The sequence below is a fragment of the Primulina huaijiensis genome, chromosome 16, assembly GCF_012295235.1.
Source record: "Primulina huaijiensis isolate GDHJ02 chromosome 16, ASM1229523v2, whole genome shotgun sequence".
NCBI lineage: Eukaryota > Viridiplantae > Streptophyta > Magnoliopsida > Lamiales > Gesneriaceae > Primulina > Primulina huaijiensis.
The window spans coordinates 18,891,001-18,957,914 of NC_133321.1; the positions used below are offsets into that span (position 1 = coordinate 18,891,001).

General features: G+C 34.8%; 13 protein-coding genes across 19 annotated transcripts; 8 read left to right on the forward strand and 5 right to left on the reverse strand.

Moving 5' to 3' along the window:
• The first annotated feature begins 1,750 nt into the window (after nt 1-1,750).
• LOC140961485 (probable anion transporter 6, chloroplastic) lies at nt 1,751-10,777 on the forward strand. 5 transcript variants are annotated; one of them, XR_012172357.1, is made up of 17 exons: nt 1,752-2,288; nt 2,934-3,079; nt 3,239-3,338; nt 3,577-3,629; nt 4,053-4,127; nt 5,798-5,878; nt 6,293-6,354; nt 7,061-7,128; nt 7,396-7,511; nt 7,597-7,633; nt 8,069-8,164; nt 8,780-8,921; nt 9,016-9,068; nt 9,746-9,832; nt 10,082-10,220; nt 10,353-10,375; nt 10,496-10,777. XR_012172357.1 is itself a non-coding variant. In XM_073420039.1 (16 exons), the coding sequence occupies exons 1-15, from the start codon at nt 1,932-1,934 to the stop codon at nt 10,181-10,183; spliced, it is 1,575 nt and encodes a 524-aa protein (XP_073276140.1). In that variant the 5' UTR covers nt 1,753-1,931; the 3' UTR covers nt 10,184-10,219; nt 10,496-10,777. The 5 variants fall into 5 exon arrangements, 1 of the variants encoding a protein (XP_073276140.1); XR_012172356.1 differs by having other exon boundaries at nt 1,753-2,288; nt 10,082-10,219; nt 10,319-10,375; XR_012172358.1 differs by lacking the exon at nt 9,016-9,068 and having other exon boundaries at nt 1,751-2,288; nt 10,082-10,219; nt 10,319-10,375.
• A 553-nt stretch (nt 10,778-11,330) lies between these two features.
• Nucleotides 11,331-14,416, forward strand: LOC140962112 (protein OS-9 homolog). The gene is made up of 8 exons (XM_073420978.1): nt 11,331-11,570; nt 12,136-12,212; nt 12,732-12,935; nt 13,118-13,189; nt 13,465-13,580; nt 13,660-13,726; nt 13,804-13,910; nt 14,043-14,416. The coding sequence occupies exons 1-8, from the start codon at nt 11,477-11,479 to the stop codon at nt 14,215-14,217; spliced, it is 912 nt and encodes a 303-aa protein (XP_073277079.1). The 5' UTR covers nt 11,331-11,476; the 3' UTR covers nt 14,218-14,416.
• Nucleotides 14,417-14,964: 548 nt separating this feature from the next.
• On the reverse strand, nt 14,965-19,654 carry LOC140962106 (uncharacterized methyltransferase At2g41040, chloroplastic). Its single transcript, XM_073420970.1, has 8 exons — nt 19,223-19,654; nt 18,418-18,518; nt 18,191-18,331; nt 17,188-17,269; nt 16,168-16,361; nt 15,967-16,078; nt 15,485-15,589; nt 14,965-15,193 (listed from the first exon to the last, which is right to left on the reverse strand). Exons 1-8 carry the CDS (start codon nt 19,373-19,375, stop codon nt 15,065-15,067), a joined length of 1,017 nt encoding a protein of 338 aa, XP_073277071.1. The 5' UTR covers nt 19,376-19,654; the 3' UTR covers nt 14,965-15,064.
• A 1,215-nt stretch (nt 19,655-20,869) lies between these two features.
• LOC140960922 (uncharacterized) lies at nt 20,870-23,703 on the reverse strand. The gene is made up of 5 exons (XM_073419245.1): nt 23,156-23,703; nt 21,882-22,694; nt 21,697-21,776; nt 21,545-21,616; nt 20,870-21,460 (listed from the first exon to the last, which is right to left on the reverse strand). Exons 1-5 carry the CDS (start codon nt 23,486-23,488, stop codon nt 21,187-21,189), a joined length of 1,572 nt encoding a protein of 523 aa, XP_073275346.1. The 5' UTR covers nt 23,489-23,703; the 3' UTR covers nt 20,870-21,186.
• Nucleotides 23,704-23,982: 279 nt separating this feature from the next.
• LOC140962020 (uncharacterized) lies at nt 23,983-24,790 on the reverse strand. 2 transcript variants are annotated; one of them, XM_073420860.1, is made up of 3 exons: nt 24,516-24,790; nt 24,323-24,441; nt 23,983-24,254 (listed from the first exon to the last, which is right to left on the reverse strand). In XM_073420860.1, the coding sequence occupies exons 1-3, from the start codon at nt 24,654-24,656 to the stop codon at nt 24,092-24,094; spliced, it is 423 nt and encodes a 140-aa protein (XP_073276961.1). In that variant the 5' UTR covers nt 24,657-24,790; the 3' UTR covers nt 23,983-24,091. The 2 variants fall into 2 exon arrangements, with proteins under 2 accessions (XP_073276961.1, XP_073276962.1); XM_073420861.1 differs by having other exon boundaries at nt 23,983-24,192; nt 24,516-24,788.
• Nucleotides 24,791-27,731: 2,941 nt separating this feature from the next.
• Nucleotides 27,732-30,321, forward strand: LOC140961410 (NAC domain-containing protein 46-like). Its single transcript, XM_073419913.1, has 3 exons — nt 27,732-28,184; nt 29,027-29,310; nt 29,434-30,321. The coding sequence occupies exons 1-3, from the start codon at nt 27,941-27,943 to the stop codon at nt 30,142-30,144; spliced, it is 1,239 nt and encodes a 412-aa protein (XP_073276014.1). The 5' UTR covers nt 27,732-27,940; the 3' UTR covers nt 30,145-30,321.
• A 6,533-nt stretch (nt 30,322-36,854) lies between these two features.
• On the reverse strand, nt 36,855-41,565 carry LOC140961409 (uncharacterized). The gene is made up of 8 exons (XM_073419912.1): nt 41,153-41,565; nt 40,960-41,075; nt 39,642-40,578; nt 39,266-39,357; nt 39,048-39,122; nt 38,547-38,608; nt 37,929-37,998; nt 36,855-37,805 (listed from the first exon to the last, which is right to left on the reverse strand). The coding sequence occupies exons 1-8, from the start codon at nt 41,439-41,441 to the stop codon at nt 37,098-37,100; spliced, it is 2,349 nt and encodes a 782-aa protein (XP_073276013.1). The 5' UTR covers nt 41,442-41,565; the 3' UTR covers nt 36,855-37,097.
• An 844-nt stretch (nt 41,566-42,409) lies between these two features.
• LOC140961411 (ATPase 8, plasma membrane-type-like) lies at nt 42,410-43,393 on the reverse strand. The gene is made up of 3 exons (XM_073419914.1): nt 43,174-43,393; nt 42,807-42,980; nt 42,410-42,720 (listed from the first exon to the last, which is right to left on the reverse strand). The coding sequence occupies exons 1-3, from the start codon at nt 43,363-43,365 to the stop codon at nt 42,508-42,510; spliced, it is 579 nt and encodes a 192-aa protein (XP_073276015.1). The 5' UTR covers nt 43,366-43,393; the 3' UTR covers nt 42,410-42,507.
• Nucleotides 43,394-44,580: 1,187 nt separating this feature from the next.
• Nucleotides 44,581-46,613, forward strand: LOC140962165 (class V chitinase CHIT5-like). Its single transcript, XM_073421053.1, has 2 exons — nt 44,581-46,285; nt 46,475-46,613. The coding sequence occupies exons 1-2, from the start codon at nt 44,962-44,964 to the stop codon at nt 46,498-46,500; spliced, it is 1,350 nt and encodes a 449-aa protein (XP_073277154.1). The 5' UTR covers nt 44,581-44,961; the 3' UTR covers nt 46,501-46,613.
• A 1,571-nt stretch (nt 46,614-48,184) lies between these two features.
• LOC140961922 (two-component response regulator ORR22-like) lies at nt 48,185-51,836 on the forward strand. Its single transcript, XM_073420709.1, has 6 exons — nt 48,185-48,783; nt 49,258-49,410; nt 49,727-50,110; nt 50,221-50,297; nt 50,430-51,419; nt 51,529-51,836. Exons 1-6 carry the CDS (start codon nt 48,648-48,650, stop codon nt 51,595-51,597), a joined length of 1,809 nt encoding a protein of 602 aa, XP_073276810.1. The 5' UTR covers nt 48,185-48,647; the 3' UTR covers nt 51,598-51,836.
• A 511-nt stretch (nt 51,837-52,347) lies between these two features.
• LOC140961496 (protein LYK5) lies at nt 52,348-54,741 on the forward strand. Its single transcript, XM_073420054.1, has one exon. The coding sequence runs from the start codon at nt 52,489-52,491 to the stop codon at nt 54,484-54,486; it is 1,998 nt and encodes a 665-aa protein (XP_073276155.1). The 5' UTR covers nt 52,348-52,488; the 3' UTR covers nt 54,487-54,741.
• Nucleotides 54,742-55,716: 975 nt separating this feature from the next.
• Nucleotides 55,717-59,469, forward strand: LOC140961519 (VAMP-like protein YKT61). Of its 2 annotated transcripts, XM_073420096.1 has the most exons (6): nt 55,717-56,123; nt 56,481-56,578; nt 56,688-56,792; nt 57,058-57,123; nt 58,413-58,499; nt 59,169-59,469. In XM_073420096.1, exons 1-6 carry the CDS (start codon nt 55,928-55,930, stop codon nt 59,217-59,219), a joined length of 603 nt encoding a protein of 200 aa, XP_073276197.1. In that variant the 5' UTR covers nt 55,717-55,927; the 3' UTR covers nt 59,220-59,469. The 2 variants fall into 2 exon arrangements, with proteins under 2 accessions (XP_073276197.1, XP_073276198.1); XM_073420097.1 differs by lacking the exon at nt 58,413-58,499.
• A 532-nt stretch (nt 59,470-60,001) lies between these two features.
• On the forward strand, nt 60,002-64,169 carry LOC140961518 (glycerophosphodiester phosphodiesterase GDPDL6-like). Its single transcript, XM_073420095.1, has 10 exons — nt 60,002-60,181; nt 60,612-60,733; nt 60,856-61,152; nt 61,403-61,530; nt 61,615-62,113; nt 62,231-62,272; nt 62,362-62,637; nt 62,739-62,875; nt 62,958-63,438; nt 63,520-64,169. Exons 1-10 carry the CDS (start codon nt 60,090-60,092, stop codon nt 63,792-63,794), a joined length of 2,349 nt encoding a protein of 782 aa, XP_073276196.1. The 5' UTR covers nt 60,002-60,089; the 3' UTR covers nt 63,795-64,169.
• The last annotated feature ends 2,745 nt before the right edge of the window (nt 64,170-66,914 follow it).

Sequence of the window (66,914 nt, forward strand, 5' to 3'; positions counted from 1 at the left end):
TAATAATAATAATAATAATAATAATAAAATAGAGTTACATTGTATTATAACACTAGTTTATTAATTATCTCATGTCATTTTTTATAATGACATGCTTTCTAATTAATTTTTATATTATTTTAATTTATAACACAGTGTGTGTTATTGGATTGGGTTTTTAGTGAATAGTCCACTTAAAATTTTTGGACTCTGTTTCAATTGGGTATCGTCTCACAAAGGCCCATTGCAATCTTGGTATTAAATTCCAAAACCTGTGAAGTTTAAATCTGAGCCAATATTGATTATCTAATAGTTTCTCCTTCGTAATATCATAACTTCGGTTCCCTTTTAAAAAAAAAAAATTTTTTTTCGTGTTTCCTTCTTCCGCTGAACGAATGGCATACAATCACTTCTAAAGTACTCTGTAAAGCCCGTGGAACGTCTGGAGATCATATCAAAATAGAAACATTTTTTAAAAATAACTTTTGATAAAAAAAAATTATGTCACAGGTGATATGATAATTGAAAAAACCAAAATATAGATGAAGGTGTATTTTTAGTTTTTAAAAATTACACACGACCAACAAAATTAATTACTCCATGAGCTCTTGGGATGTTTTTAATTTGTTTTTATTGCTTGAATGCTCGAAAGTCAGAGTTATTGTAGTTTTTTTTTGAGTTTAACCGTTGCAATCAGCTATAATATTGAATATAACAGGTTTTGGTAAAATCTGATAACTTGAATCAAAAACAGAATAACATGCATGTTCAATTCACATGAGTTGTTCTGAGATGTGACCCAACAATTGAAATACAACACTTAGGTTGCTTTATAGTTTTGAAATTTGAGCTGAATCATCAGAATTTGGATATTTACATGCACTCCATGTATTTTATTGTCTGTTTGTCATCTTACAGGATATTTGAATGCACTTCCTTAAAATGAGTGAATCATAGCCACTTAGCATGGTTTTGTTTAACAGGAACGTGCATGAACATATTTACATTCAAATCGATGTTGGCTGTTTTTTATTCATTCTTTCGCAGATTGCTCCATACGAATCGGCTGGAAATGATCGAACGTTTAGTAGATGTTCTTCAACTTCTCCCTCAGTAGAATAGCTGTTGGCATTTGATACAGATTCTCAGAATTCCTGTCATAGGATGTTGTATCTTTACGAGGTTCTCCTATTTGAAACAGAATGCTGCATTTGTGATCCTTTCTGTGTGAGTATTTGTCGCATAACTCTGCCTGTTGGGCTATTGAATATGGCGCCATTGCTCATTTTCTGTATGTTTTACTAACTAAATTCTTTGAATTATTTATGTTGCATGGTGACAATATTACATTTATTCGAACTTTCTATCAAGGTTATATAAATATTGGCGTGTTCGTACGTAAGAGAAGGCGGAACAAAGAAAAAGGTTACATTCAGACATTACGATTGAATGTTACACTAAAATTCTTCACATATGTTAGGATTGAAAGATTTGATTTAGAAAATGATCGAGTTGATGAAATTATTATTGTTATTGTTTAGTGTTGAGAAACAAAAGTGATAATTAATAGACATTTATCTTTTTTTTTTTTTGAAATAATAAAAAATATGCGTGGGTACACGAGTTCTTTTCACGTAAATTAACAAGATCGATGTATTTACTTGTGTTAAAAAGAGTTATTTTATTTTTGAATAAAAAAATTATTATTTTTAAAAAGGGAAAAAATTAATGATGGTCCAAATTCCATTTCAATTGGGCGTCCACAGCCCAGCCTCCATCCTCGTGGCAGTATTTGGTCCTTTCTTTACTGTCGTGTTTCCCTTCTCTTTCTCGACACATAAACAACGTTAACTTCTTCGACTTCTACTATACCATTTTCCTTTCAAAGGCTGTGCGTTTGGTTTACTTTATCTCCCGCAATTATTCAAGACAAGAAAAAAGGGACAAAAGAAATGACAGCCCAGATCACCTTAGGCCCGGATCGCAATTTGTCCTACATTTCATGTTGCACAAAGCATAAAGCTTCGAACTTTAGAGCTCGAGTGGAAAACTTGAGCTTGAATGCATCTCCCTTCAACAGAAAACTAAGATTTAAAGTTTCTTGCAGTATCAAGGAGAGAGAAATAGAAAATGTTGCTGGAAAAAACAGAATATTTAATGGGTCTGAAGTGAATGATCTGTTGGAGGAAGACATTAGCGACGGTGAAGTGGGTCTGGAATGGGATTGGCCGCCATGGCAGAATCTTCCTCAAAGATATAAGCTTATTGGAACTACGTCTCTTGCCTTTGTTGTTTGCAATATGGATAAGGTAATTTTCTGTTTGTTGTTTCGAATTTGGTCTATTTATGATTTTCAGTAGAAGTTTATGAATTTAAAACGAGTATTTATTCTTGATTGTTGAATTTGGTGGATCATGATACCATTCTTGTGAGAATTAAGGATGGACAGAAAGTCAGTTTAAGGATAAAGAGTTAGAACTTTTAGAAAAATTGTGCATGAAATTTTGCTTCTTTATAGGTTACGGTGCACGTTGTTTTGTTGCTTTATCAAATGTGCGGAAGCTATGATTTTAATACTCTGGTGAAGTTTGGTTTTATTGTCAACTATTTCAGTGAACATGTCACTAACTCTTGTCGTTACCTTACAGAGTAAATGCTTTTGTTAAAAGAAATGTTACCACATTCTGCCATCCATATACCTGAAGGAGGGTTTCTTCCCTCAAAATTTTGAGTTGAACATTGTATATAGATTGATGCAAGTTTTCGTGCTTATACGCATTGTGTTGATAATCTATAGGTTGGTTTCACATAGGACAAATATAGTTAGTAGTTTGATAAAAATTGCAATCCATCTAGAAATATTGTCTATATTGGTTAATTGTTGTCTGCAGATATCATCTAGTAGGAAAATGCCTTAGACGTTAATTATGAACTAATTGCTCCTATGGTGTTAGGTGAATTTAAGTGTTGCCATTATCCCAATGTCACATCAATTTGGTTGGAATGCTTCTGTGGCTGGTTTGGTGCAGTCATCTTTCTTCTGGGGTTATGCATTGAGTCAGTTGCCTGGTGGTTGGCTCGCAAAGATTTTTGGTGGAAGGTTAGCATGCGAACTGGTTTTACATTATAACATTACAAGAGCAAGATTACTAATGGTGACATTGTTATTTACTTATACATGTTATTTCAAAGATGTTAATTCCAACTTATTTTTTCCTTTAGAAGTTTTTTTTTCCTCCATTATTATTTCTCTGTGCAGAAAAGTTCTTCAAGTGGGAGTCCTTGTCTGGTCTCTAGCCACAACGTTTGTACCTATTCTTGCTGGGTTCATGCCAGGACTTGTCTTTTCCAGAATTTTGGTAATTATGTACTCTCTATGACTTGCATCAAGGTAGAAAATATGTTGATTGAGATGTATGAACCTTGCCCTATCAAAGAACGAATGTGAGTTTATCCAAATAGATATTTATTTTTGTGTTGCTAATAAGTAATTCTTGAATGGAACTCACACTATTATGCCTGCATTTCTTTATCTGTTTTTTCCCCATTAAATAAAAAAGAATCTATTATTATAAGTGTCTGATCTAGCAATTTTAGGTTGGGATAGGAGAAGGTGTTTCTCCATCAGCTGCCACAGATATGATTGCCAGGTATGTTGTTTTGATGTTGGGTACTTGGGATTCCATGAAACTCCCCACCCCACCCCCACACCCACACAGACAACATAAATAAATAAATAAATAAAAGAATGTTATAAGTGCTGGGAGGAATAAAGGAAGTGACATTCAAGAGCACAAGATGCAAATCCAGCCATCTCTAATGTTAGATGTTGTTAAATTTCTTCCTTTCAGAAATTGTTTTTACTCTTAATGGTTCTACAATTAAGTTTATCGACTCACTTATTTTTAAATTTTCAAGTTTTAGCCACATTCTGCTGAATTCTTTCCTTTTAGTCATTGCCATTCTTCTGATGGTTCAATAATTTTAATCCATCCCACTCTTGCTGAAGCTCTCTATCTATTACTGATTTCTTTGTGTGTGTTTACATGACATGGGGGTTGAACTATTTTCAGGTTGATACCGATAGGAGAGCGCTCACGAGCTGTATCTTTTGTGTTTTCTGGTTTGAGTGTTGGAAGCGTCTTGGGGTAATTATATATTTAACTCTAGATCTTCCTTTTATTTTAACATGAAACGATTATTTGTATGCTAGTTATATCTTCATGAAGTGAGAAATCCACATTTACCTGCCAAAAGCAACATTTTTGCAATTTGCATAATGTATCACATTTGGTTCGTGGGTGTTGTGGAGATAACCCATAACCAGGTTATACCTTCAGGAAATGCCCGTGATAATTTTAATTCAGGAAATGCCTTGTGATAATTTTAATTCAAATTGAAATGCCTTGTTCACTCTTTTTACTTTTGTTTGCCTACGGATCTCTGCTCTAATCTGTCCTCTAGAGATTTTATTATTCAAATCTGTCCTCTTTTCACTCTTATACCTTCAGGAAATGCCTTGTGATAATTTTAATTCAAATTGAAATGGGAGTTCACTTTTTTTACTTTTGTTTGCCTACGGATCTCTGCTCTAATCTGTCCTCAAGAGATTTTTTTCTCACCGTTCCTCCTATTTATTCATTTTGTGGGGAGTTGTGGAGATAATCCATAACCAGGTTACATGGTATATATTTTCCTTTAAAACCTTGTCACTTTAGATAGTTAAGCTCTTGAGTACAAGCTACACATTTAATTTACTTAATAGAGGAAGGAGCAGACTTTTAGATTGTTCACTAAAATCCCATAACATGATTTGTATAGTTGTATGGAGTACGCATATTAATTAATTAGAAGTTAAAATTAAGCTTATAAAATATTTGATTGAACAAAAATTAAAGAATCAGAGCTAGTTTGGTATGAAGCTTCCTGCATAAAACGGAAAATAAACTAAATCATCGTATGAAATAAATGACAGAAAATTTTCTTTGGTTATGAATTTAGAAAATGACAGTACTTTAGTTATGGATATCATGGAATTGAGTGGTGGAAAATGTGGGAGTTGATTTTAGAAAGTGTTCAGTTATTTTTATTCTGCAGTGCTGCACATGGATACACTCAGTGGATGCCCAGCTTGTAAATGCAGGGTCAAGCTAGGTGAATATAAGGGATTATTTTGGAATATGGTCTGCAACAAACTTATTTCTCACTTGATGAATATTGAATATCACATGCTTTGTACTGAAAGCAAAGAAACGAGGGTTGAGGGTGTTCATTTGTTAGAATTTTTCAAGATCTTGTAAAGGCAAGAGAAAGATTTGCTAAATAGCATTGAAGTTGTAGGCTGCTAGCTGTGCTTAACACAATCCATTTCATTTTGCACTAGGAGGAATGCTTTTTAAGTACCAAGAGCTCTATCTGTTTTTATTTTTGCTTCGAAGGCTGTCCTTTGCTCTTGTTCATTTGACCTTTAATTTACCTAGAGCTCGCATGCACGGAATGCTAGTATGCATATCTGTAGATTAGGATCAAGTCTTGGAAATAAAATATTTGATATTCAGATTCATAGGTATTCTCTATTCATTGATGTGTATATATAGGTTTACAATGCTTCACATAAGAAATACAAGGTATATATTTCCCCCAAAGTTGGCAATGTTTTCCATATTATTTTTTTAGTATTAAAAGCCTGTTGTGTGAAATACGATATTTTTCAATGTACATTGGAATGCCAAGCCACGTGACATTGCTTTCTTGTCCCTTGACTTATGCTAAACAATTTGAATTTACACTTTGGTAACAATGAATTGTTGAACTGCAGGCTTCTTTTCGCTCCTCCTCTTATCAAAAACTATGGCTGGGGTTCTGTATTTTACATTTTTGGCATCCTAGGTGTAGCCTGGTAAGATATAAATAGAGTTTAAACTCCTTTACCTTACTTGGTTCTTAGAACAAAATATCAATAAATAAAGTGTTAAAACAGCATTGCTTTACCTAATTCGGTGATATAATATAACAACTAATTAAACAGGAACAGGAGAACAAAGATAAAATAATAGATGAAGTGAACACTCCCATAATTGTTATTTCAACCCATGGTAAAACCAGCTGTAAAAAATCCCCAGATACCTGTTGTCCCCCCTCATGTAATAAAACTAGATGAATTCTTCCTTTGTCATAGGATTAGAAGCAATATGAGGTTATATTTACTGGTTTAAAAGCTCTCAATCTCTTTGTCTGAAATTTCATCCATGAAGGAAAACTTCACCTTAATCAGCAAGATGCAGGTCCTTTAATGTCTTGAATTATTTTGTAGGTTTCTTGGATTTCAGTTTGTTCAAGAAGATCAAGCTCCACTTAGTGCCGCTTCTCTATCATGTATGCTAGTTTTTGTTCATTTAAATTTCTGCCATACTGTTTCTCATTTTCAGAAATAACTGAGCCGCTTCTATCTTGTGTGCTAGTCTTTGTTCATTTCAGTTCTTGCCTAATCTTACTCATTTTCAGAAGTAACCTAGCTGCTATTTTCTTTTTGGGGGGTTGATTTGAATAGTTTACATCCTGTGAGAATAAGATCTTTTGTGATGTACTTCAAAAAAGAACGTTAATGCTACTTCTGAAATCTCTCCCTATCTTTCTCGGTTTCTTTAGAGAGAGTATATCATGTAAACTTTCAAAAGTAACCACATAAAAATTATTACTGTCCAAAATTTATTTCAAAAAATGATATTCAATTTGAAATTTTTTAATTTAGTATAATTTCTTATATCATATATTTATTTATAACCCATTGTCTTTCTAAGCATAATTTAAATAAAAGTGATTAAAATAATTATTTTAATGATTTTTTTTTTTGATTTTTTACACAGAGTCACAAACATAAAACGTGTGCAAGATTACTTGTGTAATGTAGTGCTGCATCATCTAAGAGTGTTAGAAAACATAAATATGGAATAATGCTATTGGAATTTGATTTAGGCTCAAATTCAACAACAATGTTTTGAATCAGGTCAGACTGCATTGAATCTATATTCGTATAGTCAGGTTTTTTTCTGCACATGCTTAAATGCTTAATCCACTGCAGGGCCACAATCTGACCCGAGGAGCAAGTCATCTAATTCGTCTTTGGAAGAGTTGAGGACCTCACTGAGAGTACGTGTGTTTGTGTCATTCAGTGTGACTGAAATTTGTCTTTATGATTTTCAAACACATGATATTTTTTACATAAGCCATAGTTCTTGGATTTGTAAATGTTCAAAACCTGATTTTTTAAATCGTTGATTCAAAATTATTAATGTTATGTTTCTCAAGTTACTGATATTTGACACGCGTCTTTGCATGAGAATTAAAGGGTTTGCTGGATGCTGTAAGCGATGCGATATTTATTTTCCTAACCGGTCATTTCTCGTGTTTTTGCAGGATGTACCCTGGAAAGAATTTTTCAAAAGTAAAGCTGTGTGGGCAATGATATATGCTCACTTTTGTGGAAGTTGGGGTCATTATACCTGCCTGTCTTGGCTTCCCACATACTTCAGGTATGTGTTTGATTAAACGGAAAATGATTGATTTCATGATAGTTTTTATGTTATAATATTATGGCTCTTGCAATATTCCTTGCAGTGAGGAGCTGAACCTTGATCTGACAGAAGCTGCATGGGTATGTCAACTACATAATTGTATGGAAAATTTTGTTAAAAAAATTGAAAGTGATATTGTCTCATGGATAATATATGGATAACCTTGCAATGGAGGTGGTCTCGTCATCGATATCACAACGCACACAAACGCACAAAGTTTTGATATGCTGCACACTTATTTGAGTAACGATGAGGTGACACTCATCTGTTAGATGTTGAATTTTTTTATGTTTGATCACATTTAATAGGCGTGTCACCTCATCGACGCTCATATAAATGTGCAAATATATCAAAATTGTATATATACGTATATTTATTGAGGCTTACACAGCCCCAATAAGCATGAATTTCCTGCATTGTGTCTTTGCCTTTAAAACACACTATCGATAATCTTGCAATAATATATATTCAAGGGTTTCAGAAAACTCTTTGTATAAATTTTTATAAACTTTCAGGTATCTGTTCTACCTCCTCTAGCTTCAATCTTTGTAACAAGCATTGCATCACAATTAGCTGACAACTTGATTTCCAAGGGTGTTGAAACCACTGTGGTAAGTTGAAGAGGAATGTTTTTTATTCTGAAACTATTTGATTGAACTGAGAGCAATTTGCAAGGCCTTCATGCTGTCTAAACATGTGATGCATGAATTTAAGACGAGATTTCGTAGTGCTCGCCTTGTGTAGTTATGCTTATCTTGGGAAAGTCCCCAACGGAAGGAAGGTCCATGAAACATTAGAATAACTTATGGAACCATGAAACTTTAGAATAACTTATGGAGCCTTCTCATTGGTTAAATCATCAAAAACAACCAGGGTTAAAAGCGGCCGAGCTCTCCAGATGAGAAAATTCAAATTTCGTGTGTGATTCTTTTAAAATCTTGTTTTGTCCCCTTCTGTACTCCAAAATTTTCTGATCCACTCAGAAGGGTAAACATGTTGGCAAAAATGTTTGTTCCCAAAATGTATATGGAAAAGTAAATGCAAAAATGGTTATTCCCAAAATGTGTATCCTAATTAATTCCTCATACAATGGTATAGGAAACGCTTCATGCTCATCCTTCTTGAATGTCTCGTTATCATCTGTACATTCCTTCTTGTATACGTTTCTAAACTGAATTAAAAAATGTGATGCCATTTGGAATAAGGACGTAAGTGTTTGCAAACAGGTGCGGAAAATTTGCCAAACAATCGCATTTGTGTCTCCTGCAACTTGCATGATTCTTTCCTCTCTGGACTTAGGGCTGAGTCCATGGGAAGTTGTTGCGATCCTTACTGGAGGTTTAGCTCTGTCGAGTTTCGCCTTATCAGGTATGGAAGTGAATAAGCTTTGTAAATGCAGATGTATGTATTATCAAGGTCAAACTATGTTGGAAATGTTAATTTTGTCATTTGTTGCCTACAGGACTATACTGTACACACCAAGACATTTCTCCTGAATATGCAAGCATCCTTCTGGTTTGTATAGAAAATGAAAATAATTTCTGTGTGTAATCTGAGTTTAGGAGTCGATTATTGGTCTTGTTCTACACCATGAGAGGAAAGTAGGGTGTATAACGGCCCCAACACAAACGTTTTTTGGTGTCTAAAATCTTATATTACCTGAATTTTGAGGGATATAATACTTGTATTTAATATTTAAAGCCTATATGATACTTTTTAATTAATATTTAAAGCTGATGAGAAAAATCTTTATTTTTCTAAATTAAGTTTGTGCATTAATTTTTGGGAATTTTGGTTGATATTGAAGCGATAACATTGAGCTTTAATTTTTAAGATAATTCATTATGTATTTATTAAAGTAAGAATTACTGAATAAAATATAACTGATTATTTCCAAGAATTCATTATGTATTGATTAAAGTTAGAATTACTGAACAAAATATAACTGATTATTTCTAAGTTCGAGCCTCCCTAAACGAACCAAGCTCATTAATGAAGGAAATTTTACCCAAGCCCGTATTTTTGATAGGCTTATTTTGAGCTTGATTAGTTTACAGCTCTATCAAAAAATTTGCCCACAAACTCTTGTTCACAACTTTATGGGAAGATATTCCCATGTGATTATACTTGGGAATCCATACACAATTTAGATTGTATTCAAATGTCAATAGTGTTTACATGTGTTCTTGCAGGGCATAACCAACACCGTCGGGGCCATACCTGGAATTGTTGGTGTTGCTCTCACAGGTTATTTGTTTGATTCAACGCATTCCTGGGGGGTAAGTTCCTCTTATGCCTACTTTTCAGAGACAGTGATCAATCGAACTTGTTAAAGGAATCCTTTTTGTTGCCTTTTCAATCCCTCCCCACAAATCAATGTGGGATAGGGGGTGTCATATCGCACCTGTACTTTATTGTGAAGTAGACATGTTTTCCTTCCGCCTCTACTCGCTTGCTATTGAACTATTGCAGGTTCTTTACTCGTTTCATGGTACTCATCATAATTTAATTAAATATTTTTGGTACAGATCTCATTATTTGCACCGTCGATATTTTTCTACCTTACCGGCACCATTGTATGGTTGACGTTAGCAAGCAGTAAACCACAAACTTTTGAAAAGAGCGACTAACTTTACAGCTTGGATCCTTCGTGACTTAGTACAGAGGTATTTCTGCTTTTAACAGTAATTTTGTTCAGATGTTACCACCCTTGCTGATGGCCTATATTATTTTCCATTTATCTTGATTCTTGTGCAACAACGTAGGCTTTTAACATTGACTATAAAATGAGATTGTGTATAGCCGATGGCTTTGAACCACAGGTTGTATCTGAAACAATAGCGGATAAATTTTTCATGCAAAGTTTGTTAATATAAAGATGTCAAGTTTAATAACATGGTATAGATTCATTTCTGAATCTCAATGCGTCATTTTCCTTGTAGGTCTTTGTAGGAGCACTCGTGGTGCTTGACGTGTCAAAAGCTGAAGAAATTTAAGTCGCAATAAGCTACATCATTTGGTATATAGCAATGTTCAGTTAAGAAAGTTAAGGCCGCGAGCTCGATTTTTAAGTGGAGATCGTTAGAGAGGCTATTGTTGTGTTGTGTGGACTGGAGGGAAAGGGTACCCTCGAATCTGTTAGATTTTTAAACTGACTATGTACATATTTATCATCTTGTATATCATGAAAAGAAATATGATTTCGTCTCTTACATGTCAAAATATTTCAGCATGTTATGCTTATTTCATGTTCAATTTCTAGCCTTATATTCGAGTAATTGACGGGAAATTTGAGGAAATAATCTTAGTAAAACTTTATTTTTAAAAACTTACCCATCTCCAAGTATACTTGAATATTTTCAAATACACATGATAAAATTTGTTTTTTTAAGAAAAATGTTCAACTAAAGTTATCTTGTTAATGACCCTGATTGACCACTATCATACTATAAATGTTATTAAAATTATACATAAAAAATAGGATAAAATTAGATTTCTACCTGTATGTATGGTCGATACTTATATTTTTGAAAATTTGTGTTTTAAACCTAAAGAACTATTAGCAGATATAGAAAAATAACTCCTCAAAAAGAGGAAAATTAATTTTGGACGAGGGAGTGAAAAAATCAACATTCGTGTGATCTATTATTGAGTAGTTAAATTTTAACGTACGTTTCTCTTTTAGGACTCAAAATGCGATTTTGGCGTTTCAAAATGACAAGAAAAAGCGCTTTTGGTCTTAACGGTGGTCTATCAGTTGATGTGGCTGATTTCCATTGGCTGAATGGCGTGTGGTTGATTCCATATCTCGCTCGTCTAGTGTCGACGAGACGACCAGCAGATCCTGAATTAGGGTTTTAAGATTTCAATTTTCGATTCGCAGGGAGAGATAAGAAGCTGGTTATATTTCTGGCATCGGGAAGATGAGAATTTCATGGTGGTGGGCGGCGTTATTTTTAGCCACCCTTCTCAAGAACGACGTCGTTTTCACAGATCCGATAATCCCAGCCCAAACAGGTTACAAGGACGAACGAATTACTCCATTTTATCATAATTTTACAGTATGTTTCCCGTGTTCCCTGATTTTTTATGCGGTGGTGGAAATATTCACAGTTTCATTTTTGCTGAAAAATGGACATTATTAGAATTATGGATTGGAATCCTTAGTTTGGAAAATGCTAGTAGTGTCAAAAAGTGAAGGCTGCCACGGAGATTAAAGGGGTATGACTTCTGATTTCAATCACAATGCTATCAAACAGATGCTATTTGAAGCTTTTTATTGTCGAGAATCGACTTGTTAGGGAGTGTATAGCAAAAAGTTTGTGAATTTTGTATAAATCAATGCATGAGTACACATATAATTCGTTATTTGTTAGATGGAATCGGTAGAATTTCCTGTAGAATAGTTAACTTATGATCAAGTATAATGGAAGAGATATTCCTAGTGATATAGGCTCTCAGTCTTAATTATACCGTGAAATGAGTTAGTATTTCAAGTCTTACTCCTCGTTGTCATTATTTATGTCAATGGTTTACTGTCATTTAACCCTATTCATATCCCGATATTGTGTTTGGCTTTTAGGCGGGACTTTTGGCCGGAGCTCCCGTGAACCAAAATTCAATATCGAATTCCATTCAGAAGACTCGCCTTTCCATCCTGTTAGTGATGTTTCGATTTCCCAAGGGTTACATTCATTTGTTGTTAATATCTTTATGATCAGTGGCTATGAATTTTGATCTGGAATTTTGTTATTACTTCTCAATTGTATCTCGCCTAGAAAATTGAGTGATTATTTTAAAAATATTCATACCATCTTCTAAATGAAATCTCATCTGGTAAACAGAGTGTCATACTTCCAAAATATACTCACCTCTCAGAGCTTGGACTTCTCTTGTAAAACTTATTTTTGATGTACATTTGTGGTAGGGGTGTGGGTTAAATGTGAAAAATGAAATATATTTATGGGGTTTTATGAGATATACCTTATTATCTGTGGGGCGAGTATATTTTGCTTCCATTCAAACATTTTTCTATTCCACTTGTTCTGTAAAATCTTGGGGGAAGCGTGTAAAAAAAATGAACGAAGAACTTGAAAAATATCTTTAAGGCATAAATTTTGAATTTTTTTCATTATGTATGGCTGAAATGATATGATTTGGTGCATTTCTGTTTCTCAGGATGATGATCAAGAGTCTATTGTTATGCCCGATAGTAGTGGAGACAAGTTTCTCTGTTTTTTGCCTAAAGTGGAAAAGTCCAAGAGTGGCAAGCTACTTTCTCAACATAATATAAGCAGTATGATTATGGATTCAGAGAGACAAAACAAAATAAAAACACCAGATGAGCTGTTGGGAGTGCTTAAAGATCGGTGCTTTATCAGGGTAATCCATTTCAAACACTAAGGAGGAAATAAAGGGATGGCATAGCCTCTTTGCAAATTAATCTGAGAAAATCTTGGAAAATAAACTCCTTATGGGTTGGGCATTTGGTGAAAGTTTATGTTGTTATGCTTGTCTTCATGAACTCTCAAGTCTTGATGTATTACTTGTGAAAATTTATGCAGCAAGAGGGATGGTGGTCGTATGAGTTCTGTCATCAGAATAAGTTACGGCAAATTCATGTTGATGATGACAAGGTAGCTATTTTCTTGACTTTAACTCACCTAGTTCTTAGTAACATTTTTTGGTATAAATTTATTTCTATTCTTGCATCTTGACTTACTAGATTTCCATGTCATGCCATGTTTGTTGTTGGTACCTTCTTGTATTTATCCAAAGAATCAAGCCGTCACATGAAAGTTTTGAGCTTATCTGTTGTAGTAGGTCTTTTGGTTGCAGCTATATGAAATAACAAGTTATAATATGTAGTTTGTGCTGGTTTAAATGATGTTCGACCGATAATCTTTTTTAGGTGGTGCAAGAATTTATCTTGGGTGTCTATGATTCTGAAGCTACAGAAGCCTACAATCAGAACCTTGCTGATATATCTACACTAAAGGATCCACGCTCAAAAGATGCATCTCAAAGGTATCAATTTATTCTTCTACAAATTCTAGCTTTCGCATTGTGGGGTATATAATTTGTTACAATTACTCATATTGTGCAGGTACCATGTTCATCTGTTCACCAATGGAACTGTCTGTGATTTAACAAATGAACCTCGTCAAACAGAGGTAAGCATTCAAAATTCTTTCAACCACTTATTCCGCCATATTGGATAATTGCCTTTCTCAAGAGTTTTTATTTTCAGGTTAGATTTGTTTGTTCTGAGCCTAGATCAATGATCAGTTCCATCACAGAGTTGTCAACATGTAAATATGCTCTCACATTTCAATGCCCCACGCTTTGCAAGCACCCGTAAGACTCACTTTCTTTCCTCGGTATCAGGAATGTGATTATTTATTTGCTTTCTATTGGTTGGAGAATCACTTGCCCAAATCAACGGTTACATATCTATTTTGACTATTGATCTGTTTTAATCACATTCAGATTATTCCATGAAGAAAGGCCGGTGTCGCATACCATTCACTGTAACATTCTTGCCAAAGATAACAGCAAGGAAGAATCAAAGAGCGAGGCTGACATTTTTCCCGGTGAGACTATAACAATGGTGACGAATGGCGAGTTTCCTCGTTCTATAAATATAGAAGAACATGCAACGTGAATTATAGGCTTTTTTGTGTTTGTTCCCCGTAGTTCTTTTTTACGTGGTAACGGTGGGATGGAGAGGAAGTTTTGAAGCATTGTCTCTCTCTTTTGTGTTATGTTATATCCATTACAAAATTATCTGGATAATATCATAGTGTAATTTGATGCACAGGGTACACAATCATAATAACTTCCTAACTTGCTTCTGAGCTGAACTTGCTGAGTTTTTGTAGTATCGCATCTGTAAGCATGTTATACATGTACATAACTTGTGAGGTTTTTTTTTTAAATTTTTTTAAATAGAATTGAAATTTTCATTGTATTAGTAGCAGTAAGAGTAATCTGAAATGAAAAAAAAAAATTTTTAAAAAACATATGAAAAATAAATAAATAATTAAATGATGATTTGTACGAAATATATGGAAAATCAATAGTATGATAATTATAACATAAGAGTTCTGGAAAGCTGGAAAGTTATTGGTAGAACTAATTATATTACTAAATACTAATTATCTATTTTACTTATTTTTTCTGTATTTAATAATAGTAAATTTTGAAAGTAATTTATTTAGAATTAAAATATACTAAAATATTTTGTCATCCGATTCATATACTAACTCGCAAACTGGAAAACACAAGTATCGAACAAATAAACTACAAAGTATTTATAGTCCTTCGTTCGAGTTTCTGTGCATGCATGCACGGCGCCTTCTCAGAAAGGTTTGAGCTAGAAAACGTGCTAAGCTTATCGATCGATGAGCCATAAAAAATGTTGTATTTATTGTATATCAACAACCAAGAATGAATATATATATATATATACCTTAGAAGCCAATGCTTCATCAATGGAGTAAGCAAACAATTCAGGGTTTCTGAGCAGAAAACATGATAAACGATTGCCGAACTTCCTTGGTATAATTAACAAGTCCACACGAAGTGCACAAATCCTCGATCTCCTCTTCCGTCAAATAGTTATAGTTCCTCAAAGCCCTCTGTCACACAAAGTTGTAAGTTTCAAGAGGTCAGAGAGAATCAATTGCATAACTGAGGGAAGTCGTAATCCAGCAGAGAACCTTTCACCCCGCCCCGTTGATGTATATGTTTACCTCTTCTACAATAACTAGTTTATTATATAGTTCTAAATTCACACCGCGAGGAAGAATTATGAGGCATATTCTTTATAATTTTACAATTAAGGTAAATGATTTGCATTCGTTATACAGATCTAGACACGCCAATTTTTCTTGAAGAAAATGCAGCAACAAACAAAAAAAATGAAGCACCTGTCTAAAAGGCCTTAAGAAAGGAGGAGTTGACGAACTGACTCGAAGGAATGTACTTCCAACAAATACACCACCGCTCCGCAAAACTCGATTTATTTCAGCTACCTGACATAAATTCCATCAAAATATGGAAACAATTAACCAAAATTTAATAATATGGAAACAATTAACCAAAATTTAAATATTCAGACCAACTTTAAACATTTATCATCAAATATTTTCACCAGCAAAAGAAATATATTTTGATGTACATAAGAGAATAAAGAAAAAGGCACAAGTAATGTGTAGCATGGAAAATACCAATCTAAGAGGAAAATATACCATTGACTTGTTCTCTTTTCTTCTTCAAATGTCATGATTATATTGCTTATTGTATATATTTTTTTCATTTATATGCATGAATTTAATAGATCACAGTTTTAGGTTTTCTGGCTTGAACTAAAACGTAGTAGGGACTCAAACAAACGGACAAGAAAACTCACTGCATTGGAAGGAGATGGCCAGCAATGCAAGGCTGCACCAGCATGAACAGCGTCAATTGAACCAGACGGAAAGGGAAGCCTGGAAATGTCAGCTCTCACAAGAGCAAGATTGCTGCAAATTATAGAACAAAAAATAATTAATGCATTTTACTTTCTTCGGCTTAATGCATATGAAGAATCCATACAAGAAAGAAAACTCACGAGCTCGAGATAGAATTGTCATCTTTTATGAAATCATAACATTGGCGAAGCATATTTTCTGAAAAATCGAGAGCAATAACTTTTGAATAGGCTCCTGATTTGGCAAATTTCCTGGAAAACAAACCGCTTCCACAGCTAACGTCTACGAGGATGCCACCTTCTGCTGGTTTAAAATAATCTTGTGCCATCTTGAACTGCAGAGAATTTCACAAAGATGTTACAAAGATTCAAGAATTAAAAATTTAAGATGTCATTCTGTTAGAATTCACACAGTCAGCTAGGGAGACATGCCATTTTAATCCTGAGAAATAAATTACACCGTGTTTGCACTACAATTGAAGTTGAAAAACCGAACTCTGACAGGTCATTTAATTGACTTATATTAAGAAAACTCACAGATGAACAGGTAAAGCGACAGTAAAATACTAGAATACCTTAAAATTTAAACCCCTGAGCAGTTTTCACAGAAGACGTACCAGCTTAGCCATTACTTCATGCATAATAATTTGAAATATAACATAGTACAAAACATAGTATTCACATTTTCATGTTCGTGGCGATTGTACAAAACTAAACCATTTTCTTTGAGATACAAGTTGGTACTTTTAGCATCAAACTAGTCGTTAGAATGAGGAGCGGTCAAGTACTTACATTAAAATTAACTTTAGATTGAGGCGCGGTCAAGTGAAAAATCAATACATTGAAAAGTAAACTGCCATTTCAGATTTCCATTCTTCAGTCACAATTTCTAAATAGTTTAGCACATACACTACAGAGAACAGATGCATGCAAATATCCACTGCAATAAAATTATATCACTTAACAATATAGTCAAATGAATTTTATTTGTATGTTCATATGTCGATGAAATTAAACATGAAATATTCCAACTTATTTTCTTTAATTTTTGCCCTCATCTGGAAGCAAAATACATCATCAAGTTTGTCTAAAAATTTCTCGACTTTATCGAGCTTGAAGACTACATTGTGCCATTGCAAGTAAGGGGAAAGAAAACTTTACCTCTTCTTCAGGACCAGGAAAACCACTAGTGTTAAAGTTTTGTCGCCAGCCTCTCTCATATACGAAAGAAACAAAAGGACTCCTGGCAAAAGAAATCTTTGAAGTTAAACTCAAGTAATTACACCAGTTCCAAAATATAAAGCAACTGATATAACAAAGATATTCTTTCTTCACAAGAATAAATAAGACAAGGAGGCATTTTTCAATTCGTACAAGAACTGGGAGCCATTCTGGAGAAGATTCTCATGAACTAGACAAATATGCATTGCTTGTTCTGATACATTCGAGGGAAAGTTCACTAACACTCTTACAATGACCTTCCCTTCCCAGAAGTAAATAAATCATACAGCTGGAAAGCATAGAAACTTTATCAAGTATCAACAAACAGAAAAGCTAGTACACACAGAGAGACAAGCAGACCCTTTAAACATAAGATGTGCATTTGTCAAAAAGTCTAAACATCTATTAATTGAGACTTTGGGACAAAAAATAATCGATATGACCTATATGATATGCATAAGGGTGTACCATATCATAAATTCTTTGGAAGCACAAGAAAGAGAGGTAGAAAGATATGCTTCAAGAACAGTCGAGCATTAGTTGAAATAGGGTAATCTGGGTTATGAGCCTCTGTTTTGAATATCCAATTGGCCATATGGTTTCATCTCACAAAACAGTAAAAGGTAATCCTATATCAACTATTTGTCAAGAGAGTTGCAAGATTTTTACATCATTCAAGTTAACAGTACTCCAGTGATTTCGGACTACAATCGTTAAAAATTTTCTTCATAAAAAGGTTCAGAACACCACAATTTGTTTCTGTCAAATGGAATGCTGAGAACACAAAATTGGGACGAATTTAAAGGAGTTTCAAGCAATACAACTTATGCTAAAGGTTAAAAACAATGTGAAGCAGAGAATTTAAATTTACGGCATTTTAGAAGTGGCATGACCAGTTACAGTAAGATCGAGATAAATGCTGTACGTGCTTCAAATGTACTACCTGAAGAGTTCTGTTCCTGCTGGTTTTGACTCAGTGTATTCCTTTGTCCCAGCAGTTACAGTAAGATCAAGATAAATGCTTTTGCTAGAATATGATTTCTTGCATGTCTTACACTTGAAACCAGATCTATAGATTGCTGGCCTGCCAACATTTAATATTTGAATCTAAACTCTGCTTAAATACCCCTTAATAAACAGCACTATGTATTTTAAAAAAATCAAACTTACAGGTTAAAACCTGAAGGTCCTTTTCTTATTAGTGGTTCATAGCAAATGGGGCAAGCAAACAAGTCGAAACTTGAAGAGTCTTCTCTTTTTACGGTGGATTCCTGATAAAACAGAGGCCCCAAATTGGAAAACAATGTGAAGCACTCACTAAAGCATTTTGAGTTTAAATGTAAAACTGAACAAGAATTGCAAAAAGATAAGAAAACACTTTACTTTCCATCAGGTAGGAGCGTAGAGGTGAAATTTAATAAAATTTGGTGGATTTTAGCATACACAAGCATGACACTATCCTACAAGCCATTTAACTCAGATTTGCAAATAAAAGATTGGGGCAGTAAGTCACCAGAAAATTAGTTTGGAAAATTAGGTGAAAACATATTTTTTCATACATCTGAGCTGATTGACAAAATGAAGTGAGAATAATAGGGCAACAAGCTCTTGAATCCAACAAAATATCACGTCTCAAATCCTTGATTCATAGCCCTCAAATTTCCACACGACTGAATTCCCCAGCTTAAATTTAAGTCTCAAAAAAATTTACAGAATAGTGACATCTAAGCCTATGCTTTTGTCTTCATCAATCTAGAAAAGGCATCCAGTAATCTTTCATCAATTCTATCAAAGTGTTCATGGTACTTCGAGAATCTGAGCTACTAAAAATTGGTCGTCTTAAAATTTCTACCACCAGTCACATTTTGTGTCAAATAAATTAAATATAAAGACCTAAAATTGAACACAAACTCTTTCAGACTCCCAAACACGATATATTATCCAATTAAAGGAAATAAAGTGTAAAGAGAATTACTGGGTCTAAATCAACAGCAAAGGTAGCTCGAATTCTTGAAGAAGAAAATCGCGGCCGGGGACAAAACCGGAAATTATGACAAGGACGAGAGTGTTTTGGGAAAAAGGTAGAATCTTGGTGGAAGAGAAGTGACTTTTGAGCAGTGATCTCCATACTCTACTTTTATTGATGATGGTGATTATGGGTTCTTTCTCTTCTTCCGATTGATGATTTTTTGTGAGAACGATAAACATAAAAACACAAGCCTATATATATAGGGGTTTTCACCAGAGTGAGGAGAAGTGGAGGTAATTTCTGGTAGTTCTCTTTCATTTGTTTGGTGTAATTGTGTGGCCAAGATGCAGGGACTTTAAAATTCTGATATTATCATAGTTGAGCTGTGATTAGAAATTTTCATCTCTTTTATTGAAACAAAAACATTCAATGGTCCATAAAATCTTGATGACCAATAGATTAGAGGAGGAAGGAGGTGACCGCACATATTGTTTAATGGCTGATTATATTTTTCTTGACAATGTTAAAAGATAAATCTGGTCTGACTCATAAAAAATATTTATATTTATGTCGAAAATATTACTTTTCATTCTAAATATAGACCAAGTCGACCCGTCTCACAGATTTATAATATATCGATAGCGCGTATTCTTTGAATTTTCATTTTTATCCTTAACAATCAACAATGTATATGTTTTGACAATTAAGTTTGCATAAATGAAGGATATTTTGATCAATAATATATCGACATTGGTGTTGATTCTTCTCGAACTTGATATTGATTCCTTCGAACTTGATTTATCTCGGCTAAAAACTTCATTCTGCAAATATGTTTTATGACATCACTGGTTGATCTTGGCTAATGTTGTATACTTGTATTGTTTTAGACTCGCTTTTTATTTTCGAAGTTGTTAGATATATTTAATATAATTCATTTATTTTTCTGCCCTTCGTATTCATTTTCAGCTTGGCAATTTGGCAAACCTCATCAACTTAGATCTGTCTCATAATCAATTAACAGGCCTCATTCCACCATCTTTAGCAAATTTGACTTCTTTACAATTCTTGTAATCTTCTATTCTTACCCACATCAAAAACTTGTTTACTATCTCTACCATTTTATTGTCATTCTCATTCCTCATTAAGCCACAAAGAAAGCTCTGTTTGATCGATGCCGTCTCGTTTAAGAACATTTCACCGAGAAAAGAGTATTCAAACTATAGAGAAGTTGAATAATTTAATAAACCATTTTGAATCATCATCTGATAGTATACCCTTGTAATATTGTTGAATGAATCTTGATTGTTTATATTGATATTGCTGGCTGTTAAATAGTACTAAGTTAATTGGGACGATCTCGAACGAACTTGTTTAACTGGCTCACAAGGGTGACTTAGAAACGTAAGTTCTGAGCTCAATATTAGTGTACTTTCCCTTATTACTACTAGCCTATTGTGTGTTAATCCACCTCGACTCCTAATTATATTTTTATTTTCATCCAGAATGTCTTGGTTAATAATCTGTTCCACGGCATACAGATAAAAGTAGCAGTGCGACCAAATCTTACATTACATGCTGTTTGTTTCCATTTTCATCTGTCTTTCACTTTTCTCTTGGTAGAGAAAAATAATTAAAATTGAAGTGCAAGAGGGGTTTGTATTAATTTTTTCTTTTTCCAGGAATTTGGATGTATTCTTTTAACAAGATATATGATGGCTGATAGTTGAAATCTCTTTCCATCTTCTCCTTTTTATCCTCGCTTTCTTTCTCCAGTGAAGAAACTAGAATGATTATAAATCTTTATGGATCGAAATTCGTTGAACTCCTCCATATACGACACAAAATGATACAACAAAACAGACATTACAGAATACTCTCCATTAACACGCACTATTTAAAAGGCAGATATATATGGCCAAGTAGTATGTTGTGAATTGAAAGAAAGCCGACTTGGCTTTGCATCTGGGATCCTACATATCAAAGAAAGGGTTATACTTGAACCCCTTATCGACGCTGCTTCTATTGAGAGATGCACGGGTGTTCTTTGAGGAAGCAAAGCTTGCTTGTGGAGCAAAGAGATTTGGATGCGAATTTTCATCGTCATCAAACGTCATCCATCTTTTCGAGTTGCACTCCCTCGAATTTGCAGCTGCAATGTGTGGATTTCTCACATCTCCGACATGGTCCTTGAATTCTTTTCTTACTACATCCAACACAACATCCCCGTATTTATCGCACCATGTTCTGATATTGTGCAGAGGAGTAAGAGTAAATATTTAGAACTCAAATAATATATTGCAAAGAAGGGTTGAAATTTGTTGGCATTACTTGGGAAAGAACTTTGTCAGGTCCTCATTATCGACCGGAAGCCTAGTTGAGATAGTTTCAATTTGATCATCCCTAAAAAATCATATTAAATGTCTCGTTAGTGATGTGCTATCGATGGTTCATATATAATCAAATCCGAAAAGCATGCTTACGACAGATGAACGTTTGGATTATTTGCACGGAGTTCTTCTTGGATCCGTGTTAGTTCCTTTTTCACGTTCTCTTCTAAAACCTACAAAATTATTTAACATTCGAAATATATTATGCCTCCCTCCACATGCAAAAATTAATGTCTTGGAGATATGGAAAGTGAAAATGGTGATGAAAAATACTAAACCTTGTCAATGAAAAAATTTGTGGGTGCTCCATTTGGATGCAATTTCCGCTTCATTTTCTTGGTGTCTGGTCCTTCCCCAATCGGATTGGCTACAAGCTGCTCCGTGTAGCTAACACCATCTGATTTTTCACTTACAGACAGTGGAGCTGTTTCATCCTTAGAATCGTTTTTCTTCCATTTCCTGAATCCATCGAACCCCCATGATTTTTTCTTTGAATTTACCTTATCTTTCCCTTCAAGAACCGAACCATTTCCACTACCATCACCACCATATACTTCCTTTGGTTCTCTCTGAAAAAGAACGCTAAAGGGTTTCTTTTTCCCTTTGTTGCCACCACTTCTTGCCGGTGAGCTCTCCACCATTAAAATATATTTTGTTTCACTTTCTTTTTCATCTAAATGCCCATTCCAAAACGGGTTTTCAGAAGAAATGGCAAGTTCGTTTCTAGGAATATTGAAGTTGCTAACTCTTTGTTCTGCTGGCCTGATATTTTTACATCCTATGCCACTTGTATCATCCTTAAACTTTACATTTTTATTCGGTGATACAAAATCGAAAGCAGATGCAACCACTTTCCTTTGCTTTATAGGTGACTCTACTTTCTGATTATTCCTCGATGTCAATCTCTCACACCGCTTCTCGTCTTTCAAGTCTATTACAGACCACTCATCATTTGAAGCTTCCTTTTGAGCCCCTCCAACTATTACATCTTTCGCCTCAATTTCAGCTCCCTGGATTGCTAACCTCTGCAACAAAGGCCTCTTTGACGCATGATACTCTTCCTCTGATATACATTTGGCATAGAGTAACTCCTGGGGAAAATATAAGCATTCAGCATTATACAGTGTGACTGTGTGAGGTTGTGGTTAACTAAGTGTCAGAACTAAAACTTTAAAATTTACAATTTCTTCAATTATAGCATAAGCCAAATATGAAGTAAACCCATCAAAATGCAGCAGACTGCATTCATATTTCGTTTTCCAACTTGTCCTTTGGAAATATATTTAACAAGAAAGAGGAGAATAATCAAAAGTTTAAGCAGGGGTTTCGTCCAGTGGCTCCAAAATAGACACAAAGTTGAGTAACTGGATTCACGGTATCAAATAAATCAAGCAACTGTTTTAATGTATAGTTCGCAGTGGAACTATAAGAAAGTGAATACAGTTAATCCGTATAGAAGAAAATTTTACGAGATAAACTCCTTCAATGAAAGCAAACAAGATTAACCAGTCAATCCTTTTCAAGATCAAGACACGATTCGAAATAAAACTACCTGCAAGAAGATCAACTTATCCTTCAAAATAATGGACGGCTCGTAGTCGATGGGCGAAGCCATAAGATTCTCAAGAAGGTGAGTTCTGAAAGCAGATACCTCAGTTTCAGCTATAATCCCCTCTTTACAAAGACCCATCAATTTAAGAATCTGGTGAAACGAATCTTGCTGCCATTTCAGATTATCCGACTGCTGCTTTGAGAGCTGCTGTTCCGCAGCCAAGATCGCCGGAAGTCTCCTCTTCTTGAATGAAAATGGGAGGATTGTGTTGCAGATCGAGCTGATAGAGTCTTGCAGTGATCTGTAGTACGTTGGAGTATATGTGTGCACCATTTCCGGGTTACCTTTTTTTGTACAGACAAAGCGCAACTTGTTTTCTGGATTTTTATTTTACAAGCTTCTTACATTTGAAGACAGTAGGATTGTGTTCTTGTATTTGCAAACGGTCATTTGCACTAGCCGTTGGGTTTTCAAAACGTCGGTTTTGCCATGAAACAACGACACGTGTAAGGCTATTTTTTTGCAGTTCCAAGTTTTCTACTTGATTCGTGAATGGGCCACAAAATTAAAAGCCTGTTATTATTTGGGCCAATTTAGAATTTGTATTCAGAATTTTTTTTCCTTGTTTTAATCAAATATCTCCAAAAGACATGGATGTGCCATGTTCATGTTAAAAAATGGTGATATTTTTTACTGATTAGCTTGAAGGTGTGCATATATTTTTCAAAGAACTATTTTATGGGCTTTTGGAGATAATAATATTTTAAAAGAGACCAAAAATTATATATAGTGGTGCAAATCTTGAAATTTTTTGTTGCAAGAATCTGAAAAAAAATTCATTTCTCTCAAAGCCATTCATTCATGTTTCACAAATTGCACAAAACAAACTGTCTTAGTACATGTATTATGTGTATCATGCATGTTTGCGGACCAAAATCATAGCATTTCCAAAATAAGTGTATCCTCTTCTGCAACCACACTTTTTCGTTTTTCCATCCGCGAGTATGTTCCCTGTTCCTTCTTGGCATTGTAAAGACCTGAATCCAATGATTCTTGCTTAAATTTAAGCTTATCGTAATATATTACACAATTACAGTCCCTAAAAAAGAATGAGGATTCAGCAAAATTTATTAAATTCTAGGAATATGTATGTATAATTATTATCACCTTTTAATGTCAGATTTCAGATGGGCTGAATTCAGCCTTTCATCCAACCTTTTCTTGGCTTCTCTGGCCACCGTATCAAGGCTCTGATCACATTCTTCCTGGCTGCCGATGGAACTTCTCTGTTCATTCACAAAACAAGAACCCCATAAATTATAATTAACGGTAATATATAGAAAAATAAAAATGGATTTACCATTAAATAACTTGAACTGATATGAAATCCATGGTTTCTTTCGTAGAGACATAAAGAAGAGTTGCCGCCATGATTGGAATTTCGGGTCTGAGAGAACCTTCTCCTTCTTGCAGCTTCAACTCCAGGAAGCATTCCAGCCATTTTTTATGAAGATAAGAATCACAGAAGCAAGAAAAAATAAGTAAATTTAACTGGGTTTGTTCATCACAAGGCTTTCCTAGATGTTTCTTGGTATTTGTTTCGGAAGTTTCCTTGATGTTTCAAGTGTTCGAAGTTTCTTTAAAAGTGGAAGTCACCGAATAACTGAATAATAAATTATGCGAAATAAATGGACTCGTGAACTTAAAAACAACGTTGCCCCATAATCATTTAATGGGCCAAACATTGGTTTGGGCTTAATAATTAAAATCATAAGTTTGGCCATTATTGGGCCGAGAGGGATTTCACGAGCGAGTCGAGTTTGCGAGGTTGTCGATCCAGTTTCATTTGTCGTGGGGAAAGTAAAATATCGGTCAATCAAGTTTCATAAATATGTGACATTCCAAGGATATTTTAAGTATAATATAATTATCTTTAATTTATCGCATCCACAAAAAATCATACTAAACATTATATTATACATTTTCTTATCTGTCAATTCTTTTATAACTCATTTACTATTAATTCAATGATTCGTACCAAACGTGGGCTTACTGCATGTAATATGTCTTTTCTAACAAATGAACAATCTTTAGTTAGTTTTATTAATTTTCTGATTCCGTGTATAATAATTCTTTTGTTGGATTTTTAATGAGAGCTAAGATTTAGGGAGGACACATCTATTCTTTGGAGTAGTTATAACTAGTGAAGATAGTAGAAAAATTCCAACCAAACTTGAGATAAAAAAGTCAATCTTATTGACTAATCAAGCATTTTAATGAATCACACACTTTAAAATTATAAATAATTCATAATATATCGATTTTAAGAATATTCTGACATTTTTATATTTGACACGTTGTTATAACTTATAAGATATGATTTTTATATTCCACGACCAATAACAACTTCATTTTACTCATATCTCAATTTTATTAATTTATTTCAAATCGAGATCTTGATATCATATGAATAAGTACGTGAACGAAATCGAAAGGTGTTATAGAGCAAATGATGAGTTGTTGGTGTCGTCACACTTGTATCAGCTCTTGTGTATGAAATCCAAGTTTGAAGTTGGTATTTGCTGTGCTTTTTCCTTTTCCAAAAGTCAACATCATTTGATTAATTAAACTGAGTATATTTTTATCTTGTATATGCATCAGTACAAGTCAGATCCCATGGTTGGTGGGCCATTTTCAATGTGTATCTACTTTTATTTTTCTAGGTCTTTGTCAACTAATCGACTTTTACTCATAAATGATCATTTAGTTTTGTTTAAGACAAGATTTTTCACATCTATAATATTAGGAAAAAAATTGTGTTTGTTATATACGTGGTTGTTGGCCTGATCACAAATCTAAACTCGGGTAGGATTCTGAATCGAAACAGTTTTCTGTTCTTGATGGTTTTATTTAAGTTGATATTGAAACGAGTTTAACTTGTATTTTTTTATCGAGTAGGTCTTTTATGAGATGATTTCACGAATTTTTATACGTACGATAGTTTGATTCGATCAATAATTATCATGCAAAATAATATTTTTGACATAAAAGTAGTACTTTTTATGAGTTGAGTTGGGTCGGAGACCTGTCTCACAAAATTTACTCGCGAGACGATCTCACAAGAGTTTTTGTGTTTTTTTATATGAATTTTAATGGTAAGAAGAAATTTATTATAATTCATCAAATAAGCAAACTAATTAAATATAATTATTTAAAAAGAATATTATAAAATATAAAGATTAAAAAATATATAATTTGTAAGATAATCAAAATAATAAAATTTTATTTATTTAATAATTAGTTTTTTTATTTATAAAAATAAAAGTAGCCAGGTGTCAAATTCAGCTTATACAGATCGAGTCATTTAAATTATATGTGTAATTAAATTTCACAAGTATATTTTTTAAGCTTAAAATTTGAAATTAACTTATGCCGATCAAGATTTCTTAAGATTAGATTTTTGTTCTCCGTTTGATTTCTCGTTTCTAGAAACTGAAATAGAATCACAACTAAAAATTCTTGGTTCTGGCGAAATATAATTCCGGTTTCGAGTAACGATTAGAAGAAAGCCATTATCTGATCTAATTCCTGACCTATCGAATACTAATTCCATGATCATGAAAGTCATATCATATATGATTTCACAAATAATTATAATATTTTAAAAGAATAGTAATGTTATCTGTACTAATATTAACGTCGAATCTTGAATGAGATTGTAGATGAGTTGTCATATTTGTATAAGTACACGAAAACTTTTGTAAGACGACCGCACGAGTCAATTTAATGAAATATGACTTTTATTTGGGTCACTCATGAAAAAATATTACTTTTTACGTCAAAAGTATTACTTAAGAGTAGGTCTCTTGTGAGACGGTCTTACGAATCTTTANAAAGTATTACTTAAGAGTAGGTCTCTTGTGAGACGGTCTTACGAATATTTATTGTGAGACGGGTCAACCCTACCGATATTCACAATAAAAAGTAATACTTTTAGCATAAAAAGTAATATTTTTTCATGGATGACACAAATAAGATATCCGTATCACAAAATACGACCCGTGAGACCGTCTCACACAAATTTTTGTCATTACTTAATATTATAAATATGAGTATAATTGACTCGTTTCAAGGATAAAAAACCACTATATCTATTATTAAAAGTAACATTGAACAGGAGTACCCCGAGAAATAGCTAAAACTAAACGTGTATCTTCACCAGCACACACTTGGTGAATATTTCAAGATCAGCATGATGCCATCTGCGGAATCACATCCTTTCACAGCTATCCTCTTTACTTCAAATCAAACAAATTAAGGTTGAATTTCAGACACACGCACACACACACACACACACAACTTGTAAATCTAAAAATTTGATGGATATTCGAAAGATCCCTTCAATTTCAGTACGTACTTTGAAACAGCCAACATCGAAAAAGTCTTAATCAAATATTAATAATTATATGCCCATCGAACTGGCTGCACAATTCTCGTCCTTTATTTTCTAATACAGAAAAATATATTATAGCAATGAAATAGTATAATTCACTGAAAAAGTCTAAAGGGTTTCATCCCTTATTAGCAAATAATTCCATTCCCGTTATTCTTTCCTTGTAGCATCCTTACTCCGCAAGAAACTTCAACCCTTGCAATTTCTCCTCTATTTAACAACCATGTGTCCCATTTACCTTTCTTTCTCATTTGCTTTTCTTCGTCTCCTTTCCACTTCAGGATAAAATATTTAAGTTTATTTTTTTCTGGGGTTACGATCAAATTAATTTCATGTACGTGTTTCCGAAAATGGAACAAGGGTCTGCTGCAGGTCCATCTCAGCTACCGGCTAAGATTAATAGCGATAAATACGGCGATTTTTGCCTGGAGGAGTTGCCTCCAGGGTTTCGATTCCATCCGACGGATGAGGAGATTATTGTTCATTATCTTGTGAAGAAGGTTATGGATAGAAGGTTCGCTGCGGGAGCTATTGGAGAAGCTGATCTCAACAAGTCTGAACCTTGGGATTTGCCGAGTAAGTCATGCTTCTTCTTCTTTTTTTTTTTTTTTTTTTTTTTTTTTTTTTTTTTTTTTTTTTCTGTGATTCATGTTGATCTTGATTTTTCTTGTAAATAAATGCGTCTCCTTTTTAGGTGAATTTTGATAATTTGGAGTGTAATTTAAGATGATTAAATTTAAGTTCTTGTTTCTTTTTTTCAGAAAAATTATTGATAAGTTTAATGTTTTCAAAAGAGGGAAGTGAAACATCCCTTCATGCCAACAGGTAGATCTATCCATGGAGGATGAAGGAGGATAATTTAGTTCGAACACCCTAATTAGTTTTCCTTTGCATCAATATTTTATGATCTATATATTTCAACAGCAACATTTTTTTAGTTTAAACGGTAAGAGTACGATGATTCGCAGATAGATCACGAATAATTTTGTAGTCTTTGCAACTTTAATTTACGTAAGGGCGTGCCTTTAATTTTAGACCAAAAATAACGATATACACCAAATTCTGATCATGGAAACTAAAAAAAAAAACAAAAAGTTCAATTTGGTCCACGGTTGGAAAATCCCAATCCTTAAATTAAACTAAAATGGAACCATATTTTTTTTTCTGCAGTTTCGGCCCAAGTCAATTTTCATATAAAAATCAAACCAACCATTTTGGATTGAACAGGGAAAAAATTATATTTGTGCTATTTTTACATTTTTTGTCAAAAATTACAACTCGTATTATATCCTAGTGTTTTATCTCATGAATTAAATTGTATATAATTCTCATATGAATCAAGATTTTATCCAAGTGTTGCTATCAAAAATTGAACTATTGGTTTTGCATATTGATTGTTTAATGGTTTGATTATTCAGAAAAAGCAAAGACGGGAGAAAAGGAATGGTTCTTCTTTTGCCAAAAAGACAAAAAATACCCAACAGGAACGAGAACAAATAGGGCAACAGAGTGTGGATATTGGAAGGCAACTGGCAAAGATAGGGAGATCAAATGCAAGGGTAGAAATAGCCTTGTTGGGATGAAAAAGACCCTTGTTTTTTACACAGGGAGAGCTCCTAAAGGAGAGAAAAGCAATTGGGTCATGCATGAATATAGGTTGGAGGGCGATTTTTCGAATTACAACTTCTCCAAGGCAGCCAAGGTACTAGAGTCATACTAGCTAGGTTCACATGATAGTAGCATTCTATCACGTACACACACTAGTTAAAAACACTTTCTTTGTATCTCAAGTTCCTTGAAAATAATAATGTTAATGTCATGACAGGAAGAATGGGTTGTTTGCAAAGTTTTTCACAAGAACATAGGAGCAAAAGTAGCAAGCATGGAGTCTCATTTGTTGGATAGTCCTAGTCCTACACATCTTCCCTCATTGGCAGACTATTCATGTTCGAACAATAATCAAAAGCCCGATTCAAGATTCGCCATAGATCCTCATGACCATGAATACAAGGTAGATATTTCCAACTCATCATCAAGAATAATCTTGAACCACCCTACAGTACCAACATTACAACATGCCCAAAGAAACTTCCTCCCCCCTCACAATCTCGCCACAACTTATCATGAATCTAACTCTCGCCTTCCAAATCCAAGCCCCCTTTTCTACCCTCAAATTCCTCTTCCGAATCCACCAGCATTCCCCTATCAGGCCTCGTCATCTCTTGGCACGGGTTCAATTTCGAGCTATGCGACTAACTTTCCCTTCAAGGGTACTGGTGTTGATCAAGAAAATCTGAAGCAGCTTCTTGCCTCGAAAATGTGCAAAACGGAGCGTTTTTCAGGTAACGATTCTATGGTCAGCCGTTCTCAAGAAACTGGACTGAGCGCTGAAGTTGTCAATGAAATAACTTCCGTAGTTTCCAAAGGAGACATCGAAAGCAAGATTGTACCAATATTTGACGATGATCAAGAACTTGAGGGCCTATCCTTTAGTCCTAATAATATTTCGGATTTCGATTCTCTGTGGAGCTACTGAATACCAGATACACAGTATGAAAATTGATCCTGATCACGAGTACATGATTGTATATGGTAAAATTTATCGTTATAGGTTTATTAATTTATGTGCATTGTTTCATTATTAGACGCTAGGAATCTGATTTACTGACATTGATGTGGCTTGTGTACATGCATGTTGAGTTCTTCGGTTTTATATCAGTATCGAGTTTATATTAATACTCTATTTAGTATTTAGTGTTGTTCACGTTCCACTTTACTAATAAATATAATAAAAAAAAATAGATTCAATTTTAGTCATTTTTCGACGCGGTACGACGTTTGTGTGGCCAGTAGTGTCGTATTAACATTTTCGATTTAAAATGAAAAAAAGTTCGTTTACAACTAGTCATATTTATCAAAGATTCGACGATCAATGGATAATATAGAGTAGATATAACATTACATTATCGAATAATTAATTAATGAATCAATTACTACTCCTTTTCAATGTTTTACCAAGTCACAAATGTTGAAAAAATATTTCCACCTTTTCGGTGTACACAATTTTTGGTCGCCTATTTTACAGCTGTATTCAACTTATAACATATTACCTGTTAATTAGCTAATTACAGCACTTGTGCCTTAGATCATTTTACATTTATTTTAGAAAAAAAAAGCCAATAATTCAAGTGGGAGTAGGTACGGTCTCATTTATAAAAATCCGTGAGACGTATCAACCTTATCCATATTTACAATAAAATTAATATTTTTAATATAAAAAATAATAATTTTTTTTTTATTTTTTTATTTTTTTATTTTTTAGATAATCTAAATATATAGAAGATTTGTCTCACAGTCAAATGTTTTGTGTTCAAGTGGAGTGTGTCCTTGTGATTCTCCTACAATTTTGCACGAGGATATACAGCCAGGTGGGCCAATCCTGTGTACTCAATCAATTATTATTTGTGGGTGTTTCGACAAAAAGAATGATTAATTTCTTGTGGGATTCTCCAATAATTAATTCTTGTTCATTCAAAGCTAAGCTTTCTCCTTAATTTCTTGCTTGCACGTATGGTAACGATTGTAGAAGATTCAAAGCTTAATTTATTCAAGGAATTGAATGGAGAATTAAAAAAGAACGCATCATCTTGATATTTTAGATCCATCAAAGTTCTATTTTTTTAAACATAATATTACGACGACTGAGTTCATTACACGTTAGTGCTAAAAAAATATCTGCCTACGTACGAATGCGAATGACTTATAGTTCATATGTCACCAAAATTTCAAATGCATGACAAAGTCTTAAGTTCGAAATCTAATTATAACAAACTCTTCCATCGACAAAAATAAAATAAAATAAAATTTCCCATATATAATCATGAATATACTAGTTTGCTTTAAAGGGGAATATGATGGTGCACTGTTGATGTGAAATTCCTCTAAAAGATTAATGGGCTTGAAAATTTGTTCGAGCCCAGTATATATCTCCATATTAAGTCCAGAATCTTGTACTGCTTAAAGAAGTTCACAAGCTAATTATATGTAATAGGAATTTAGAATTACCTTTAAACTCCATGTAGAAAAATTCCCCTCCTATAAATAAAATAATTTCAAATATTATATAAAACTTTTTTTAAAAAAAAAATTTGTACCATAAAATATATTAAAAGTATATTTATGTCTCTCATATCTATTTCTACGATATTAGTCAACTCAGTTCATACTTGCAGTGAAAAGTAATAATTTTGATATAAAATCATTATTTTTTTATGGATCAGGTCGGGTCGAAGACCTATCTCGTAAAACTGATACGTGAGATCATCTCATTATCATTTTTTTGATATATTAAATTCACGCGGCTCGAGATTCTCTGGTAATTATCAAACTTAGATTAATAAGAAAGAAAAATGAATAAATATGGGGCTTTGGAATTGAAGAATTGAATGGTTTTTTGTTTTGATGTGGCTTTGTGGGAAATTTATCAATGTTTTTCCCTTGGCCACGACATCATCCATTAGGGTTGTTTCAAAAATGATATATTTTGTGTTATTTAATTACTATTGTTAGGCCGATAATTTTTTAATATACATATATCAACCAATATTCACCAAAATAGACAGCACAAAATACACTCCACGATAGCATATATTATATTTTAATATATGCATATATCAACCAATATTCAAGATGATGTGGTGATGAATCACTTGATGAAGATGAGATGAAGCACAATTTTTTTATTCATATCATGCGTGTCTCGTTTTTTAATTTGGTTATCTCGATTACATCAATTGACCCGTGATGAAATTATATGTGACTTGCGTTAGACATTTATCTTCATTCACATGATGAACATATATGTGATAAGTATGATATGAATGAAATTTTACAATTATATCATTTGACAATTATGATTAATTTAGAATTTTCAATGACATTTAAGATATTCTAAAATATTGAACATTATAATCATTCAAGTTAAAAAATATATCAAAAAATATATTATTCATCTCTATATATTATTCATCTCATATCTGTAGCACCAAACGATATCTTAATGTTTTCATCAATGCGCTCAACATATTTTGGTTATGCCTAGTTAAGCTGTGTTTAAATATTTAAATGAAATGATATCAAGTAGTGTAGTGCCTAAATATTTAATGAATCATTTACATTGGATCGTAAATATTTCTATATATCACGTGCTAATTGGATTAATATTTCGAGTCTTTACTAAACGACACGTATTATTATTAGTATTATTATTTTGAGTTGATGAGGGAGTATTTGGTTATAATTGAGTCTCGAATTCGAGGCCACGTCCCAAAATTAAGACCTTGTGGTCATATGAGCTGCTACAAGACACATATACACACGTTTTACTTTTAGCTTGTTTAGTAATTGTATTTTAAACCTTGGGGAATTATTTTTTACTTGTCGATTCCTGCCCTATATATACGCATTTTTCACTCAATTCTAATGATCACATATAATTTTTATTCCTTTGACTGTATACTTTGGTAAAATTAAGATTACCCGAAATCCCGACGTACTTGGTGTGGAATTCACTATGTATATATTTCGTGACTAAGAATCTAAGATGCTCTCACTCGGAGTGAGTGATTTTGCCTTGAAATCTACAGTCGACCGAAAAGAGACGAGGCATTAGTACTATAAAAATATTATTAAGAACCTTATAATTAAGGAGGAATCCACACTTATCACTATGCTTGATTTTAATCAGTTTGATGAATATTAACAAACTCTTTATGCTTGTTGTCCAACACCTCTTATAATATTTAGGAAAAATATTCAAAAACTATCCTCTAAATTTGTATATTTTGTCTTTGCTCATTTAAGTATTTAAATTTGGGTTTTGATCCTATAAGTTCGATTACATTTTGGCTTTTGATTCTTTTTTTACAGAGTATTAACATGATGTCGAGAAATGCTGATGTGACACTGAGAAATGCTTACCTCGATAATTTTTTTCCTCATTGATATATCTTATTTTTTGGTGAAAAATTTCTGTATATATATTTGTTTTCAAGTCTAAAAATCAATATATATAACACGTAGTGAAAATTAAAAATTGACCTTGGTAGAATGTGCTTCCAATATTCTGGTGGCTATGGAATTATTCAAACTTTGGGACCTCTGAATTATCATCAATCCTTAACTTTTAAGGTTGCAATTTAACGTTTTCCACTAATATTACAAATTTGTACTAATTCGAACGTCAAGTATCCATGAAGTTTATTTATTTGTCTATTAAGTTTCAATTCCAGTATCCTCTGAATAATCATATTAACGGATCGATCCTTGGAAATTAATGACGATAATATTTTTTTTCCCGAAATATTTTTTGATAATTTAAAATTCGAAGGGTGGCTAGAGTAGAGATCGATCTTATATATTATTAATTTGTTTCGGATGGCCTCCCAATTAATTAATATCTCGTAATTAATGCTATAAATTAAAGGTAGTTAATTTATTATATATAATAATATAATCAACGTGGCCTCCATAAATTAATATCTCCCAATATTAAATATTTTACGATCAATGAAGTCTATTATTTCATACATATTCTTTAGAACGAAACAAATTCGAAAGAGATTCCGACCATGTTACATAATTATTACAAGTAACATTTTTTTGACCGAACTTTTTTCCACTTCGATCATCAGCCAGGCGAAACCAGATCCACTAGACTAATTTTGGTACCACCCAAGAAAACCCTAGTCCAATGACCAATTACATTTCAAAGAAGCCAAAATCAAAAGAAAATCAAGCATTATTATTACGTGAAACTCCAGTACCCTCTTCAACCCCTTCATGATCATTTTCTTCACACAACACCAATCGTGATTGTGTCGTCCTCATCTCGCCGGATGCCTTAGCCACCGTGGGGGACATGGAACCTGGTGATGTGGGACCCGTTGGCACGACCAGTCCGAGACAACTCTCGTTCCATGATCGTCGAATAGGATACGACACACTGTTACATCGACAAGAATAAGTGCAATGTATTCGTGACTTGTGCAACATGCAACCACAATTCTTGTGATAAGGCCTCCGTTGGATGCTCATATCTCCTGTCGACAAACACCCTTCGTATACACCCCAATAGAGACCGTCCCCGCCTACCCCTGTCGCCATGTATCTTTCCTCTTCACGAATCTAATCGAACCCTTTGTGTCTTTTTTTTTTTTTTTGGGATTGGTAGGATATGGGGATTTCTCTTCTCCCTATATATGGTATTTTAACCTTTAGGGGAGTGAGTGCTCATCGTGCATGTGTTAATATTTATAAGGACAAGGAACAAATGTTTGTTGGCATTTTCTGCAAGCCCGAACGTAACGGGGGATTCTACTAGACCCTAAGTACAAATAGTGCCAAGTGCCTTTGATTAGTTAATTAATATTTATTTATTGAGTGGGTCTCATTTGAGACCGTCTCACGGATCTTAATCTGTGAGACGGATCAACCCTACCCATATTCACAATAAAAAGTAATACTCCTAGCATAAAAAGTAATACTCTTTCATGGATGACCCAAATAAGAGATCCGTCTCAGAAATACGACCCGTGAGACCGTCTCACACAAGTTTTTGTCTTATTTATTTGGGTAGGCTATGAGGGTATCACGTCTAGGTTATTAAATCTGCGGCTTGGTTCGGTGATTGACAAAATCCCAAACCGAACAAAATTTATAAGTTGTATTGAATGACAAACCAAACCAAACCACATTTATTAATTATTAATAACCAAAGAAGTCCGTATCATTTGAATGATCGGTTTTAGGTTTGAGCTTTTATTTCTTAAAATTAAATATTTTGATTATTTTTAATTGCCTAGTTTAGCTATTTTGATAAAACAGACTTCAATATAGACACCAAAATCAAATCATTTAACTGCAGTACAAATGTACAATATATTACATTACAAAGTTAACATCAAAATTCAAATATTCAAAAAAATTATCTTGTATATGTGGGTAAATTAATAATGCATGGATGATAAAATTATTGCTCGAATTCCTATTAAACTTTGGTTCGAGGGGCCAAATGGTTATAAAGTTAGAAAACACTCTTGCAAAATATTTAAACTTACTTTAGACATCATTATTTTCAGTAAATCCTTATATTTTAGCTATATTTTTTTATTTTTTATTTTTAAGATTAACTGTAAAAATATTTATTTGATTCCTAGTGGCATAATATAACATTCATCATATGTTTTAAGAACTTTATTACAAGTTTTCTGAAATTTCTTGAATGACTTTTATGCCTCAAATATTTGAGTTTAGAACTTACTGGGTCAAGATAGCAATCCTAATTATTTGATTCACTAGAAAGATCATGGGTTTATATATAAATTTTATAATATTTTTTTGGGAAAAAAATCATATTTCAGATATAATTTGTTGTTTATACATATGTTTATATATATAAAAATCATAATTTTGATCGCCCTGCTTTCTATCATTCCATGTGCCTCAATCAAGTATGTTAGGATATGTTTGGTGTGGGTGATAAGTCAAGGATATATTATTAATCTCATGTTTGTCTCATTTTTTATGGACCTAATTAATCAAGAAAATCATGATATAAAAAAACCTATTTGGTTGAAAAGATATCACATTGTTTTGGAGGGATTGACAATCCAATTCTTAAAATATAACATAAATTACCATTTTGCCTACAAAAAATCAACATGAGAGATCTACAATTTTGGATTCTATTCTCTGATGGTTTATTTTTTTTTATTTGCACACACATCACATAAATAATTTCATGATTAAACTAAATAAAAATTAAAAAAAATAGAGAAAAAAATAATTAGAAATCAATATTAAAAATGAGATAAAATGCAAAATCATATTAATTTTTATTAAAAAATAAATTATCAGATAAATACATAATTTATAATTTAAAATTTTATAAAATATTTATTTATTAACAAAACACATGATTTTGAAAACATTGCTACAAATATCATTTTATATACCAAATTGTCATCAATGCTAGTTTAGGGTATTTTTGTCTCAACAACAAAAAAATGTAAAATTTATAATACTTATTAAAATCTTACCAAACAAAACATGCTTTCTCACAACACATTATATATCCTTACCTTGAGTTTTGTCATCAATCCAATTAGTTATCCTATCCTACACACCAAACATAGCCTTATGGTTCGGAGTCATAATTGCCACCATTGCAACCTTAAGCTTTAACAATAAAACAACGAGAATTTTAAGGATTTTTTGCATGCTACATCTGTTGTTTCAGTACATAAATAGTTGCCGTTTAAATCATCATAGGATGGATACATTTCATGTTATTTCCCATCCATGCAAAAGACGGATCCACCTTGTGATTATGATGTCTGTGTTATACTAGTTAAATACATCTTACGGAATTAAGAAAAGGGAGAGGAGTTCTCATCCCCTCGTTATAAATCAGCAGAGGATACAAATAGCTCAACCCATGGCTCCTAGTCCCCGTGCCTTTGGCCGCCTGACAGCGACTAAAGGGTTCACCGTGCCTTGAGAATCCTTGCCCAAACCCATGCCTTGCACAAAACCCATCTTCGCCATCATCTTTGATCCAAACCCCTTCGTGTGCTTCTCAAAAGAACCGAGTTTTTGAGTGTCTTTCTTTGCTAATTTATCATTTGCATTAGAAGACTTGGCAGTTGATCTTGTTGGCTTAGGTGGAGCATGAATGTTCACTAAGTTAGTGCTTGTTTCAGGACCCTCGGCTCCCAATCCGAGTGATTTAGGACGTTGAACGACTTCAATGGGATGCGACACACCTTGGCCATCCTTTCCTAATCCCCCGCCTTCCACAAATCCCCATTTAGCCAACATTTTCGAGCCAAAACCGGTGGTGTGCATCTCAAATGCCCCAATTTCCACAGAGTTAGATAAGACATCTTTGGTCTCTGGGGATATGTCTTCTGTGTCAATCGTTTCAGAATTCATCACGCCACTAGAAACGAAGGATACAGGCTGAGAAGCGTAAGAGCCAACTTTTCCAGCGATTTTATTGTTTCTTGCTTGCTTATTTGATCTTGCCCGAGAATATCGCGGGCCATTTGAAGTGGAAGCACCAGTGTCTCTATGAAATTGAGGAGTCATTGTACCGACAACAGGGAAATCAGCATCATCTTTGTCAGCTCCTATAAGCTGAAAATCAGTTGTCAAGATTGGAGTATGGAAAGTGCAACTTGGGGGGAACAAACTTGGTGACGCTGAAAGAAAGGGAAACACCATCGAGTTAAAGAATGTGAGAGGATTCCCAGACTGTACCTTCTCAAGTCGAAATTTGTCACTAGTGCATGGCATACACGTGTGATGAGTCCGCGACACTGTGACAAATCTGAGCGACAAAATAACAGTTCATTTAAAAATTCAGAACACTGCCGTCAATAATTTGTAGAATAGCTACACTATAAGATCAATCAACTTAGGGGTAATTGTAGTATTATGCATATCACAACCATGGATCGTTTTCATAACAAATATAACTTCTACTTGGTTAATGCAGAGGAGTGTCAGATTACAAGATTAAATTGAAATAAGTGCAGTCCATGGATGCAACTAACGGTTACCAACATTGTGGGTTTATATAAAAAAAACATTGTGAATTTATAATCACCCATTGATCACTAAAACTTCTTCAAACTTAAAAGAATTTAGAGAATAAATAAATAATCTACCCAATAAAGAAATAACCTGCCACTAGTCTCTGCATATGTGGAGCAACTTTTTCTTTCGACCACAAATCATACTGGATAAAAGAATCTTTGGTGGCAAAAGCTCAGAAGTTATTGATGAGATTAGATTTCTTCCTCTTTGATTGAGTTCGAAGTTAAATAGAGTGAACTTTTTACACCCATGGAAAAACATGAAGTTTGCATATTTTACCTCTTCTTGCCAGATCCACTGCACAAGCTTCTCAATCGGTATATTGAAGCTAGTCTTCGAACCTGTACAACTCAATATCATTTGATAACACAAGGATCCAAAGAACATTAAAACATGATGTATAAACTCTAAGCTGAATTTCCCTCATAAATCCATACAACAGGTAAGTTTTAAAGTTTCTTTAGGTGAGGAAAGAAGCATCGAACAAATTTCTTTTCATTCAACAAAAATGAACCTTTGAACAGCAACCACGGTGTACAGCTACTGTAAAAGAAAAGTTCCAATCAACGACTTTTAACACAGGCTACACACCTCAACGCCCATGCATAAAGCAACTTTCGAAGTACCGAAGCCTTTCAATCGTGGATGTCACTACGTAGATGTGGGAGGAAAAAGCAAGATAAAATATGAAAGCAAATCACATGGAGAACAGCATGTTGCAAGATGAACATAACAGATAATGAGATACACTAGTTACTCGGTCCAGAAAAAATATTTTACCTGTGAACAATCACGTGAGTACATAGGCTGAAATGATAGGATATCTACACCATCGAGAACCATTTGCTGCAATTTCTACAATTTAAAATAAAATGATGCTCACCATTTTTCAGATTCCTATAGCAAGCTTAACAAACAAATTCTCATAACCGGAAATTCTAAATAAGCTCCAAGGAAATGTATATAGCTGTAAAACAAACAAGATTATTTTTTCTTACTGAATTTATCAGCCGGAGATCTACACCATGGTTAATCATTCTATCCCGATGCTTCGCTGCAATCATTTCTTTACGGTGTTTCTTTTTCTCCCCTGAAATGAAAATTTTACATTCATACAGCAGCACCCAATCAGGGATTCAGGTGAACAAATAACCATCAGGAATTGTTTGCAGCCAATATTTAAGTCACAGTTGCAAGTACATAATATTCAAGGCGAGGAGAAAACCATACAAGAATAAAGAAACTATCCGGTCAAAGATCCAAATCTTCCAGAAAAATAAAAAGAATCAAACAAAAATATTTCCATTTCGGAAGCAAAAATTACGGATTATAAACAGTCAATAACCACTCAAACTAAGTAATAGAAGTCCTAACCTGGTATTTTCCCTAACGTTTTGCTTTTTCGAGATTCGAAAGGCCAAGACTGTGATATTTTATCATTGTGTTTCTTTCTCCCAGACGCAGTTCTTGGATCCTTAACAAGTATTAGGCCATCAAAAGCAGGTGACCCAGCATACTTAATTGGTGTTAGTTTTTTCTCTCCAGCAAGATACTTTATTCCTGATCCAGGTTTCATCTGATCATACTTCCATGATGCTTCCATAAGTGCAATCCCACCAAATTTCCGTAGAGTTTCATCATAGCTATCTTTGAAATCACTATCATCGTCAGAGAGATCTGAAACTTTTCCCACCAGTTGATCAACGTTGACAATGTCTCCAATTCCACCTATTCTCTCGAAGTAATCCCCAGCAACCTCTCCATCAATGTCTGAATCAGTGACAGATGACAGTTCATCACTCGCAGATGTAGCAGAGGAATCTTCTTCTTCTACAGATTTTTCCACATCAGTCAATTCTTGTTCGTTTTCTTCTTCTTCTGTGTCATATGTGTATATTTTGGTGCCCCCGATTAGCACATAACGTGGATTTTCCTCAGGAGATGGCATCTCCTCTAGAGAGTTCTCACCTATTTTAGCTTTTGTGCCATTGACCAGATCAGTATCACCAACCAAATGATCTGCTTCACATGAAGAAAAGACAATAGAATCACCATCTTTCTCTTCAATTTTGAATGATGATCCGAAGCCACTTGGAGTGGTTTCTGCATATTCATAGAACCCCAACCCTCTGTGCGAGCTATGGTCCAATGTGAAGCTTGTAGTGTAGTCATAAATATACTCCACACTTTGAGATTCCCCGATCGCTTCTTTGTCAACAATTGGTGTCTTCTCTGAATCGATCAAAACCACATGTGTCGATGTGTCTACCTCGTTCACTTGATTTACACCCTCGTGTAAATTTGCATCTTCCTATAAATTATCCAAACAAAATTTGCGACCAAGCATTTTAACGTGGATGTTACTTAATCTTTAGGAAAAAAAATACGAACTTCAAGTCAGGTGAACAGAAAACCAAAAGACAATAATACAAAATCAGCTTTAAAAAAATGGTTTATATCAAGTCCGGTAATAAAAATTAGAGAATCCACAAAAAAAGCTATTATTTTGGCTCTCTCAACACATACAAGTGTTCGTTTCTTGAATGCTAATTTAGAACCTATAGAATCATCGCATAGTTGCAAAACCCCGATCTTCTCAAGCAACAAATTTTCACTTAACAATACAAGAAAAGCACAAATTTTCTATTTCTAACAAGCAGCTGGCATCAGTAAATCATGTAAACAAACATACCCTAGAGTACGCGTACCCAATAGCATTTCCTCTACTTCTGTTAGAATGACCTCGGTCAACCAATTTCGAATCGGGCTTCGGCCTCCAAGTTCCCCCAATATGATTACTTTTCCCCCCTAAACACAGTCAATCATTAAGAACAGATCAACATTCAATTTTTACCAAAAAGATAAGACTTTGCTGAAGCAATAACCTCTGGAAGGAGGAGAATTGACGGCTGACCAATTCGATAAAACACTTCCTTCTACAAACAAGCCATGATGCGAGGACCAATAAAAAGATGAGCCACGCGGCGCACGGCGACTCGATTTATTCAATTTTTTCCTGTTATTTCCACCCATAACTGGATTGTATGCAAATTTGGCGGCGATGGAAGGTGATTTGTTGGGTCCTGAACGAAACACACAGTTGCGTCGTGAAGGATGATTAATATCAATGCGACCAGGAGCATGAATCGAAAGTGTTCGTCGATTCATCTTCATCCCCGCATTTTACAGAAACTTCAAATTTAACCCCATATCGTTTTAATTTATTCAATCTCGTCTTTTTTTTTTTCATTGCAAGCCAAAATCTCTCTTTTGAAATTAAAGTTTGAAAAACCACTCATCTTGCCTGCTATGGCCTACTGTTGGATTGCTTAACCTTCAAAACCCAGTCCTACATTGGTTCACGGGGAAAGCAGAAAAGTGTTTAGATTGCGAACAGCAAAAGTATTATATCAAAATAATCGTCCTTTGAATGTCTTTTACACAGTGTAGCGTTGTTGAATGGTTTCAATGTCCAATCCTTTTAGCTTCACCACGGATTCGACATGCCCTTTAAGGGTGTGAAGATCCCTTAGCCTGCAAAATGTACGTCAACAATATTGCATCTTTACGTTAAACATTACAAATATATCTCTGTTTTGTTAAGAACGCGACTTCCAATTATTGAAATTTGTTTATCAGTGCCATGAGAAGATAATGAACTTGTTCAATTGAGCCATGAAGAAAATGGAGAGCTTATTGAATTTTAAGGAAATTGATGAAGCATGTATACCTTTGACACTTCAGTTCTTCGATTCGCCTGCTCTGCGATTTCGGACAACTCGCTGTAGTTGTTCTTGTCGTTGAACACGCCGGAAGGTCCTGGATTTGACAGACCGTGAAGGGTTCGTTGTGCCACTGCCCATTGTGCTTCCCTCTCACCCTTGCCGTAATCTTTCTTCGTTGTGAATGCGGTGTAGTTTGATGAGGCTTGATATCAAGGAAATGAATTAGAATCACAAGAAGTGATGAAATATTTCGGAGTCAAGTTTGGTTCAATTTAAAGTTTGGTTTTTTTTTTTTTATTATTTGGTTTGAACTGAATAATTCAATTTTCTATGATCAAGGATATCAAGTCAAGGCTCGCGAGTCACTTACTAATCAGCGAGGAGCATAATTTGCGCACCCAAACTTGGCACAGAATATAGCTCAAATTCTAAATTTCAAACATGCATCAAGTAGCATTTGGGCCGAGTAGAGCTGGATTGATTTGTTTGCACCGTTAGGATGGAAAAAATATTCATTACAATAATGTTAATTGTTGGAACCATACCTTGTTCTGTATCATCGAATCCCAAGCTTTTCCACTCGATCCATAACGAATAATGAACTTGAGAATATCAAGTGGGAAGTAAGTGATAATGCTGAAGATCCAAATGATTCCGGCCCATCCCCATCCGATACCTTCAATTCTTGCAAATCCCCAGCTTGCATATACTGCAATTATTGTAGCCACCTGGAATCCCATAAATCATGTTTGATGTAACTGAGTGATAATATATGTACGAGGTAACTTAAAATTCGATGACTTATGGAACTTACCAACTGAGCTATAAAGAAAGCAATGACAAGCAAGAGGCCAGGGCGTTCGACAAAAGACCAGCTTCGCGACCTTGTGACGAAAATGAGAGCTCGACTTATAATGCTCACTTGAAGGTACAGAGCAGCTATGAGCTCATCTGTGTTACCCTGGATGGATTTCACGTTAAAGGTTTCCTATAACAAAGAAAAAATATGTCAGTGGTCAATTTTTTTTAGTTGTTTAAGGATCCAATCTTTGTCGTTATGACAACCGTAATAATTAGCCACAGTATGATCAAAAACTGCACAACACCATCGGCGTCTTGTTGCAAAAGTAGCTCACGAACACCGGAGCATATAATATGAGTCCAAAGCATAAAGAGCTTACATTGAAGAAATCGGTATCTGAAGCGAGGTAAAAGAAGACAACGGTCATTATAGCCATGTATGTTCCAAGAACGACACCGGTGGCAAAGATTTCTTTGAGTTTCCACGAATCAGGAACTGGAGATGGCTTCACTCTGTCTTTAGAGATGGTCATGATAGTTCCATCATTGAGAATGGCAATAACGAGAACCATGAACGGCGAAAAGTCAAACTTCCAGATAACGGCACCCACATCATGCACCAATGTGGGTGCATGAATTATTAATCTTGGCCGCCATCTCAGCCAAGAAATTCATCAGAATGAACGGCATTATTTCGCAAATAGCGACGGTTTTTCGTAAACCGTCGCAAATTGAAAAACGTCGCTACTTGCGACGGTGTCTCAAAACCCGTCGTTACTTGCGACGGTTTTTCACAAACCATCGCTATGTGCGACGCTTTCTCACAATACTATTTATTTTTAAATAATATTTGTTGTAAAAATTTAACAAAATTAGAAAGATATTGAATTAATTAAAATTTAAAAAAAATGAGTATGTGGACAGTGAGACCCATAAATAATGAAAGTTGATATTAAATGAATGTGAGTGTATCTTAATAATGAGAAAGTGTTAATGTAATGAATATGTGGCTCGTGGACCCCATAATTTTTAAGGAGATGGAAAGTTAATAACATAGATTAACGTGGACGGATGCAGATGCCCTAAGGGCAATGAGACAGAGAGAACCGCGCAAAGAAAGAGTGCTTTAGAGCACAAAAATCTCTTTCCCAATTATTGCTTCAAATTTGTTCTCACACCAAAGTGATCACCCCCTACTTTTACAGGCCTCGATCCGATCCCTCCATGCAAATTAATTAATACACTGATTCTTAAAAACCAAAGACAAATTGGAAGCCATAGTTGTTTCGAGGCGGTAGCCCTTACTATTTAATTACCCATTTAGTTTTTGGTTCCCTTAAACTCCCCAAAATTGTGGAAAATCATACGTTTTCCTCCCCCTCGTTCTCGTTCTCGTTCAAAGATTCACGTGAATCTCAAATTTTTTTAAAAGGTGTTGCTTGTTTGGAGTTTGGTCCTTAAAACGTGGATCGTCATACGGATTTTCCTAATTAAACAATGAATTGACATGTAAAATCGCGTTTCCTACATGCACTTTCCGGTGTATATACTAATACATGGACTGCCTAAAATAATACTCTATTCATCTCAAATATAAACTTTTTTTCCTTTTGAGTTTGTCTCGTATATATAATTCAATTTCTACATCTAATATTATTTTCTTGTTTTGGAAAAACATGAAGTCATTTTTTAAATGAATAAAATAATAATTTGGTTTGTGAAGTTGCTTTTCAAATGATTTCTTAACGTGTAAAAAAAATAAGAAGGATAAATGGTATGTTAAGAAAACTTATTGGACCAATTTTAGAAATTTTTTTTATGAACCAATTTTAGAGTTTTAAACAATAAAATGAAATTCATGAATATTTTATACAGTTGTTTCAAACCAACGCACACACCAAAACAACACTCCACAAGAAAATATTAACCCGACAAAAATAATCATTGTTTTTCCTATGATTCGCATCAATCAATAAATGAGAATCTAAATTCTAGCTATTGAACTAATCACCAAACATTCCAACGAACATATGCTGACAAAAAAACGATCTTAGAACATCGATAAAACTTAGATTTCTGGTGTCATTGACGTTGCAATATATGCATCCACGTACTCATATATATTTTCTTGGTGTGATCTTCAAGAAAAGTTAAAAGAAATCTAATCCATGGATAATCAGAAGATCATCTCACTAATTTTGGCATTCATTCTCACGTTTTCTGTCGCAAAATTCTCAGTTGCCGATGTTCCAGTTCCGATTTCGATGCCTCCATCAAAATTTTCCGGTGGGATACCGCCACAAATGCCGATAGTCTTTCCGCCATCTCTGCCGCCACTTCCCCTGCCGTCTCTGCCACCGTACCCAGAGGAAGCACCTCCACCAACTCCGACAACCATTTCACCACCTGTGCCAGTAACTCCGTTGCCTCCGCCACCACAAATGCCCATAGCCTTTCCTCCATCTCGAGGCATCAAAGGCGCATACTGGCCATCATGGCTGGCGCAATCCCTACCACCAGCCAGCATCCCAACTTTATATTTCACGCACATCTTTTACGCCTTTGTCATCCCCGACGCCACCAGTTTCCAGCTTTTAATCAACCGGTTTGACGAACAATGGATGGTGCCATTCACGTCAGCCCTCCACACGGCCACTCCTTCCTCCAAAGCCCTGCTATCCATAGGCGGAGGCAGTGGCCAATCCCTCAGCGACATTTTCTCCTCCATGGTAAGCAATCCCGATAACAGGGCCGCGTTTATTCAATCATCCATCGACACAGCAAGAAAATACCTCTTCGATGGACTCGATCTCGACTGGGAATTCCCGAACAACCCCCTAGACATGTCTAACCTTGCCATACTTCTTAAAGAATGGCGCGCTTCCATAAACCAAGAATCACTCGCCTCCGGCAAGCCGCGGCTCCTCCTATCATCCTCCGTGTATTTTTCTTCCCATGTGTCCCTCGACAACGTGGCGCGTACTTATCCAGGAGATTCCATAAGAAGCTTCGTAGACTTCGTCAACCCAATGTGCTACGATTACCGTGGTGGCTGGGACACTTCTGCCACCGGATCACCCGCATTGCTCTATGACAGCACCAGTGACGTGAGCACCAGTTATGGGATTTCACAGTGGAAGGGAGACGGCGTTCCAGCAAAGAAAATAGTGATGGGGATGCCGGCATATGGGCATACATGGCAATTGCAGGATCCGAATCGACATGGAATTGGAGATCCGGCTGTTAGCACGGGCCCCGGTGGAGGGGTGATGAATTATTCGGACATTCTTGAGTTTAATTCTGCCAATAATGCCACCGTCGTCTTCGACAACGCAACGGTGTCAACATATTCTTACACGGGAACAAGTTGGATTGGATACGACGACACGATATCAGTTGAGTACAAAGTGAAGTTTGCCAAGGCTCAAGGACTTGGGGGGTATTTCTTTTGGGCACTTGGTTCTGACAGCAACTGGACTCTTGCTAGAACTGGTACGTATGTGCACTTCCTTTTCAGTAACTCATGTTTCAAGTTCCACGACTTTCAATAATAAATCATCGTCGTCTCGAGTCGAGCTTCTCATGTCCAATTATCAGTATCGAGTATGCATGCTTGATTATAACTGTATTTATCGATATTTTTTATCTCATGGATATGCTTTCTTGTTGTGTGCTTCGCAGCTTCCACGGCATGGGACACAGCCTGATTCATCGAGGTCCGAGGAAGTAGTCATTCGTATGAATATTATGTTGAGCTGCAAATAAGCTGACCCTTTAGCAACGCACATTCAAGAATTAATCATTTTTAATTAGTTGACAGCTACTCTCAATTCTTTGTTCATTTCAGTGAAAATTAATAACGGCTTGCATGTAATTTTTGGTGTTCGTGGTCCTCATTTTTGCTCAAGAATGAACGTAAAAACCTCGGCTTGGGAATAAATCATTGTTTTAATAAGTTCAAGTTCACCGAATTGACATATTTTTATTAAAAAAATTAATTATGAGACGGATCTTGTATTTGTGTCATCCATTAAAAATATTATTTTTCTGTCAAAAATATTATTTTTATTGTAAATATGTATATATATGACATGTCTTACTAATTAAGATTTGTGAGACCTCTCACAATAGACCTACTCATTTTTCTTATACACAACCATTAATCAAATTGCAGTTGGACGAATGAATTTTAAATTCATTAATTTCAATTATAAATTTGTTTAACAGAATTTTTAAATTCACTTTTTACATATTTATATAATAGTTTATATTAATTAAAGATAGATCACAATTTCACCTAATAGTTATTTAAAATTCATGTAGACATAAGTAAAATCTAATTAAATATTTGATATTAAACACTAAAACAATAATCCAAATCCATTCTCGGATTTCCTTTGTTACTAGATGAATAATCTGAATCATACCATAAATCATCATAGTTGAAGATAGCAAATTTTGAAGTGTATAAAAAAAAAACAAACAAACAATTGTTGTGATTTTAAAATGTAGAAATCTCGATTTACATTTTAATAATTCAAAGAAAATCAATTAAAATATTTTCCTTTTCATGTGAGACAGTCTCAAGATCAATTTTGTGACATAAATATTCTATTTGGATCATCTATTAAAAAATATTACTTTTTATGTCAAAAGATTATTTTTATTCTAAATATGAACATAATTGACATGTATCATGAATAAAAATAATTAAAATCGTAACACAAAATAACTATTATTTATTTAATCTTTAAATTGTCACCCGGAATCTATTCATTTGTATGAAAATTGCAAAAAACATATGGGCAAAAACTTGTGTAAGACAGTCTCACGGGTCGTATTTGTGAGACGGATCTCTTATTTGGGTCATCCAAAAAAAATATTACTTTTTATGCTAAGAGTATTACTTTTTATTGTAAATATGGATAGGATTGACCCGTCTCACAGATTAAGATCCGTGAGACGGTCTCAAATGAAACTCACTCAAACATATGATATTCACTAAGCCCTAACTTCTTCTTTTTTTAAGAAAATGAAAACATGCCAAAAAAAATTGCCCTTTAATTTAAATTGGTGGCAAATAAAATGCAAGAACACGCAGACAAAATGTATGGAATTCTTAATTTCGTAAGATTTTTATATCTATTAAATAATATTTTTTCATGAATAACTCAAATAAAAAATATATTTTAAAATATTCAGTCAACATACTGTTTTACATAATTTTTTGTTTAATAATATTATTCATATCGAATAGTTTATGTACTATATTCATATTTACATGCTTACCTTTATAAGTTTGGGAGAGAGAGAAAAGTTGCTGCAATCAATACTTAATTATAAACAAAAGCTCCATTATTGAGTCAATAAAGCTGCGTTTCGGTTACTTCCCACTATAGACACACACACACTATATCTATATCCTCCTATGTCTCCGGAGTTTGTTAATCGGTTTTTAATGTATAATTTAAATTATTGATTTGCTTGATTTATTTTAAGATATATTTATTTATATGAATTTGTTCAAATTTATTGGAAATCATATTGGTACCTTTTCTTCTTCTTTTTTTTACCAATCATAGCTATTTTTCGATTTTCATTGGAAATTATAGTTGCAGAAAGACGGTAGAAAACAATGCATCTTCTTAGTCTGTCTTCCCTGTATCTCTCTTTCTTGTGATCTCTATATTTTTCTTTTTCTACTAAATTCTTGGTTTTTAATATTGAAACAAGAATTTTCCATCTGGGATTGTGTCAAAGTGTTCGGGAAAGTGATTTTGGTGTTAAAGGCCCATTTTTATCCTCCGTTCTCTTGTAAACTCGTTTTCGGGTGTTTGGAATTGTGGGCTAGACAATGACTGTGGAGGAAATTAAGAGTGAAAATAAAATTCATGATAAATTTCCGGTGGGGCTGCGGGTTCTTGCTGTGGATGATGACCCGATATGCTTGAAGTTGTTGGATACTTTGCTAAGGAAATGCCAGTATCATGGTATGTTTTGCTTCTGTTTTTGGGGGTTTCTTTATTTTGATTCAATATTTGTTTTGGATTTAAATCGAAATTTGTTGTCATCGTTTATCTTATGTCTTCATTATTACAAGCAATTTGAGCAAGGTTTTAGATTTTGGTGATCCATTTGTGATTACCAGTCTGCCGTTTTTCCAATATCCGAGTGATCGTGGCTTATAGTTGTCTCTTGTTAGTGTTAAATAATGGAAGTTTGATTTTTTTAAAAAAAATTGGACTAGGCTATGTAACATAAAATTTGCTCTCAGCATCTCCTATTTTCCTGTATCTTTGGGTCTAATATAATTGTGCTGGATTTGGATTCATTTTATTTCCTATTATCAAATATTTACCCATCATGTGGATTCAAATTCCTTGTTTTGATTTGAGGGATGCTCGGTAGATTTTGATCAATGCCTAAATTCTCTCTTTAAATGACAATGATTCGCGGTTTTGCAGTCACAACAACAGGTCAGGCAAGAACAGCGTTGAAGATGTTAAGAGAAAACAAAGATAGATTTGACCTTGTGATCAGTGATGTGCATATGCCATATATGGGTGGTTTTAAGCTTCTAGAACTTGTCGGTCTCGAAATGGATCTACCGGTTATCAGTAAGCTCACATTCTTTTCAACGAACAATTTCCAAGATTTGTAGTCCTTTCATGAGATTGTGTATGAAAAGTTATTATGGTGTTCGGTTGGCAAAGTTAAGAAGAAAGGAATTATGGTTTGATGGGATTTTATTGGACAGCTACCATTTCAGCAAAATCGTACCGAAATATTACAAGTCGGCCAGATCCGGATCTGCTATCGTTTTGCAGTATTGTCATTTTCTTTAAAAAATTCAAGGCCGATGAAGTAATGAATTCTAATTCCTTTATTATTGAGTCATCTTGAATTTCTTTTGATTCCTTGACTTTTTTCAAGTGTTGTCAGCCAATGGTGATCCCAAACTCGTCATGAAAGGAGTTACACATGGCGCTTGTGATTATTTGGTGAAGCCAGTTCGAATCGAGGAGCTGAGAAACATATGGCAACACGTACTTAGAAGAAAGAAGCTCTCAAATAACCAGAATAAATCCCCTGGTCATGCCAAATGTCACCATGAAAATGGTGAAGGTGATGGATCTACTTTTAGGAATGATGTAGATCAGAATGGGAAAATTAACAAAAAGAGGAAAGATGATGACGATGAGAATGAAGATGGCCATGAATCTGAAGATCCTAAAACACAAAAGAAGCCTAGAGTAATCTGGTCTATTGAGCTTCACAGGAAGTTTGTCTCAGCTGTCAATCACTTGGGAATTGATAGTAAGTTCTGAATCCTCAATATATTCAAATGTAAGCATGTTTTGTATCTAATTAAGAAATATTTTCTTACGTCGACGAGTTTTGTTTTGTGGTGTTGTTTCTTTATACAGAAGCTTTTCCAAAAAGGATTCTTGACCTGATGGGTGTCGAAGGGCTTACTCGGGAAAATGTGTCGAGCCATCTTCAGGTGATAACCTTTCTTGTCAACTTTAATTACCTTGATAAAATTTATTTTTATAGTAGTATCACTTGGAATGTGCCATAGCTGAAGCAAACTATCAGCTTTAACTCATGGTTGTAACTTGTTTCACTTTTGTAGAAATACAGGTTGTACCTTACAAGGATTAGTTCTGTCGCAACTCAGCAACCAAATATGGCGGCCACATCCGGGGTGAATGGTTCCCATTTCATGCGAATGGCTTCCTTTGAGGGGCTTGAAAATTTTCAAGCTTTGACTGGACAAGGACGATTGGCAAATATCACCTTATCCCCTTATACAACCTGTGGTAGCTTACTCGGCAAACTAAATAGTCCTGCGAATCTAAGCTTTACTCCATCGGCTCTTGGAAAAACGAGCCTTGCTGTCTCGGCTTCTGGTCAAAACACGAGTTTATTTCAAGGAATTCGGTCATCTTTAGAGCAAGATCAGTTGCAACAGAATTCAGTGAATTTCAATAGTATGAATGATTCAAGGATCTTTATGGCTGGTAATACATTTACAGGCACTCAAGAACTTACTGGTGGCTCAAGAAATTTTTTAAATAGCAGCCCGAATAACTCCACAATGGTACACGAAAATGGATCGTCTCTCAACATGGCTTCTTCCAACTTGAAATCCTTTAGCTCCAGTTTCACTACAGAGAACAGGCCTGAGTTACCTCACAAGAATCCTTCAAATGGTCCTTATTCACACAACATGAAGATGAATCTTCCTTGCACCACCATGGAACTGGTACCTCTTGAAAGTTCAAGAAACGATATGCAATGGCAAGAAAGTTTGATCGGAGATATTGCTCAGAATATGAATCAAGAATACAACCAAATATGTGGAGAACATATACCATATAATGGTATTGGTTCAAACACTACATTTTCTTCCTTAAATGTACCCGAAAATGGTTTTGTGGCTCCCTTTAGCCAAAGTTTGGACCACGCCAATCGATCCTGTAATGAGAAGATGGACACAGTGCTGAATGACAGATTGATTGGAGGAGGTGCTTTTACGTCGGAGCAACAAACGCTGGAAAGCGGCATTGTTTCTCAGGGTTATGACTCATTGGATGATTTAGTGAGTTCTCTGATCAAACTGGTATGAAATTACCTTAAGCAATTCAAGCACCATCCGATTAATCTTCTAGTCTCTACATTGGTATTAGAATTTTTTATTTATTTATTTTTTTTTATGGTTATGGATGCAGGAACATGAAGGAACAATGGCAACTCCCGACTTCGGATTCGATGATTACTGTTTCGGAGAAGGACTATGAGGCAGGCTCCATTTGCAGATGATCCCTCTCGATTCAATCTCTCGTGCTACATCTACATCCTTCTATCATTTCCATTGAATAGCTTAGTCAATTACTGTGGATTATAGTAGAATGTTTGATGGGTTTAGAAAAAAAAGATTATGCAACGTTAGACTTTTCAACTAATGGCCACTTTTGTCTACAACGTATGTGTTTTGTTTCAATGTTCAATAATAAATATATAAATTTAAAATCTTCAATCAACAAGGTTTCAAATTGGATGACCAAAACCTAGAAATACAGCTCGAAATTCAGGTGCCTGATATAGTCTAATTGATTGGGTGTAGGGTGCATCTGTCCATTCCGTGTTGACTTATCTTACCATTACATAGTCAACAAGTCTTCTTCTGTCCTAGTATCTTATCTGCCCACAATTTCTTTTGCGTGTTGGAAATTTTGAGTTAATTTTGGGGTGATTATTTCTAAATCTTAAAAAAAAAAATCATTTTCAACATAAAACTCCATATTATATAATATAAATTTTAAAAAGTAAAAGATATTTAAAAATATATATGTTGAGAGTAACGAGAAATTGACCATCAGTGTTCAGACGTCGTTTTTTTTTGTGTTCAGTTTTTGTGTATTTTTTTAGTATCACATTTCCACATGAATTATATCACAATTTGTATGACATAGTACCACAATTTTGTGGGTAAAGAGTGAACCCTAAAAAATATTTTGATTGAGGATTTTCCACCCACACCTAAAATAAGTGGTTGAAAGAAAAGAAATCGTATTTTGTACTCAAAATAGAGAAGAAAAATCAATGGGAATGCCGTGCGGTGCGGTCGGGTCTAGCAGTATGAATTTATGATTTGTATTTAGATATCTTCATTTCATCCAACTCCAGCCATGGCTGAGGCTTCTTCTCTGTTTCTGCTGCCGTTTCTCCTTCTGTTTCATCATCTTCTTCTTCTGCAATCCCATGCGCAGCAGGCCTATGTTAACAACAAGCAGCTCGCCTGTGAAATCAACGACACCGTCACTCTTGGCTACGTATGCAACGGCGTCGCCACCTCCTGTACATCTTACCTGACTTTCAGATCAACCCCCGTCTACAACAACCCCGTCACCATCGCCTATCTCTTGTCCGCCGACGCTTCTCAGATTGCCGCCATTAATAACATCTCAGATGTCGGTTCCGTTCCCGACGATACTCTCCTCGTCATACCCGTCAATTGTTCTTGCTCCGGCGGGAAATATTACCAGCATAACGCTTCCTATGTACTCAAACAGACTGGGGAAACTTACCTCTCAGTCGCAAACAACACATATGAGGCACTCACCACTTGTCAATCTATGATAGCTCAGAACCATATCAACGAGCGGCGGCTATTCGCCAACGACAGGCTCACGGTTCCCCTTCGCTGCGCTTGCCCCACTCAGAATCAAACCGCGGCCGGCTTCAGGTACCTTCTGACCTACCTCATACGTCAGGGAAATGATATCCCCACAATCGCCGACACCTTTTCCGGCGCCGGAGCCGAAGACCAGAGCATCCGCGAAGCCAACGAGCTCTCTGATAGACAGAACATCTTTTTCTTCACTCCAATTCTTGTGCCACTCAAAATTGAGCCGTCAAAGGAGAACATGAACACAGCCATCTTAAAGCCCCCACCGCCTCCCCCTCCAGCACCTTCCACCACCCCTTCTTCCGCAAGCGACGGAAATTCCCGGAAGTGGGTTTTTGTTGGTGTGGGAGTTGGAGTTGCTTTTATTCTCCTCCTCGCATTCGGGTTTCTGTTCTGGTTCTTCAGCCGACGGAGCAGGCGCCACGAGCACTCTCCAGTGCCACCTCCGAAGCTTGCCAACGAATCGGGAGAGGCTAAAGGTACTTGGTCCTGGTCGGTCTCCTCCGAAGGTATCCGAAGTGCCATGGAAACTCTAAAGATCTACAGGTTCGAGGAGTTGGAGAAGGCGACGAACTCATTTGCAGAAGCAAACAGAATCGGAAAATCCTCAGTATACCGCGGTTCATTCGAGGGGGATGATGCTGCGGTGAAGATTATGAAAGGGAACGTGTTGCCGGAAATCGATTTATTCAGACAAATCAATCATCTCAACATTATTCGACTTTCTGGTTTCTGTCTGTACAAAGGCGTCACCTACCTTGTGTACGAGTACGCGATTAATGGCTCCCTATGCAACTGGCTACAAAGAAAAGAAAACTCCATTGATGAAAACCTAAACTCTTCGAGTGATAAAAATTACTCAAAGCTTGATTGGAAACAGAGAGTTCAGATTGCATATGATGTTGCAGATGCATTGAACTACCTCCACAACTTCACCAATCCTCCATATATTCACAAGAACTTGAGCAGTAGCAATATTCTTTTAGATGGCAACATGAGGGCTAAAATCATAAATTTCGGGTTCGCCAAGAAGCTGGATGACACTGATGATCAACCCATAACGACAAGGCATGTGGTGGGAACCTACGGCTATATGGCTCCGGAGTATTTAGAAAACGGATTGGTCACTCTGAAACTAGACGTGTTTGCTTTCGGTGTCGTGATTTTAGAGCTATTGTCCGGAAGAGATCCCGTTACCAATGCTATCAGTGAAAAAGGGGATCAAATTTTGTTATGTCAGAGCATAAGAGAGGTTCTAAGTGGCGAGAACGTGAGGGAAAAGTTGCGAGAATTTATTGATCCACGTCTTGGTGTAGAGTACCCTCTGGATTTGGCTTACTCCATGTCTCAGCTTGCAAAGAACTGCGTCGCTGATGATCTCAATGATCGTCCAACAGTTCCTCAAGTTCTGATGATTTTGTCCAAGGTTCTCTCGTCTTCCTTGGATTGGGATCCTTCGCACGAGCTTCAAAATTCGACATCTCTGAGCCTCGACTAGCTCTGGTGCATCAAGAAATGTTTCCCTAGGAAATTTTGGTCCCTGCAGATTGTAAGAGTATGATACAGTTGCTAGTACGACCGAGTTATGCTTTAGAAGAGAGGAAGTAGTCGATGAATGAGGAGAAATAAGGATGAAAGAGGAGATATTAGTATCTTGTTTTATCCACGATATAGAAATAGTGTGTGTTAAAAATTGAAGGGAGAATGTTCATAAGAATATGTCACATTTAATAAAAACCATTATTTTATCTTATATGTAATTTGTTGAATGTTCCTAAATTTTCACATTTAAATTACATCTAATTTTTGCCAATTTTTTGAGTATTATATCTCTCGATCATAGTGCTGCGACAACAAAAATGAAGGAGACAATCAATCTTGATGGATACTTGCTACCCTTTAGATGCATACAATAAATTCTAAAATTGCAAAATTACATGTAATTATAGACTTAAAAAAATGTTGTATATGTTGTTTAAGCTTTATAAGAATAATTTTTAAGACGGCTGTTGTATTTGAACTCTACTCTCACAAGTGTATGCGTGATCATTAGTCTAGTGCAACACATGCACAATCCAGTACATATGCTCCGTAATTGAGCACATATTGTTCGTCTTTTAGGGATGAAAATTTTGGTCATTTTTATTGAACTTTCTCGGTTCAAATAAATTTGGTTCTTATTGAACCATTTTCAAAATAATTAAGGTTTAATCAAGAATAATATTTTACGTGCAGCACAAACACATAGAGTTTTGGGTACGAGAAATTTATTTGTGCGTGTTATGATTTTGTGCAAAACATACATTATAATTGTTGGGATGCAACCAAAGTCCTACATTAGAAGATCTAGAGAAGTATCATGAGTTAATAAAGATGGAATGATATCTATATTGGTATGAGGTCTTTTGGGTGGTTTCAAAAGCAAAACCATGAGGGTTAAAACATAAAGTGAATAATATTATACCAGTGTGGAGATATCCGGATTCCATTGGTCCTAATGATTATCACGAGTTCTAATTATCTTTTGGATTGTTGCTCAATTATATTGGCCTTGTTCATGTAATGTCATGTGCACTTCTTTGACAAATGTAGAAGATGAATGCATTGTTCATTGTTCAATAAGATCACATGTTGTGATATTATTTATTGTCTAACGTCTAAAACTGCGAAATTATATATAATTATAAACTTAAAAAATTGTTGAATATGTTGTTTAGATATGTTGTCAAATAATGGGAAGAGATAAATGCTGATGAACCAAATCAATCTTTACGACAGTAAGAAAATCCTTAACAAATTTCACATACCACTTTATTAGTTCGTCGTTCGGTTATATGTTTCTTGAAAGAGTGGGGCGGAACGGAATAAATTGACAAACAGATAAGAAAAAAAGACGACGAAGAGAAAAAGGAGGAGAGGGGCGATCAGAAATTACGATTATGGTGAAGATCACGGCTTTGTTGGTATTGAAGTGCAGCCCGGAGGGTTCAGATCCGGTTATATTGGCGAACGCGTCGGATCTAAGCAGTTTCGGGTTTTTCCAACGCCCCAGCGTAAGGGAATTTATCGTGTTTGTCAGTCGGACTGTTGCTAAGCGCACCCCACCTGGACAACGTCAGTCCGTGAAGCATGAAGGTTTTTGATCCTTTAAATACTTCTTGAATTGAATAGATGGAAACAATTTTCATTTTATGTTTCTTTTAATTGTTTTTTTTTTAATAAAAATCATTGCTTTTTATGGGGAGTTCGATATTTTACAAGGGGATTGAGCTAGTTTTTTTTTCTCGAATGGATTGAAAATCTGATTGGCTCATTTGTTTTTATTGAAATATAACTGGATGGGGTTGGAATTCATGTTTGGGCTCGAACGGGAAGGGATACTGAAGTATGATCATATTGTTTTTTCTCGATAATATATGCTGATATTTGGTAGCTAGAATGCTGGAAATTGGCCAGAAGCTGATATTTTCTTTTGATTCAAATTCACCATAGAATACATGGTTCATTCCTACAATAGAAATGGCTTGGTTGCATTGGGGTTTATGGATGACCACTATCCCGTCCGAAGTGCGTTTTCGTTGCTCAATCAGGTATTGGGATTCCGTTGGCGTCGACTATCTACAGTTATTATTTTTTGAATTTCATGAAGGCGGTTTTTGTTTGTTGAATTCAGTATACAGATGATGTCATGCTTGTCAGGTCTTGGATGAGTACTTGAAGAACTTCAGCGAGTCTTGGAAAACCATGCAGTCTGATAGTACTCAACCATGGCCTTATCTAAATGAGGCGATCACCAAATTTCAGGTATCTCAGTTTTTCTTCACCTTTGTGTGTTTGAAATTGAAATTGGTGGCAGTATTTGCTCAAAAAATAAAAATAAAAATTGATAGCAGTATCAAACTAAATTTGCCGTTACTAATTTCCTTGCCTCCATCGTCTTGAATATTTTGAAAATTTGGCAGTTTGTGCGAGTCACGTGCGACTCGCAAATATGTATTTTAGAACGAGTTCTTACATTATGTACACTCGTTTAGACTTAACTTGTTCTAATTCTTGTTTAACTGCTCAGGACCCTGCCGAGGCTGACAAGCTGTTGAGAATTCAACGGGAGTTGGATGAGACCAAAATTATTCTTGTGAGTGTTTTTTGCATCTTTGCTCCTTTGATCACTTGTAGATATATACCCAAGCTATCCATCATCCTGATTATTCATGTTAATTGATTCTAAGTGATCCATGTTTTAGATCAAATGCCTTGGCATATATTTTTGCTCCAAAAGAGAATTCTCATCGGTCCATACATTTGTTGAGCATTGAACTATCGCTACAGTACTCTAGCAAAATAGTTATGGTGGACATAACACATGAAAACGTCACCATAATTGCGTCTATTTATTCACTTAGAATGCAATTTTAACTTTGTAAATAGTTTAAAGATTCAGTATTCGAATGAAAAATTTTATTGTTTTATCATTGCATAGCGTCGAGATGAGGGATGTCTAACCTTGGATTAGAGCGTGTGTTTGATAATTACCCTAGTAAGTTCATCAAGATATTCAAAAACTACAGTTTTTCTTTTTGATCCTGCTCTATTTATGTTAAACTAGGAATTGAACAAATACTGGCATGTAAACTATATGTTGCTTACTCTTTAGAAATCCGAGTGGGGAAGGATCAGCGATGCGGAATATTTCTGAGGCATTCTCCATTCAAATATATGATTCTGCACTTGTATTTTCATTAGCAGCAGGGAGGAAAAAAACAAAGAATTGGAGCATTATTGATTAACTGTTGGAAATCAGTTGTACAAGAATTAAGGGTTTACAGTTTTAAAATTCCTTTCAACTTGATAGGAGAAGAAGAACACTTTGTTACAAATGGATATGATCATATTAGACATTGTTGATACTGAGAAATTTTGGATTAATGATGTGTAGAGTACAGAATAATGCCTCTGCCTTTCATTGTACTTGTGTATTTTTCAAAATAGATCCCTCTGGCAAATCATGATCGCTGGTTGTTTTCCTTATAGAGTTTTTTTTTTATGATTGTGTGTTGTCTTTCCTATTTTGAACCACCTTCTCGTTCAATGTGTGTCCCACCTGTTTTCTGGCGTAAAAATTAGCGAGCAGGAATGTTTAACCTGTGGAATTGGTGCTTAAGTGGACATTGCTCTTTTTTCCCATTGGCTTACATCCTTGCAAACTCAACTTTTTCCTTCTAAATTTGTTTTTGCTGAGTATAAAATGAAATACAAGTTACATCATCAATGATTTCTAGTCAGTAACCCAAGTTTGCATAGGACTGTTTAATGCAATTGCCAATTGTTGTATACATATGGCATCAAATTGACGGGTTCACTGTTTTTTCTTTTTTCTTTTAACCACGTCATCTATGACATCTTTTATATGTGGTCTTCTTTCAGCACAAGACAATTGACAGTGTCTTACAACGAGGAGAGAAGCTTGATAGTCTAGTTGAGAAGAGTTCAGATCTCAGTGCAGCTTCTCAGGTTTGTATATTTGTTTGTTTTTCACTCAGTTGGGTTCTTAAATTTATGTAAAATGTGGATTGTTAATATTTATGTGGAAAACACCACACCAAATCCAGGAAAAACCACGTGCATAGGAGTAAATTTCACTCACCAGTTGAAGGTTGCATGATGAATTTAATGATATTTATATCGCTTTATAACAATCCCAGAAAGTGGAAATACTTATATATACATATGGTTAGCATAAACCATGTGATAAATGGGCGTAAAAAACTGGTCTGTAATTTTTTATGGTTTTTTCTTTTATCTGACTTGCTTTTTACCTGTTAGGGTACCTTTTTTCCTGTAGACACTCCTATGGCCGTTAATCTCCGAATTGTCCAGACTTTTTAGTTGTGGTCTGTATACTTTGAGGTGTTTAAAGTGGTTAAAACTTTTGCAACGAGCTATTAATACTGAATAAAATTAATGTGTATTGTGTGAATGTAGGTTGCTATCATATTTTATTTCTTTCATTTTTCGATGTAAATCCAGTTCATCTTTTTGTTTATGATTAACTGGAAGCAGTGCCATTCTACCTTTCCTTTTTCTATTTGCGATAGTTACTCAGGGTCCGTCGTTCGCACTTTTCTAATGTCGGGTTCTTGTCACTTTTTAAAAATCTTTTTCTTGCGATATTTGGAACAGATGTTTTACAAGCAAGCGAAGAAAACCAATCAATGTTGTACGATCTTATAAGTGCCTCGGAAAGGAATGGGATGATCAGCTCGTATATGGGTTTCAACTGCTCCATTGTTGAATACTTGACTGTGATGTTTGATGTAATTGTTTATGATATAAAGTTTATGTAAAGTTTCGTTGTGAGGCTGAATTCTTTGGTTTTTAACCTTTTTTACATTTGAGAAAGAGTTGAGAATCATATGGTAAATCTGGTTCTCATCACATTATATACCTCCCAAGTATTTCAATTCTCTTTTGTCCTCGTTTACTCCTTGTGGTGAAGGATTGAATTTCGGTTACGCCACAATGCTGGCTTAGTTTGGTTCAAGCCAACATAAATCCGATCTGAATAAAACTTATGTTATGTTCTCGCATCCGTCGAAATGACTCAAAAACTGCTTTATCTTTATTACGGTTCATGTCAAATTTCAGTCTTTCTTATAAAAAGACAAGGACGAGTTCTAACTTATTTTTAGGATATTGTCTGATTACTTATTTTAATATTTGGGGGTCTATAATTTTTCTTGTAGACACCAAAGTCCAAATATGAGAATGACAACATAAAGAATTAAGACAAACATCTCATTGTCCGAAAATATAGATAGAATCTACATAAATTCCCGCTAACTTCGTGGCACGAAAATCTCCTAAATGATCCATTGATGCACAAAACCATTATTAGACCTCAAATTATATCTCTGGTATTTGAATATGAAACTAATAGAAAAAATTATCATGTCCGTATATTTTAATTACCTCTAACACAAGTCAAAGTAATGTATGAGGCGAGGCAGAATGAATGCATGGAGTAGCTATTAATACGAGGAATGTGTGGGAGTTATTAATACTCATTTAACATTCCTTAAAATCCCTTCACTATTACACGTTATGTTATATTCCATTACAATTTCCCCTTCTCGTTCATTTGGAAGGATCGGCAGGCCAACTTCTTCCACTTTTCATACATCTAATCTAATCATGTAAGTTTTTTTTATTTTATTTTTTTGAAAAAAACAATATTTCTTTGATAATCACCTTTTTCTCGTCGATCATATAAATCATTAACGATATATTTTGTGATCATCTGTATATTGTTGTTCGTTTCGAGAAATTATTTGGGTCGACAAATCAAGAATGAAAGTAAAAGCACGTGTAAATTATGCATAATAAAGGATTATGATAGAATAGGTTAATGGTGGAAAGATCGGTCGTATCAATTTAAAAATTTATAAAAAAATTTACATATGAATCATTTTCAAAATACATTAATCCCAAGCTTGCAATTTGCCACCCCGTTTTTTGATCATGATGATGAACGAATAAATAAAATATTCTTAAAATTCCAATATATAGCGTTGAAAATTTTTCAAGAGTGCAGATTATTTCAACAAATACATCTTGAAAATGCAGGATTTGGAGAGAAATGATAGGCCATTTACTTCTGTTTCTTTTGGTGACACAAACCATTAAAGCTCAGGATGGTATTGGGAAGTTGCCTCCTCCTACTCAAAGAAAATGGATGACTCTAAATGGTTGAGTCATCAATCGTAGCCTTAAAAGCTATCAATTCGTATTTTATCCAATTTTATTTTATTTTTCAAAAGGTTACAGATAGAGAGAAAAAAAAGCCATAAATTTTGTATATTTCTTTCAGGTAATCAACCTGAGATAGTAGCCAATGGTGGATACTCAGGATTTTTCCCTGACTCTAGTCTCGAGGCTTACAGCTTTGTTGGCGATTCTAGCATTCCTGGAACAATTTTGTATTGCAATCTGCATTTTACCAAGGACAATGATGGCTTTTGTGTTTCTGAAATCAATCTTATGAACACAACAAATATTCAAGATGTGGATCCTACAGGAGGAAAGGTGTACAACATAAATGGACAAGAAATCCATGGATGGTTCGGCTTGGATTACCCAGCCGAAGTCATTTTCCAGAAAGTGGGCCGTAAGTTCTTGAAATAATGCATCTTTTTTCATTTACTATTTAATGCAGTAACTAGTAAATGGTAGTTTTTACACCAAGTAATCAAGATTTTGTTGCTATGAATGGGTCTGGGACGTGTTTTCTGCATCTATTGATCGTTTACGTGGGTAAAGTAGTGATCATAAGATCTTATTTGGGTTATTGTAGCTGTTTACATGACACAAAGGTATTAGGCATACCATACTTGATATGTAACCTTTTTCTCCTGCAGTGCGCCAGAATTTATTCACCAGAACAGAAGTATATGATGGTACACCGATCATAAGTCCTTCCCAGTTGGTTATTGACAGGAACGGGCAACCGCTGAAAATTCCACCAAGAATGTGGCTGAACATTCAGGTCTACTAGCATCTTCCACATGTATCTTTGTTTTGCTTTAAGGTTCATAATATGTTTTGACTTTTTTTTCGAAGTTATTTTCAGTACGATATCTTCTATCAGCAAAATAAAATCAGTCCAGAGAAGTTTCTGCTAGAGAAATCTAACGTACTACCAGAATTCATCTCGTCTCCTGAGATAGGTTTCTTGAAGAGCATTGGACCAAAGTTGGGGAAGGTCCAAACAAAGATCATTTTCGAGTTTCTTGCAGAAGATGTTCAAGAACCGACGACTAAAGAGACGTATGGTTCACTTGTTAACAAGCTCTCTACGATCAAATCTTTTGCATCTGGGATTCTTGTACCAAAAGAGTACATTTGGCCTATGAACAAAGCAAGAGTCCTGCAGCCCGCAACAAACCTCGTACAAGATGCTCACAAGCAAGGCCTTGAGGTTTATGCTTCGGGTTTTGCTAATGATAACTATTTGAGTTACAATTACAGCTACGATCCCACCAGAGAGTACCTTCAATTCATCGAAAATTCTCAGTTTTCGATCGATGGGTTTTTGACAGATTTCCCTTCAACTACTTCAGAAGCAATCGGTGAGACTTCTTGACCATCCTGTAATCCGTTCTTGCCAACATACGATGAATCCTTAATCTGTTATTAGCTTTTCTTTTGCTCTTTCCTTGACATGAGAACTATCTTTCTGATTGCAGGGTGCATACCTCAGAATAAGAATGCTTCCAGAGTCATTCCAAGTAAGGAAGACGAAACCGAATTCTTCGTCTCATAGTGTAGTATTTTGTTACTGTTATTATTTGATGATTTTTTGCCATTTTCTCGATAGCTTTGATCATATCCCACAATGGAGCAAGTGGTGATTTCCCGGGAGCTACTGATCTTGCATATCAGAAGGCAATAGAAGACGGTGCTGATATAATCGATTGCTCGGTTCAATTGTCCAAAGACGGAATCGCCTTTTGCTTAGATAGAGCAGACCTTATGAAGACTACTACAGCGGTAACACTTTATATGGACCGATCTACGAACGTACCAGAAATCCAATCAGCAGACGGAATCTTTTCTTTTGATCTCACATGGAGCGAAATTCAATCTTTAAGTCGTAAGCTTCTAAAATTCGATAAACATGGATAAATTTTCAGCCCAACCCTTTGCCGTTACTTATTTGCGCTGAAACTATTCATTTCTTGCAATCAAATTCAGCTCAAATCGAGAGTTTCTACGACAACGACCTCGTCAGAAACCCCGGAAACAAGAATAAGGGGAAGTTTGTGACCCTTCCTGAGTTCTTGGAACTGGCCAAGACGAAAGCGGTAACTGGAGTACTGATCTTCATTCAGGTGATTCTTCAGTGTCATATTATGCCATATTCAACTGAATTTGATCCAAGAATCCTACTTATGTACGTTCCTTTTTCCTCAGAATGCCGCGTATCTAGCTTCGAACAAGAATATTGACATAGTCGACACGGTATCCACAGCCCTTACCAACGCCTCATTCGATAAGCAATTGACTCAAAAAGTTCTCATTCAATCAGATGACAGCTCCGTTCTATTAAAATTCAAGAACTTCCCTAATTACCAAAGAGTATTTTACATCAATCCATCGATAAGTGGTGCACCGCATCAAGTAGCACAGGACGTCAAGAAATATGCTGATGCAGTTTTCGTGCACAGAGATGCGATTGTTATGGCATCTGATTCTTTCGCTTTCAACTTCACCAATACCGTACCAGCAATGCACGCTGCTAACATCTCGGTATACGTCGGAGTCCTCAAGAATGAGTTCCAGAACTTTATAATGGATTACCTATCCGATCCTTACGTCGAGCTAAGCACCATGTATTCCCAAAAGGTCGATGGATTTGTGACCGATTATCCAGCCACTGCAAATTCGTTCGTTAGTACGTATCATTACATCTTCTTGATTGAATACAAGAATTTAACTTAGATATAGGCTTAGTATATCATCTCCAATGCCTCAGGGTCGTCTTGTACGAGCAACGGATCACCATATGTCATAAATCCAGTGGAACCAGGGCTGCTGTATCAGCCAGATGAGACGGAAAAAGTGGCTGAACCCCCTCTACTCAGCACGGGGGACGTAATCGATCCACCCCTACCAGCAGTGACCAAGAACTCTACTGCTGCGAGCGAATCTCCAACTTCAACACCGAAGTCTTCGAGCCCATCAACAATCATAAGTAAGGCGCATTGCTTCTTTGCTGCAATGGTTGGGATTCTGACCATGCTCATGTAGAATAAGGAAAAAATATACACCATCTTCAACCGGAAACATTAGATTCTTTGTACCAAGTCATATCTAAGGTGTTTTTTAAGTCTCTGTGACGAAATGATCGGGCAACTCGAACGGGGAATTCGGGTGTACAGTGTATTACGTATATGCCTGGCCATTGTTACACGCGATCCTTTGTATTCTTGGATTCATGGTACACAAAACAGCACCTCTAAATCACACTTGGTTCTATGCATAATTTTAATGTACAATATGTGCTTTTACAGTGGATAACACATTCATAATGTTTGGTGGTAATCTCATATTGAAAAATAACAAGTAAACAATCATTTAAATTATTTTATAGAAAGCTCTAAAATGACAGTGGACAGAAGAAAAATAATATTTTTATGGGGACTCGTAAATAATAATAATAATAATTCATTGGAAATAAGCAAGTTCTAAAAAAGTGATGCGTATGAAGAATGGATGTCGAGCTCCAAGTTTTTCAAAGTTAAACGAGATTAACACAGATTTAAACGTGAAAAAACGTTTTTTATCTTTAGTGTAATTGTAATTATCTCAAACAATAAATAGATAAAATGATACATAAATATGATAAATTTAAATCTGATACATTAATTCTAATATTTATAAAAACATAAAAATCTTAAAATTACAATTTTTATTTATTTTTACAACTAAATCACATTAAAAAAATATTAAATATTTATCAAATCATTGTCAGACACGCTTAATCATAATTAAAATTTAAAAATAAATATCTAAATTATAAACTTAATTTATTATTTTAAAATAAAAAGACATACTTTTAAAATAAACAAAATTTAAAAATAAACAAATGAAATTAATTATATTTAAATATGTTTAATTAAACATCTTAATTATGTTTAATTCGATCAACCTAATGTTCGACCGTTTTTTTCCTTTTTTCACGGAAACGGGACGTTTTCGTCGAACGCTTAAACGGAGCTTAAACAAATTTTTTAGAACACTGGAAATAAGAAGTAGGCTCAGATGGATATTAAGAGGCGAAAGAGAAACGACCACGCCATGGCTGCAAATCACCGGTTGCTCACAGGCCATCCGGGTTTCTTCGCCAAGATACGGGTCGCGTTGTTCTCGATTCCAGATTCATCAGCTCGGAAAGAAATGAAAGAGAAATCATCATCATCGCCCACACGATAAAGTGGTAAACACAGATGGGATTTGCATATATATCACACAGAGAGAGAGAAAGAGAGAGCTAAGATATTAATGAACAAAAACCAAGATGGTGTTTTGTTGTGGAAGGGCTGTTGGAATTATTTTATGGAAATCATGTTGGATTCGCAGTGAGTGGCAACCACCCTCTCGGAACTCCCCAATCTCACTGGTACCCTCATTTCCCTCTTTCCGAGCTAACGCGAGTGTTGCCTTTCTTCGTATTTATATTTATATATTTCTTTTCCTGCTTGTGTAATTTAATGATATCTAGTAGATTTTTATTTTAAAAATGATAAAGTATCAACTTTATGGTCTATTTAATTTAATTTAACTAGAAAAATATACAAAGCCTCGAATGATGTTTGGATGGACGTTGTTTTCAGTTGTACGAGTAAAAAATTTGAGCTCAACAAATTTAGTGCAAAAAAGAATGTAAGACGACGTATGTTCTAGTCTCTTGTTAAATGGTGAATACAAAACTTTGAAATTTTTATTTATGTGTACGCTATTTGCAAGTCCTTGTCGAAAAGAAATCATTTAGTGCATCCACTCCAATTTAACCAGAATATTCATATTTAATGAAAATATACCTATTTAATCCCGAAAATTGTTTTTATTTAAAAGAAAAACAGTGAGGCTCAGATCTGGTGGGCCGGCGAGAGAGTCGAGACCACGCCATGGCTGCGAACCGATCGGTTGCAAGTATATGAAATACAAGCCATCCGGGTTGCCCCACCAAGATACGGGTCCGCATCTTTCGTCCTCGCCCGATTTCATCAGCTCAGAGGAATCAAAAGAAATATCGTCACAGCCTCCTTTCGTTTTTATGGTACTCTTTCCATTTCAAATAATAATAATAATAATAACAATAATAATCATCAAGGAAACGATAGCTGGAATCACAGATACTTTACACAAGGTTTGTTGATATTTGGGGAAATCATGGGAGGAGAGGGAGAGGCAACCAACCTTGAAGAAACCCCCAATTCTCCAATCTCCCCTCATTCTCTGAGCTTAGTCTCTTGCTGTCTGAGTCACCGGATGAAATATATTGACAAATGACAAGTGATTCACGCTTCGGTTAATTGCCAATACGAGACCGGAAACTTATCTAATAATTCGGTTCAATTTTCGATTTTTAATTTTTCGTCGGTTTTTTTTTTTTTTTTTTTTTTTTTTTTTTTTTTTTTTTTTTTTTTTTTTTTATTTTTTTTTTTTTTTTTTTTTTTTTTTTTTTTTTTTGGTTAATGGAATCGGAACAAATTGTTTTGGTATTTGCATTTATGTTATCTTATGTATCTTGTATTAAAAGATAAGATTTATATTTTGAATTAGACGTTATATTACAAATTTTGAAAATAACATCTACAAAATTTAAAAATTTAAAATATATTACTGTCATTTGTCAATATTGATATGTTGCATATTTACCGTACATATTTATGTAAATATAAATAAGACACTTACATATTAAATATTTAATTTTTGTATTTTCATCACATTTAATAAATAAGTGATAACTTTAATTATTAACTTTTGTTTCCTTCATTGATCAGATTTCGGAAATACAAGAAATCATATCATACTATTGTTAAAAACAAAAAATTTATTGACTTTATGTAATTTATTTATTAATAGCATTACTTTAGTCATAAATTATTATTATTATTACAATAAATGTAAGAGTTACATGCATGCAGTACTCGATTTAAACATCCCACCCCTCTTCTCCTCCCGATCCCACCCCCTTCACCTCCTCCGTCGGTATTGCCACCCCCTTCGCCTCCTTCACCACCATGACTTCCTCCTCCTCCTCTTCGTCCGCCGCCAAAGTGAATTCCTCTACCACCACCATGGCTTCCTCCGCCACCAAAACGAGTTCTTCCGGCGCCACCATGACTGTTCCACTTCCTACAT

Excerpts from the sequence above, each read along its gene's own strand:
- LOC140961485 (XM_073420039.1), top strand. The coding sequence starts at position 1,932 with ATGACAGCCCAGATCACCTTAGGCCCGGATCGCAATTTGTCCTACATT. Across the intron at positions 9,069-9,745 it reads AATATGCAAGCATCCTTCTG|GGCATAACCAACACCGTCGG; the intron begins GTTTGTATAGAA and ends GTGTTCTTGCAG. Across the intron at positions 9,833-10,081 it reads ATTCAACGCATTCCTGGGGG|ATCTCATTATTTGCACCGTC; the intron begins GTAAGTTCCTCT and ends TTTTTGGTACAG.
- LOC140961409 (XM_073419912.1), bottom strand. The coding sequence starts at position 41,441 with ATGAAGATGAATCGACGAACACTTTCGATTCATGCTCCTGGTCGCATT. Across the intron at positions 39,358-39,641 it reads AACGTTAGGGAAAATACCAG|GGGAGAAAAAGAAACACCGT; the intron begins GTTAGGACTTCT and ends TTTTCATTTCAG. Across the intron at positions 37,806-37,928 it reads ACAAATTTCGACTTGAGAAG|CTTATAGGAGCTGACAAAGA; the intron begins GTACAGTCTGGG and ends ACTGATTTTCAG.
- LOC140962112 (XM_073420978.1), top strand. The coding sequence starts at position 11,477 with ATGAGAATTTCATGGTGGTGGGCGGCGTTATTTTTAGCCACCCTTCTC. Across the intron at positions 12,213-12,731 it reads AAGACTCGCCTTTCCATCCT|GATGATGATCAAGAGTCTAT; the intron begins GTTAGTGATGTT and ends TCTGTTTCTCAG. Across the intron at positions 13,911-14,042 it reads CCCACGCTTTGCAAGCACCC|ATTATTCCATGAAGAAAGGC; the intron begins GTAAGACTCACT and ends AATCACATTCAG.
- LOC140961410 (XM_073419913.1), top strand. The coding sequence starts at position 27,941 with ATGTACGTGTTTCCGAAAATGGAACAAGGGTCTGCTGCAGGTCCATCT. Across the intron at positions 28,185-29,026 it reads TGAACCTTGGGATTTGCCGA|AAAAAGCAAAGACGGGAGAA; the intron begins GTAAGTCATGCT and ends TTGATTATTCAG. Across the intron at positions 29,311-29,433 it reads ACTTCTCCAAGGCAGCCAAG|GAAGAATGGGTTGTTTGCAA; the intron begins GTACTAGAGTCA and ends ATGTCATGACAG.
- LOC140962020 (XM_073420860.1), bottom strand. The coding sequence starts at position 24,656 with ATGGCTGGAATGCTTCCTGGAGTTGAAGCTGCAAGAAGGAGAAGGTTC. Across the intron at positions 24,442-24,515 it reads TCAGTTCAAGTTATTTAATG|AGAAGTTCCATCGGCAGCCA; the intron begins GTAAATCCATTT and ends GTGAATGAACAG. Across the intron at positions 24,255-24,322 it reads CTGAAATCTGACATTAAAAG|GGACTGTAATTGTGTAATAT; the intron begins GTGATAATAATT and ends ATTCTTTTTTAG.
- LOC140961496 (XM_073420054.1), top strand. The coding sequence starts at position 52,489 with ATGGCTGAGGCTTCTTCTCTGTTTCTGCTGCCGTTTCTCCTTCTGTTT.
- LOC140961518 (XM_073420095.1), top strand. The coding sequence starts at position 60,090 with ATGTTATATTCCATTACAATTTCCCCTTCTCGTTCATTTGGAAGGATC. Across the intron at positions 60,182-60,611 it reads CATACATCTAATCTAATCAT|GATTTGGAGAGAAATGATAG; the intron begins GTAAGTTTTTTT and ends TTGAAAATGCAG. Across the intron at positions 61,153-61,402 it reads CATTTTCCAGAAAGTGGGCC|TGCGCCAGAATTTATTCACC; the intron begins GTAAGTTCTTGA and ends TTTCTCCTGCAG.
- LOC140961922 (XM_073420709.1), top strand. The coding sequence starts at position 48,648 with ATGACTGTGGAGGAAATTAAGAGTGAAAATAAAATTCATGATAAATTT. Across the intron at positions 50,111-50,220 it reads CAATCACTTGGGAATTGATA|AAGCTTTTCCAAAAAGGATT; the intron begins GTAAGTTCTGAA and ends TTCTTTATACAG. Across the intron at positions 51,420-51,528 it reads TGAGTTCTCTGATCAAACTG|GAACATGAAGGAACAATGGC; the intron begins GTATGAAATTAC and ends TTATGGATGCAG.
- LOC140960922 (XM_073419245.1), bottom strand. The coding sequence starts at position 23,488 with ATGGTGCACACATATACTCCAACGTACTACAGATCACTGCAAGACTCT. Across the intron at positions 21,617-21,696 it reads AATCCAAACGTTCATCTGTC|GGATGATCAAATTGAAACTA; the intron begins GTAAGCATGCTT and ends ATGATTTTTTAG. Across the intron at positions 21,461-21,544 it reads CTGACAAAGTTCTTTCCCAA|AACATGGTGCGATAAATACG; the intron begins GTAATGCCAACA and ends GCACAATATCAG.
- LOC140961519 (XM_073420096.1), top strand. The coding sequence starts at position 55,928 with ATGGTGAAGATCACGGCTTTGTTGGTATTGAAGTGCAGCCCGGAGGGT. Across the intron at positions 56,124-56,480 it reads TCAGTCCGTGAAGCATGAAG|AATACATGGTTCATTCCTAC; the intron begins GTTTTTGATCCT and ends AATTCACCATAG. Across the intron at positions 57,124-58,412 it reads ATGAGACCAAAATTATTCTT|CACAAGACAATTGACAGTGT; the intron begins GTGAGTGTTTTT and ends GTCTTCTTTCAG.
- LOC140961411 (XM_073419914.1), bottom strand. The coding sequence starts at position 43,365 with ATGGTTCTCGTTATTGCCATTCTCAATGATGGAACTATCATGACCATC. Across the intron at positions 42,981-43,173 it reads CAGATACCGATTTCTTCAAT|GAAACCTTTAACGTGAAATC; the intron begins GTAAGCTCTTTA and ends TCTTTGTTATAG. Across the intron at positions 42,721-42,806 it reads CTTTCTTTATAGCTCAGTTG|GTGGCTACAATAATTGCAGT; the intron begins GTAAGTTCCATA and ends ATGGGATTCCAG.
- LOC140962106 (XM_073420970.1), bottom strand. The coding sequence starts at position 19,375 with ATGGAGATCACTGCTCAAAAGTCACTTCTCTTCCACCAAGATTCTACC. Across the intron at positions 18,332-18,417 it reads GGACCTTCAGGTTTTAACCT|GCCAGCAATCTATAGATCTG; the intron begins GTAAGTTTGATT and ends AAATGTTGGCAG. Across the intron at positions 16,079-16,167 it reads GACAATTCTATCTCGAGCTC|CAATCTTGCTCTTGTGAGAG; the intron begins GTGAGTTTTCTT and ends TATAATTTGCAG.
- LOC140962165 (XM_073421053.1), top strand. The coding sequence starts at position 44,962 with ATGGATAATCAGAAGATCATCTCACTAATTTTGGCATTCATTCTCACG. Across the intron at positions 46,286-46,474 it reads CTGGACTCTTGCTAGAACTG|CTTCCACGGCATGGGACACA; the intron begins GTACGTATGTGC and ends TGTGCTTCGCAG.